General features: G+C 44.6%; 2 pseudogenes; both read right to left on the bottom strand.

Annotated features, from left to right (window-relative positions):
* Positions 1-26,268: 26,268 nt before the first annotated feature.
* On the bottom strand, positions 26,269-43,601 carry LOC119376058 (uncharacterized; annotated as a pseudogene).
* A 553-nt stretch (positions 43,602-44,154) lies between these two features.
* Positions 44,155-55,877, bottom strand: LOC125756233 (uncharacterized; annotated as a pseudogene).
* Positions 55,878-72,089: the final 16,212 nt, after the last annotated feature.

Raw genomic sequence — 72,089 nt, 5'->3', positions numbered from 1 at the left:
TGTCATCGCGCTACGTTAGCGCGGTGCTTTATATATACGGTCGTTTTGCGTCTAATCGTTCTTAGAGATATGTCAAGAAATGTCGGAACGCCCTACAGACGCCGCAAAATTTATTGCACCGATGGGCATTGCAAATATCGAAAACCATTTAAAAACAAGCATGTAACCGTAAATGAATCCAAGCATGAATTTACAGGGGCACTCAAAAATTATCGACGGTCAAGCTAGCAGAAATGGTAATGAAATATCTGAATAAATATCAATAAATTAGAAAATCGAAAAGATAAACACTATGATGATCCAAAAGCTAACAGCGCAAAAAAACGCATCTTATTAAATTATCAGCTCTGTGTTACCATATAAGAGGAAGTAAACATGGATGAAGCTTCCCCAATAACTGTAAACAATGTCAAAATCATTCTGATGTCATTGATGAAAGTGCTAAGGCGTCATTTTTGGGATGGGAGGGGATAGTGACATTTGTGATTAGTGTTTACTGAGCTACATCATGTGCGCGCAGGGTACTTGTGTACGTTTGTGTGAAACATCAGCGGACATTATTAAGCGAGAACTTTTGAACTCAGCGAACTGAATATTTGTTAGCATTTTTAATTTTGCCTTTGTATATCAACGAAGCAAATTAAGGGTAGCATATCCAGGAAATGGGAACACTTCATCATTTATTTTTATCTGATTAAAAAGAAGCAAGCTATATTATAAAGTTACTTACATTTTCTTATTTCAGACGTGTCAATAATTTACGCCAAGAAGCAGCCTTTTTCCTAACTGGAAATGATTATATCATCTCAGAGATGTGCATGTTTAGACACGTTTCGCGGTAGGCCGGTCGTTTGCCCAACAGCGTAATTTAAAGCGGCACTATAGAGAAAAAAAAATATTTTTCACGCATTACTAAGTTACTCTTTCGCAATTTAAAGTCAGAAGCGCTTACCGTGAGAAGACGCTTGATAACCTGAAAATGCACAAAAAGAAAATCCTAACGGCAGCGCCACCTTGAAATCGCTGCACCAAATGCTGTGACACAGATTTTGACGGCGTCCACTACGTCACGCGAAGTTCCTAATAAGTAAAAATGAAGTACAGTCACATCGAGGGGTCATAAACTTAACATACCAAGTTTTAGAATATTTCGTTGAGCCAATGTTGCCAAAATACGAAAAATATGCTGCGAAGTTCGTGGCATCACACGTGGAGATTTCGGCGTGAAATTTAAAAATGAAACATTGACTGATTTCTCATCTATTCATGAAGCTAGGCTCGCCGAAACTAACGACATTGTATTATCAAAGCCAATTTTCAATCAAAAACCAATTCGTTGTTTCACTTTATGTGCTCTTTAAAAATAATTGCTATCGCAATAAAATGCCTGTGCCCTTTGCGACGTTTCCTCCAATATAGGACAGTGAATGTCACATGGCTTGCTTGCTTTCCTTTCTCGAAAGCTCTGCCCATGCTACTTTCCCGGGAAGAATAAAAACATGGAGGATCCTGAGCTTCGCCAGCAACAGTAGGACGCGATAGCGTGATTGGGCCCCGTGCGGATCGCCTTCGCAATCGCTAATGTGGCTTCTCTCCTACGTGGACCTCAATCGCGCCGCAAGGCAAGGAACGTGAAAATTGGCGGTTTTAAATCCTAGAATTCCCTCTGCAAATTACAGTTGCGAAGTTCCCACTATGCCATAATTTCTTTTTGCGATTTCAAGAAGTAGCCTACGCACTACGCGTCGTAAGGCGACACGCGCACTCGCGCAGCTGTACACTTTGTTGATGCCGTTGCCGATAAGGACGATTAATTATGCTTGTGCTCTTTGTAAATGGTGGGCAGTTAAACCAACCACGTATGCGCAGTACACGTATTTCGACGCCTGGAGATTTTACGCTTCTGACGCAATGTTACATGCTAAGGACGTCGTCGGTCTGCATCACATTCGTATAGGTCTTTTTTTTTCTAGAAAACGTTCAAGCACGGGCGTGGCTCAGTGATAGAACACCTGCTTGCCAAGCGAAGCCTTGGGTTGATTCTCACTCGAAGGGAAGATTTATCATTTTTAGATGCGAAGCAGCTTTTGCGCTGGGCTCTGTCCGTAGTTCATTAGCGACCGTGCGCTTTCTACCCTAGCATAGCCATCTGAGCGCGCGCTCGCGCCAAGGAGAAGTATTCTTCCTCTTGTTCTTCGAACGCCTTGATGATGATACGGGCAGAGCACTTTAGTGGCCCGGGCTGCCGTATGCTGTCCTAGCTTGGCGTAACGCAGACAAAACCATGCCTGCTGGCACGCGCTAGCGCGTTTGGGCCTGTGTAAGGGGATGGGTAAGACGCTGTGGCCTCTCCCTCTTACACTCTCTCAGCAATCACGTGATGGCGTCGCGGAACGAGATTCTGCAGACGCGCGATAACCCGCGTGGCGTGCTCCAACAAGAGTTCGGGACGAGTAACAAAAACAGCAACTACGCGAATTATGTGCGCTCAACTTGCAAGGACGCGTTAAAATCGGTGAAGTGCCCGTGAGTAACAGAATTTTAAGTCGACTCATGCGCTGCTTCGCATCCCCACATGGTTCCCTTTAGTGGGAGATGGTGTAATTGATTTTTTATTTGCATCTATCTCGATTTTTACTTGACCGACAACGCTGCTTTTAGCTCACAACGAACGGCACTGACGCTGACACCGACAGCAGAATTTCTGCGAAATGAGCGTTTAATGCTATGGCGTTAATATGTCCGTTATGGCACAAAAGCTGTTCGTGACCTGCCGGTATATTGCACACACTCCGCTGAAAGTATAGATACGCAAGTCCGGTAGCAGTTATTTCTGTACATTGTGGATTAAATACGTACGGAAAAGGAAGGTGTCACTCTTTTCATAAACTAAGAATGAGCACGAAAGATTCTGAAAGTTGCAGGCGATAAATTTGCGTATATAAACAAAAACAAACATACACTGAAACCAGACCATTCAGCATACATGTTTGCAAGTCAGACAGCAAAAACAATCTGTACACATCAAAAACAACTTGTACGTTAGTCTAAATGCATGTGTGACTTTTATCGCGAGGATAATCATGTGGGAACATTTAGTTTAAATATGTTCTATTGATGTTCCGCCACAAATATATGGTCGTTTTGCAAGTTTGGGCCAATGTTGAAGAATGTCGGGTATTATGTCTAGCGAAGGAAATGAGAGAAACAGGAAGAGTTACCATTTTATCTCTTCATTGGGACTGAAATACATGGCGTGAAGAAAAAATTGTAGATAACCGCACACCACTTTTGGTAGTTTTCCGCTCACAAACCCTTCGAAACTGTGCAGGCCTGCGTGAAAACTGATTTACAGAGCTTCTTGAGCATTCAGTAACTATAGAGTAAGTGCCATACCTTCATTAAGCATGTGCATTGTAAAAAAAAGTAAGACTATACATATACTGCATATGTCAACGAGCGAAACGAGATGCAGAGATAAAGTGCAATAAAATGAATAACCTTACGGCAATTGGTAGATTTCTTGAATAATGATGAAGTGCGCACACGAATTTATCAAGAATATACATTCATTGCCTGCTTTCAATAAACAGATCTGACACAATTTATGTGCCAAAGCCGAAAGCACGAAAAAATGACATTTACTAATTACAACCAGATATTGCATCTACAAATATTTTTTTTTCTGTTCGTGCTGTGAATGTTACATTTGCACGTTAGCGTGAGTCAGACAGCAAGCCCCGCGCCAAAAAACCTCTCTGCCGTACGCTTCGGCACATAGTAAACTTGTTAAGAGGGGAATCATCCAAGCATGCTTGCACAACGCCCTTGTCAAGTCCTGCCACTCCAATCCACGACAGCTTCTTCTCGCAGATAGGTAGATTGAAGGCAGCCGGCTATCCGCCACCTTCTCGTCTCTGTTGCTGATAAGCTGCGGGAAAGGTTCAAGCTGTCGAGCAGGTCTCCTGATCTTCAGGCACCAGCGAGAATAAGGTGGCGGTTATCCCGTTAAGCATGCCATTTCTCATAAGCTAAAAAAGATAGGTGAATAGGCGGGTATCTCAGTCGTATTTTCGGCACCGCACAAGCTGTCCGAGCTGAGTGTCAGGACTAACCCTCTAAAACGGGATGAAAGCGCATGCAAAATTAACACCAAGAATAAATTCGTTGACTGCTCTAGTAGCGTTGTTTATAGCATTCCACTCTCTGCGGACAGACTATATCGGCCAGACGGGCAGGTGCCTTAATGTACGTTTGCAGGAGCATAACCAAAAGGTACGCAGAGGGACAGAAGGTTTTCTTGCAATCCACTGTTCACAATGCGGGTGCATCCAGCATTTGATAACACACGATTTTAGCTAGGCATCGTCAGGACAGCACGCGCATATAATTGAAGCTGCAGCCATCGCTAAAGGCAATTGTATCAGCAAACCTTCAATCGCCCTCACTGAAAAAGAAATAGATTAGCTAAGTTCATCCGGCCAGATAACCTAGACATACTCCGTTTGCTTCTCCTGACGTCCATTCGCGGTTTTGTGGTTTTTGCTTATTAATTGTTTGTTTCTTGGTTCACTCTCCATGCCTGCCGTCATGCGCAATTCAAATGAGGGGTGATCACGTGTGCCTACTTGTTCTCGTTTTTCTATGTTTGTGTTAATAAATTTCAGTTGGAAGTCAGCGCTAGTCCTCGTCGTTTCCGTCCTTGTGTATCCCACGCGCTGTTCACGTCAATATGGAATACCAACTAGCCCGGTCACACACCTTGCTTTAGCGTGAGCACCGTCGAAAGGGCGGTGTCTAGAATGAACAAAACAACCCCGCTTCTTGCTTAGGAAGATGGACTTACTATAATTGCGTTGTTTTGTGCAGAGGAAGCATGGCAAGGGGAGAACGAGTGCTGTTCTCCTCTGCCTTGTTGCTAAAATGATTTAGTACGCTTCCCAAAACACAGGTACAAGAACTGCCGTGTCGATGTTGCTTCCACCATTATGTAACTTAGTGTCATTGATGAAGCGTGCTTTGTAGTCAGTAAAAGCATAGAACATTATTTGATTTTGGAAAATCCTAATGTACTTTACAGCCTGTCTGTAAGTGTATTTGCATGCTTGCGAGTTTCATTAAACGATGGACTTTTAAGCGTCCGTCAGTGGTAGTATGTCTAATATTTCAGCATATCGGAACGGTCTGCGCAGAGTTTTATGCACACAAAATTACAACAATAAATTGCGCATAAAAAGCCGAACCCGGGGGAGTCTATCAGAGTGCACTTGGCTGCTACGAGACCGTATTTCTAAATGTAGAAAAAAAATCCTATGTGGGTTAAAAAAGTTATGCTGTTATAACGTACAAACATCATTATTCCTCCAGTTTCACCTTTATCGTTTTGAGAGACTCCACGTGACAAGATTCAATAAAGTGTTTTCTTTTTAACTTCGCTTGCTAGCCGCGCTTCAACTTGATACAAAGAACTACTATCGCTTTCCACAGAAGGTGTATAAATTGAGAGTATTAACGGAAGCGCAGTGTAAGCTATAAATTTACCATCAAAATTTCTGTTCTGAAAACATTAGGAGAGAAGGAAAAGTTTTGAGGGCAAGCATTCTCATGTTTCGTCTTTGACGCGGAAAACTTTTAATGAAGTTGGGCCGAGAACTAAGTCTTTACACCAGCGCTTGCGCAATGTTAAAAATCGCAGGGACGGGAATGAAACCTTGTTGCTGACAGTTTCGCACGTGCAAGGTTTCATTACCTAGGTGACTCTGTGCCTTTTTCTTCTTGAAGCGATTTCCTTGATAAAGCGTGATTAAAAGATGTCTCCTAGTTTCGCCTGCTATGTTTGAAGTAAACGCAGAAACTACAGTGCACGCGCGAAATTAAAGAGATATTGGAGTCAATTAAGTTGATCTGGAGTAAAAAAGATTCACTTCAAACACTTGAGGAAAGGTTTTTCCTAAAAAATGTACTATGCAGTTGAGTATGTCGAAAAGGCTTCTTTAGGATAGCCGTCATCAGCCTGCGATTTTCGTTTTCGTTGTGTTACTCTACTTTTTTCGACCTTTAACATGGGGATGAGCATTTCGGTTGACACGTTGAGCACATGAACTACCGATGCACGTGGATTTCTCAACGCCTCTTCTTCTACTGACGCCTATTTTATTGCTAATATTGCGCTGATTCTGTAATGTCTGGGTAGTACCACACAAAGCTATCAGTTCTTTTTGCCAGACTTACACCATTTTTCATGTATTTGTTGTGACAACAAGCACCTGATATTCATTATACGCAGGTGTTGTGTGTGCCAAACAGGCGACATTGAAGATACAGAATAGTCGCCTCACGTGCAATAAAAGCGAGGAAATTCACAAGAACAAATAGAGTACATTTCATGAATGAAATCAGAAGTCTTGCGACTGGTTGCGAATGGCAGAATAACCCGCTGATGCGTTCTTGAAGGGTCCGTAGGAAATAACAGCCGGGAAACGCAACAGCTGAAGGACGGGAAAAAAAAGAAATATTTAGTGGCACAGAGTTTTATTCAATACTTACGCTTGAAAAAAACCATGCAGCATTTACTGGTGCATTTAATCACGCCCAAACAGCACGAAAAGTTTTTCGAGCACCTGCAGTGTCAACATTCGAAAAAATATAGTGCCACCACGGCGATACTGGGCAGCGATCACTTTGGCCATACTTTCGCGGGATTGTCATCGGATGCGTTGCCGTCTTCGAACAACAATGTAGCGTTGTTCGCATAGTGTAGGACCGCCGTGGCTCTCGCATACAGTCGAACGCCTCGCGAAAGTTAAAGTCTCCCGAAAGCGATCGTCTAAGAAAGTGACCCTTGTTCCACCAATGTCTAGCTTCGTCACTGGTGCACTCAATGCCGCACTCAACACGATCTAGTCGACGGATTGAACGGTGGAGCTGAGAACAGCGTGATCCACAGAAATGCAATCAACGTGTTTGATTATCTTGGTACCAAGAGTTGCAGGCGTCAAAGAACTAAGCACATCCAACGCGACCAGCGCGAACAGCCTGACCGCCAATTGTACGAGCTCCGGCAAATAACGATGATGATGAGTCCACGCCAACGCCACGGCGGAAACCATAACAAATGCCACACTCAAATGCCTTACCTTCGTGAGCGCTAAAAACAAGTCTCAAGCCCATTCATCATAGACGCCTTCTTTGCAATACGAATTTCGAAGGTTATGCTTCTGTTCGGGGCGACCGAACGTACGTTAGGCGTGTTGCGCCACTCATGCGGCTAATATTACGGCCAAGCCAAGCCAAGCCAAGCCGCATGAAAAGTCAACATAGCCGCTCTCTTCCGCGGTTGCTCGGATGGATCAGAGCGCACTTCGCGACGTATGATACGGGAACGGTCCCGCATTTGCGACGTAACAGCGGGGTTGCCAATACATTATATCCTATGGGAGCTCTCACTGCAAGAACCGGACGTAACAGCCGGGAAAACGCAACAGTGAGGGACGTAACAGCAGGATTCTTCTCTACTATTCGAATCTCTTCTGTTCTACGTTCGTGATTGGCCCTCCGCAATTTGTAAATATTTTCGTGTGATGCCTACACTGCTATATCTCTCTGTCATCCCAGTAACGTTAACTCCTTTGCTCTCTACTTGGAGCACAAGCAGAAAGAGATGCAGTGCGCTTAGCCTGTAGAAAACACGACTGAAAACAACAGTATCGTCGGGCCCCTTCACTGGTAGTACCAATTGGGGTCTTCGGACAGCACACCCCACCTTTCTGCAACGTGACGTCACACAATGACAAAACTTCACCCGTAACAAGACGTTGCACACTGTTGCCATATGAAGCCTAAGTTTTAGGCACTACGGATAAGAATATGACTGCTTGTCGATGTGTGTCATGTTGGCTAGTCGTAAATGCAGGACAGATTGGACCAGTTTTTGCATGAGTGCTTTTCTTGCATTACAACGTGCCCGAAACCTTTCAGTGCGTCTGTGACACCATTCTCCCAACTGCCCTTCGCTAAGGATCAATAATTTACAATCTGGTGCATGCTACTACACCGCCCACGAGCCGCCTTAATGCAAGAGGAAGCGGCGGACGAATCAGCGACGCCTGCGCAGATATTCCATCCTGGCGTTCCGCTTTCACTCCGTCGTATTTTCGCAACTAAACCAGTCTCCATTACACGAGTTCAGCGCTTCTTGTCAGTCTTTGAGATAACGGTAACCTGTCAGAGCAAAGGACGTAATTACTATTTGTCATGGAGGAATACATTGTGAAGCTCTTGCAAACGAGAATGCCGGCTCACTGGACCGTTCAGGAGATGAGGATTTTTGCGCATGCTTGCGTTGAAAGAAGCTGTAAACAAGGTATTGAGAGATTGGAATAAAATTATGGTGGCATTGTCGCAATTTTTGCGCTCCAATACATCTCGTCTAATTGCAAATCAGTTCTGCGGAATCCCGCAAGGTGGCGGAAGGGTTAAGAAAGAGAAAATAGACAACCACCCGTTTGTAGCACGAAGCCACAAGGAAATCCATACGGATTTCCTTGTGGCTTCGTTACAGTGTACTAGAAGAGTGTTCTAGTACACTCTAGCTTCGTGCTACAAACGGGTGGTTTTCTATTTTCCCTTTCTTAACATCTCGTCTAAGTCGAGAGAAATCGCGATGTCTAAAGCGCACAGGAAACATCAGTTCGTTGCTTCTGAAATCGTGAAAAGCACTGCTTGAAAAACACAAGAATTACGCCAGTTCTCAGGCCGTCAAAAATAGATTAGTATACAGATCCACGTTATTAGCGGCACGATCGAGTCAGCTGTGACTACAAAAGTTGTTGTAGATAGCACAATTGGTTGTGCTACTGACACATGAAATACCAGTTATTTCTGTGAAAAAAGTGAATTACATCGAAAAATAGCTTTGTAAAAACTGGTTGTGTATAGCTCTAACAATGCTAATGAACTCCATATGTACATGAATTAACCCGTTGTTTTTATGAACGTTCACCAGAAATAGCGATTTGCTAAGAAACAACAGCGCTCTAAGATTAGTATTGTAAAAAAACTTGGGTGAGCTAGTAATGCATGTTGACCACAGCGCACTCACTCAGACATAGTGAGCTAATAACAAGCCCGATCAATAACGGTCAATGGCTTGGTTTCATGTTTTGCGACTTATCATGCGTTTTTTTATTTCTTCTTCAATGCCGCTTACATAGCGCGTTTGCGAAGAAAATAATCCTAGTCGTAAGTCAGCGCCTTGTTCGTTCATCTTCTTATTGTCCTCGTCTCGCTAGCTGCACTGTGGTTCACCGGTACTATAAGAATGGTGCTTGTTTGATGTACACGTAAATGAAGCCCCTGCTAAGCACATATACGTGTATAAGAAAAATCCATAATCTAATTTCACATGTATCTTCAGGATTCCAATGCTACGAAATTTACAGTAGGCAATTCGAGTGAGACTACTTTCGATCTCCATAGCTTTGTTTTCGTTATAATTGTAACGTCGTAGCCTTTCATAACAAAATGATTAGCAAGAACTGTGTTCTCTCTTGGGTATTTACTCTACCAGGACTTTGCACGCGCTATAGCAAGTTACTTATAAAAAAGGTAATAAAAATTCAGCTTTCTGCGGAAAGCGTCATCAAGCCTTCCTGCTGGGCCCTTAGCCTGGCGACAAAATGTTTTGTGCCGTGAAAGCCACTAATGCTGTGCAGCGACTAATCATGTGCGTGACATTACTAACAGTTTTTTTTTTTTAGGTTTGGTAGGGGGCGTTCCTTTCATGCGGGTTGTCAGGAGCTTTAAACAGATGTTCAAGGGCTGAACGAGGCACTAGAATGTGTAAGGCATCTCCCGGAAAATACCCCGCAGTGTTCCCAGCTGGTGATTAATGTATTTTGGTGCGAACACAAAACGCAGGGCTGTAGAGAGGGGGAAGACGCAAGAGGTCCAGCCACTTTCACAGGAACGGGCATGACGGCTTCCTGTTTCGGAAAAAAGGATGGGACAAAAGCACGGAAAGTTTATTACCGAACAAAAAGTATTGAATAGGAAACATAAAAGAGATGACAAATTTTAAAGGCGCGTGTAAATCAAGGAAAAAGTCTCTGTATGGGGTGTGCAGCCGTAAGGTATCTGACATGGCGCCCTTCCTCACGGCTACATCTTTTAGCGTTTATACGTTTTAGTTAGCGTTCGGTGACAGCGTTTGGTTTCTATCTAGCGCTTGCTGCACAGGATTCGTGTGTACGCTCTAAGAAAAACTGTCGTTTAACTTTTTTTTCACGGTCCTGACATGCCACGTGTATGACTCTCTTTCAAGAGACACTTGAATTCTTTTTGCGTGTCATTATACTGTCGTCGGAGAGTCGTGGTACCAAAGAGAGGTTCAAGTGTCTCCTTAATGAGAGCAATATACGTGTCCAGTCAGGACACGCCCGAAAATATTAACACATAATCTTTTCTCCTTAGAGAGTATCACAGCAGCACGCCAACAAAGCCATCATTACAAACCCTGTCCAGTATTAGGCCAACGATAGTTTGCAATATATTAGCCAATAGCAATCCAATCTAGCCAATATTATCTTCCTTGAAGCTATTAATGCCCTTGCAAGTCTTATGCTTCAAGCGTAAATCCGTGGAATGAATGAATGAATGAAAACAACTTTTATTCGGCTCCGTGGAGGAACTTTCAAATATATCTTTGTGTGAAAAAAAAAATAAATTCTACATTTTGTTTTGCGGCAGAACCTTGGCATGTTTTGAGAAGGCGAGGCAGACTTTGGATATATGTTACTCATATGGGTACTTGGAAAGTAACCTTTGTCCACTGCTTTTATTGCAGGTGCGCTTTCTTGCGGACGTTCGATGCCGCTGAGCAACTTTCCATTTCGCCACCATGGCGTGCGTCGGACCACACCACACCAGACTCGACCAACCAATCGATGCGGTCGTTATGTCAGCGTATGTGTGTTCCCTGATATCATGCATGTATTACTGCTGACAACACACGCTGCTGCTATTCTTCGCGTGCTTTTAAGCAAATAGCGGAACGCCAAAATAATATTAGGACGTTTATGTACAGATTCCCGCTAGCTCCTGGTACTTGCAAGTTGCTAGCCAGAAACTTAAAACAGTGTGTTAGAAACTTTGCCTGAACTTAGAAGTATATCATGGATCAGTGTGAATCTAATTTGCCAGGACGGATCTAAAGGCGTCCTGCATTTTACATTTAGGCAGCTCGGTGGAGTGTACTTAGGCGGTTTATCTTTTAAGTTTGCCTATATTATTAAACCACATGCAGTGTTAATACATATGTGCAGCAATCGCGTAATTTTCTTCTTTTAATAATAATAATATCTTGGGTTAACGTCCAAAACCACACTATGATTATGAGAGACGACGTAGTGGAGGGCTCCGGAAATTTCGACCACCTGGGGTTCTTTAACGTGCACCTAAAGCTAAGTACACGGGCCTCAAACATTTTCGCCTCCATCGAAAATGCAGCCGCTGCGGCCGGGATTCGATCTCGCGACCTTGGGGTCAGCAGCCGAGTGCCATAGCCACTAGACCACCGTGGCGGGGCGTAATTTTCTTCTTTGTAAAATAGCAGCGAGCTCAGAAGAAAAAATTTCTTTTCGCATGGAACACGATGAATGTATTACTGTTAGTGACACTCGCTGCTGTTATTTCTTTTGCATGCTTTTGAATAACATAGCGGAAAGCACTAACAATATGAGGATCTTTATCTAGACAAATTCCCAAAGACTCCTAGGTACTGTGTCATAAAGCGAGCTTAAGAATAGTGTGCCGAAATCACGCCGTCATGTTATGATGCACAAGTATAAACTATATTGCCATCTCGGAGCGAAGGGCGCCCTGCACTTTACATTAGGAGCAGGAATGAATGCATAAGTTTAAGGCAGTCTTAACTATTGATATTGCCTCTAATTAAAAAGCCACATCTAACGTTGTAATTCGCACTGTTAGAGACCATCTAATTTCCTTCACGTGGGAAGTACCAGGCAGCTGAGAAGGAAAAACGTTCTGTTTACATGAAAGTCACAATTTCTGCTTCAGGACAATACTACAGGGTGCTAAAATGGGGTTCGTACATACTGAAAATACTGAAAAATTCCTGCCTACGCAACTGAAATCACTGTGAAAGACAGGAGATTGAGGGGAGAGTCACTTTAAGGCAGAATGATCCAGTTTCCCGGAAAATATTTTTGTAAACGAACCATGTACCACGCGTTCAGTCAAGATGCACGCCTGCGGCATTATGACAAGAAATGAATGCGAAAAACGCTACTGAAGCGCGAAGTTTTGGCACTTTAGATGGCATCACGGAGGAATAGTTGGTTGATCTTTTCTTTTTAATGTTGTTTACATACATGATGGCTTTACTTGAGTACCACTTAAATAATGTTAAAGTGTCGCACAATACCTATACTCTCGTGTATTATTACGGTACATTGTACGCAAAATGTCCCTGCACCTTCCTGATAGCTTGCTCAATCGGGTGCCACGGCTAATATTAGATAGGGAGTTGATCTTTTGTATTTTTATAATCACATTTCTGGCGTATGTCTCATTTAAAATCACACATTTTATTGCTGGAGGAACAAGTGAGATGGCCGATCACTGCATAGGTCTCTGAACCGCACAATTTGCCTGTTTAAGTTTTGTTTGGTTTTTAATAAGCTTGGTTAATGCAAGCTGGTAGAGATGATACTATATGGGAATTAATATTCTGCGTTTGAGTGTGCATTTCTCCAAACCCGACATAGGCCAACAAATAAGTCCACTTTCTTAAGCTATTGTACCGTAGGAACGATGGCATGAGTGAGATGTGACGACGCATGGGCCTTCGTGCTTCCCCTGTTGGGATCATAATGTGTTCGTTCGTTAACAGGTTGTGTTCGTGCTATTCGCGGCCATCATCCGTCCTACTGGTGGCAACCACTTGCCGTCGCTTCCAGCCGGGCGGTTTATCCAGCCCGCCAGAAGAGCCACCAGAAAAAACAGTGAACCACGGACAACGATAGTCAGGCTGAAGGACCACAGCACCCGTGGTGCACCGAGACGCTGCCGACGAGAAACACTGTGTAAAAAGGGCAGCAATAACGTCCTCGACGTGGCGTGCAGTATCGACGTCGCTATTATTACCATTTACGGGGTAAGTTCCCGCAACTTCGTTGTGCCGTGTCGCTAATAAGCGGTGCTAAATGAGCAATGGATCACAGCGACCCTCATCCTATGTGCCCAGTTGGTTACGTTGCTTTCAGTGATTTCAAAAGTATCTCGGAAGAATTAGTTAAATCTTCGTGTACAACATAAAGTAGCATGCACGTTGAGGTAATGCGCGTGTAACATTCGACATCACTTTGTTCTACGCTATTGAATCTCTAGATGACTCAAAAAGAACTTATCTTCAACTTGATATTAACCAATTTTCGCGTCCTTCCTACATTGGCTTTTGAAAACATTTTTATTCTTTTTCTCAGGATGACCGGCCCACCACAGGACTTCAAGACTACTCTTGTGGACAGACCTACCTGTTGAGTATAGTGCCTTGTGGAACGAAGAAAAGTTTCTTTTAATTCAGTACACGAGAACGAAGAATTGAACTGTAGGTCATATCATTCAGCGGTGGATTGCGTATGCTCACGGATGTGATACTGTTCCCCATGTGGCTAGCTAGCTGCGTTTCTCACTGAAAAATCTCTGCTGTTTACTTCTTCAGTATGCTGCTCGCAGTATTGTCTGAATACTGAACTTCCACTTATACATATCTCAATGCCCAGAAAATCTGATATAAAAGTGTCAATCGGTTACAGCTTAATATGTAGTAACAGTTACCAGAAGATGTAGCTGTGTGAGGAGTGAGGAAAATAAGGCTTGTATGATTTTCAGTTTCCTCTTAGTGGATGCTGGCGCAACATAGCCACAGCTGCTTTCTCGCCATGAAAAACCAAATGAACTAACTAACATAGTGGGGTAATACTGTTCGCCTCGCATTTAAAAAAAAAAAGTATGGAACGTGAATATCTGCATAGACGACATGTCGACAACGAGACTGTCCTTCAGTAAATAGCAAATCGACTTATATGGAACAATAAAGGTGCGCGAGACACCACCTAATGCAACCAACGTACAATAAAGCGAAGGAAGGCATAGGGAACATAATTTATAGTTTCTGACAATACCGCGGTAACTATAGAAAATGGAAGAAATTAAAGCAGGCGCCAAAACAACTTGCGTCGGTAGGGACCGCACCTACAACCTTCGGATCAAAGTTTACGGGAATGTTGAATTATGGCATTAATGTACGGAACACTCTATACTGAAATTAAGTGTGATGTTGGTACAGGCCCGGTTGTTTCCAGGGCAGATAACTGGGGCAGGTGGATGTCGCGAGTAAAGGCAGCTGCGTGAGCTTGCTGTAAATCGATAGCTCAGTTTATCCCATTTGTAAAATCCTGACGCCCGGTATATCAACTATCGAACAGTTAGAAACTAGTACATCAGTTGGTTGACATGGATGAGTCTGCTCAATGTGAAAGGGTGTTGATCTCGCCACTTCTGAATCGAATCAGCTACAAATCAGCTAATATCAACAATTCCTCGAGGGCATATATGTCTACAACACATAAATCGCAGAAAAATTCAACATAAAGGAAGACAAAATTAGTATTTCACTTATTTTGCTAAGTTATCAAGGACACCACAAAATGTGCAACTCTGGCAACGACAATTTTTTAGTAAGCCATGAGAGCAATAATACAAATCTTAGCGTCGAGCTAAAGTTCCAGCACTAACTTGCCGTGATGTTATTGATTTTGACAGGGTCTGCAAGGGCCTGCATAATTCTTGATCAGTAAAAGAGTTTTTATATTCTGTTATTGCGTCAGAATCTTCGCATGGTAAGAATAAAAAAAAATTTGAGCCATACGCTGAAAGTACTAAAACAAAACATTGAAATGTTAGTTATTTGGTTAGTTAGTTCATTTGGTTTTTCATGGCGAGAAAGCAGCTGTGGCTATGTTGCGCCAGCATCCTACTAAGAGAAAACTGAAAACTCATACGAGAAGACGACTTCTAGTTTAGATGCTGGATTAGTAATAGGAGGCTTAAGGTTAGGGAATATGCTTATTTTTTAGTCCATAAGTAAGTAAGATGAATGGCAATCTACCACTATCCTCAGAGGAAGGTATATAACAGCTGCATCTTACCGGTACTACCTCGGAGCAGAAACCTGGAGACTTACAAAGAGGTTAAACTTAAATTGAGGACGACGCAGCGAGCGATGGAAAGGAAAATGATAGGTGTAACCTTAAGAGACAGGAAGAGAGCAGAGTGGTCAGGGAAACAAACGGGGGTTAAAGACATCATAGTTGAAATGAAGAAGAAATGGATATGGGCCGGGCCGTAGCACGTAGGCAGGATACCGGTGGTCATTAAGGGTAACTGACTGAATTCCAAGAGATGGCAGACGCGTGAGGGGGAGGCGAAACTTAGGTGGGTAGGTGAGATTAAGAAGTTTTGTAGGTATAACGTGGCAGCAGAAAGCACAGGACCGGGTTGATTGCGGAACATGGAGAGGCCTTTGCCCTGAAGTGGGCGTAGACAGGGTGATGGTGAAGTAAGACTCAGCCGTTGAGCTGGCATTTTCATGGAAAAATTTACGGTTATACTTTCACGCTTTCTTTTCATCACTTTAAGAATGAACGCACGGTGGCGCAATTAATGAAAGCTGGTTCCTCGGGAATCGTTTATAGGCGTAAGAAAATTTAATGTTTCAGCACAGTGTCCCGTAAAGGTAGCAGAACATTTTTCAGCTCAGTGAACCTGTGCGAACATATGTTTATTTGTTAACAAGCTTTGTTCTGAACGTCATAATGTAGTATGATAGAAGCTAAATTCAGTGATTGCTACCAACAAATTCAAAGTGCTTGAGCCACAAGCAGGACAATACTACTGCAGACAGCCAACAGAATTAATATTTATCAAAATTCTGAACCCAGGTGTAACCATTATGAGCAAGTGGGAACGCCTGCATCTCCCCATCTTCACATATCCACGCACTGCGAATTCAACGGTCCAACCTCATTGCTACTTTCTAAGGAGTTCGCTTCCGACCATGCCCACTGCGCATAAGTTTGATCATCGGAAATTTGAGAATTTAATATGTTAGGTCTATATTCTGGGTATGTTCCGATTCTAGCCAGCATCGTAGACAGTCTAAGCTGACAGTTTAGGAGACAGCATCAAGCCCTAGTCGTTCGCGTAATGGAACGCGCCTGCATGACGTCTGTGCGATATGACGCTACCTGACGTCCTCAAGAGAATGCTGATAACAAACACAATTGTTACTTTTTGACTTATTTCGCGTTTGATTCTATGAAAAACTGAACGCAGCTTTCACTAAGTCCGCAGTAGAGCGTCTACTTATGGGCATACGAGGATGCAGGTAAGATCCAACCATTCTGCTCAGCGACCATCTTTATTGCACAGCAAAGTAGGCTTGCAGCGTATCTGTCTCTACTGCCGCCTTCGCGAACCTGTCTATTTTGGTGGCGACGTGGGAATTGTAATGAGGCTTAACATGGCCGCTGTCCGCTCAGCTCGTATTTTACCGTGTGAAGCGAGTATTGGAACACATGCGCTTAATGTAAAAAACGGCTCGGACGGCTTAATGTGAAAAAAACGGCGCGGACAATAGATTGTGTGGTCTGTACACTTATTCCCAAGCTAATCGTCATGAACTAATCGTCATGTCTGTTTAGGATATTTATGGTTGTGTGCCTGTCAGAGCAATTTCACTGTGCATGGATGAAAATGTCCGATATGTTCCTCTCCCTGGTTTTCTGAATGAAACTTGTGGGTGCATGTTACTGAAATAAAACTCTCCGTGAATGATCAAACGCAATCATTTATGTGCTTGTCATTTCCTGTGTTAGTCTGTTTTATATAAGTATTCACTTCGTATAAGCGCACACTTATGAGAAAGTGGAACTCTAGGAAACACTGCCTCCTTCTTCCCGCTTTTCTTAGTGCAATTTGACTCGCCAAAGTATTCAAAAGTGATGGTCGGTGGATCACGTTATGCGTAATAAGATATAGGAAACTCTCCATGAACAAACTAATATGAAACGTAAAAGCAGGCACCAGCTATGAGCTCAGCAGCATCAGGACCCAACATACGTCTATTACAGCGCGTCATGTTAGCATAAATCTTTAGGAACATTGCCTCTACGACACGGGAAGCATCATCACAACGTCTAACAGTGAGTTATAACTTATTTTAACGCAACTGGTCAGAAAGCGAAATGACCTAACCGTTCATCTGTATGTGAAAAACAATTCTAGAGTCTGATGGCTGTGAAAGTCTGCTGGTCGACGAGTTTTTCCGAGGCAGCATGAAACGACTTTACCAACAAAATGCACAAAAGGCACAGAAGAGCGATTTAATGCCATCGATGGCCAAGCCAATGTTTAGTTCGGTATACTCCAAGAAAGAAAATATTTGCGGTGCCATTCATAGCGTTATATGCCTGAAGACCAAATCTGATCTGGGCTGCCCAGCTCGCTGAGTACGCCGCCATTACCCAATAGTTACAGACCACCGTCTACGCGGTGAATCCCCGTCCCCCCTCCTTGCTGGTGCTACACGAAAACTTTATTTGATTCTTCGTACAGTAATGTCGTGCTTTTAAAGAAGGTATAACTTTCTTTCTAATATGAATAGTTATGCTGAAATTCAAGTGGAAGAAGTTAAACTTTCATGCCTAAAAACAGATCACTCACGAAGATCAAAATACTCCCTCTCTAATGGAGATCAGGTGTGCGTCGAACCTTTCTAAACGTTAAGTACTTCCTAATGTTTCCGCTGTGTGCGGCTGGTATTTGCGGATATCCCGACAAGAACAAGCTAGAGGCACTGGGGTAAGGACGAAGGATTTCTACAGGCAAAAAAAAATTATAAGCACTTGCACGAAGAAAAGAAAGTATACATAGGTTGCAGGGAAAGGAGACAAGCGACCACAGTAAGGTCCGAGATTGGAGTAGGGAAAAACGTTACCTAAAAGACAATACCAGCACCTTTGACGTACAACACTTACACAACAAAAAAGAAAAATACCTTACACAGACAAAACCATGGCATTGTCACACGTAGTTTACAATTCAGTATTTTTCCAGTGCACTGAACTTCTGGCTAAGGAAAGAAAAATACATCGAATTTGACGCACGACTGTGACATGAGCTATAAACACCTCTGCGCATTCTCTATGCAACGCTGTTGCGGATTTAGGCTTTAGTTCAACGCATGACTAACACGACCAGCTGATATGTGTCTTTTTCCCAGTACGGAAAAATAATAAAGTATTAGACATACAGCAAAGAATAAACTGAAAGCAGGGGGCCAGTTTTGCTGAGTCCACAATACTGCAGAAATTTTAGATTAGAAAAAAGTGCAATACAACAAAGACAAGAAATATCAAACAGGACTAGCGTTTTTTTTTTTTTCATTAGCGCAAGTCCTGTTTGGTCTTTCTTGTCTTTGTTGTATCGCGCTGTTTTCTACTATGAATATGTGCCACCCAGCTCAAGTTCGCACGCTTTTAATGAAAGGAATTTTAGTTGAGGCATATTGCACGTACATACAGTATTGAAATAAAGTTGCATTGACGTAACTTTCGACGGTCGTGCAGTAATATTTAGTTTCCGTGGTGTGCCGCCGCAGAATAAATAATTACGCTTATGCATATATATGACTGGTATTTCAGCGCAACTGACAATACACATCTGACGATGCGAGATACTTGAAGGTATTCCATGGTGCGAAGAAACATGTGAAAAATAACAGCGGGTTGCCTCGGTCAATGTGCGGTTACGTGCTAAAACCACGAGAGGATTACGTGGCTTGCCGCAGTGGGGGGATACAGAATAACTTTGGCCACGTGGGGTTCTCTGACGTGTGCCTCAATCAGAGCATACAAGTGTACTTTTATTCATGCGCCATTGAAATACGGCCATCGCGGCAGGAAACGGCACCCGCTTGCTTGACTTTAGCTGTGCAAGGTTTACCCATTTCCTACTCTGGCCTGCTCCTGAGTGAGTTTAACCACACACTGACACACAAGTTCTTTTAAAGAAATTTTGACAAGCCAATTAGGTGCGTTGTTTCCGGCTTCTTGTTCATTGTGTTCAGGTTGGAAACTGGGACGTTGTTGCATCTGATGTTGGGACTGCCATGAAATAGGTGATGTTCAGCGCATCATCATTTTATAATCTCTCAGAGAAATAGTTAATAAAGGTGATAATACAAATGCACGAGCAAGCATACCAATCATTCTACTATTCAAGCCTCTATTGCATGTTGCCTCTAATACTGCGTTTAAAAGTACTGCAATAGTTTCAACAGCAAAGCTGTTAAAGCTGGCAGTAAGATGCCCGTTAACAAAACATCCCTGCTGCGTTGTTGCTGAAAATAGTCAAGCCGTTACTGCATCGAGGAGCAGCCGCCGCCGAGCCGACGCCGTGGCAACTGGCACAGTGCCTTGCGCTGGGTTAAGGGACAGCGTTTTCAACACTTCATTGTGGCAAGTTCTACGCGAATTCGGGATCCGTCCATCGCCGTTTCCTGGCTGCCGCCTCTTCGCCCAAGCACGCTGGAGGTGGGTAGTGTGCGTCATATTTAACAAATGTAGAGAACAGATTCACCGTCATCTCTAATGCTGGCAAATAAGATTCCAACATTAGCACAACGCAGGAAAATATCGAGACTTAAATTTTTATTCTTGCTTTATCACAACAGACTCAATGTGAATGTGCCATTTTTGTCGCGCATATCCACAAATCGGCATGCGCATAATGTACTTACATATCAAACGCGCATTAAACTTTTCGAGTACTCATTTCTCCACGTACCGTTTCTGTTTGGAATTCACCGCCTAAAAAAAATTGTTCCATAAGGATCTACAAATGCATTTGCAAGTACGCTACTTAGTGTTTTCGAAATGCAGTTAACCACCGAAAGCTCAAGTGACTTTTTTTTTTACTTCTGTATTTCGTCACTTTTCGTCTACATGTTTTATTGACGCAGTGCTATTTCATCATCTGCAAATACTGTATGATACACCCGACGTATTTAGGGGAGAGTTCCTGCTTGCTTACTTTTTCTAGAATTTCCTGTTGCTATATGTTTTGTACTCGATTATGGGCTGTATTTTGCTATCTAGGCAGGTTCCACCGGTTTCCTTTATTACCTCTAGATACACTGATACGTTTGCTTTGTTTCTCCTTTCTCTGAGCGTGTGTGCCTTAAGGCTTCATTTGTGCATGTAAATTTGCAATTGTATAGATTCCCACCTGCATGGTCTTCCATGACCGCAGCATAGAGGAAATAAATAAATAAAAATAAATAAATAAATAAATCCAACCACCATCGGCTGCAGCACGGTGAGCTGAGGATCAACCAGCTTAGCTGTGACAAGCTTTACGCAACTTAGTGCAAACTTCCGTCATTTTTTAAATTGTTTTTGTTATCAAGAAAGTTTTTAAGCAGTTCCTCTTGATCTGACAATACACCTTGAAAACTAAGGAATGCCTTTTATAGAAACGAAGCAAGCCTAAGTAGCTGTCTTTATATAAAAAAAATTAATTTATTTTAACTGCAAATTGGGAACTTCTTTCGGCAACGATGCGAGAGTCTTTCTTGCAAAGATATTTTTTTTTCAGAGGCCTTATGGACTTTTCAGAGCTCAGGTCTTAGGCACCCATTCCTGCGCTGAGAGGCGTCGCCGTTGTTGGTGTAACCGATAGGCATGGAAAAATAAAATGTTAAAAAACATTCAGCATAGAACGGTATTTCAACCGGGACCACCGCGTGGCAGACGAGTATTCTACCACAAAGCCACGCGGGTTTTTTCTTTTGTTTTATTGCCTGTCTGCATAGGCTCCTTTTTGCGAATGACTTTGAAGAACCAGCGTGGCTCTGTTTTTATACGCCTGAGCCACGCTGGTTCTTCAAACTCGACTTGCAAGAAGACCCTACACAGGCGTCATGTCGGGCAAGGAATGGCGCTAACCTATGTAATATAGCGTGCAGAAGGGCAAAATAACAACCAGTCATCACACAATGCTAACTGCACAACGAGTGTGTGGGTTAATGCTTCCCACCCACTGCAAAGTGCACAGCCATAAATATTCATAGTCATCAGCCACATACAGCATCATGATAGTGCAAATAATACCTTGCAGATGTGTAGCGGGTACCTCGCTTATCCACAGAAAGACGAATAATGACGTAGTTAGTGCTGTCCTACTTGATAAAAATTATGATTTATGGCGCAGTCTACACCTTGCGGAAAGCGAAGACTTCGAACACATTTGGCCTTGCCCCAACGCGAAGCTGCGCTCAGAAATCGCATTAGGCAGTATCTTAATAGTCGGTGAATTTTTTGCGTGCTTATCACTTGGCTATCTCACAGATGACAAATTTTAGTGCACATCGAACCATAATCATATATCAATCAAAATTCAATGTTTTAACACGAACGTGTTTTATACCGGGGTCCACCAAGACTTCAGTGACGTATTTCCGTCACGGAAATGAAGTCGAAAAAAATATGCACAATCAAATGGCAAAGAAATAAAGGTCCGTCAACGAGCATCGAACCCACGAACGCTCGGTCCGCAACAACAGAAGCCGGGCGCGCAATCCACTGCGCCACGGTCACAGACTCTAAAGGCTTTACAAACGCGCCTTTTATATCTACCACTCTCCCTGTCGACGGGGTGGTGTTGCCCTCTGGGAGCGGTAAAGTAATTCATCATCACTGCGGCCTACGCGATTAGCACCTGCAACGCGTTCCACGTCCCTCCCATTCGGCGCGTTTTCAATAGTTCAATTTTGTCAATGCCTTAACACACCGCGAGGTGGCCTCCTTAGCCAAGTGTCGTAAAAGCGTCGGTCTCGCTCATAGTTCTGCGACGCGCGCCTGCCTCACCTTGCTGTACACCGCGTTCCCCGCTCACGCGCTCGCTCCTAGAAAAACCGCTGTAGGGCTACCGGGGCGGCACGACGCGCTCTGCGTTTCCCTCCAGTCCGGCCGTCGTGTTCAATCACATTTGAACATGCCGCGGGATGGCGACCAAGTGCTGCGTCCAATATGCGAGGCTCTTCTGGCTACCACACCTAGTTATCTGATTACGCTTTCACCGTTAACTACTACAGCTACCACAAGGGTTTGTTTAATCATTTAGCAGGGACGTTAGTCGTCGGGATGGAGATGTACCACCAATCATCAAAGTGGGCACATCCACGTTAAACGGTGCTATAGCTGCCAGACATCAATATACATTGTGCAAACTCTGTTATATCAATGTACAGTAAACATTCAGTTACTTCTGTAAGGGCACGCTTTACTTTCGTGTTATTCCGATTCATATGACGGAGGGATCAACCATGTTTGTTTCATTACTGTCCAACTGCATAGTTCACCAGAATGTTGCTTGCACAATCTACTGCAAAGGCAAAATACACTACGAATCATTCACATAGACAAAAGTAATCATCATTTTCTGACGGTATTTTTTAATTTTCCGAAAGTCAAACATGCATGAAAAGACGTAATAACATCTCCACAAGCTCGACATTTTGCAGATTCTTTCATGAGGCATTTTACAACAATAAAGAGCAGTATTGAATGAACACATCTAATTTTTATTTTTAATTCCTGGAATACCTGGTAAGGTACAAAAGAAGAATGAAGAACTAACGAGAATCAACAACAAAGTCTTCCTTTTGTGTCGTGCAATCACTAAAGCTATCCCAAAAATGCTTCCAGAAAACAAACTCCTTAATTTTTCACATTTGTTTAACCTGGTATTTGATAAAGTTTATTCTTGGAAGTAACGGAGGAATGCGAGCAGATTGTCGAGAAAGGCGTCATTTGTTACGGGTTTGCTTCTCCCAATGTACAGCCTTCGCCCAAGCGAGGCCTTTCGCGTAATGTCATGCTCATCATTTTTTGTACGGACCTGAGCATATAGCTTCACTCACCGGCGTCAATTTGCCATTTGTGGGCTTCGTGTTACGCGCGACACGACGCCTTTTTATGAGCCTATAAAGTATAATGACTGCTTCCCTTGACGAGCAATGAAAGCTGATGCAAACGACTTCCACCGCTATCCCGACGGCGTGAAAAATCGCGTGCGCCATGGTAATGCCACCGTAAACCATTACTGTCGTCCAGGAAAATGAACCGCCACATGTAATCGGAATGCGAAGATTAAATTCTGGGTGCTAATTGTCTTTTAGAGAGAGGTATTCAAAATTTTGGGGTGCTTTTGGAAATGTAGAAAATATAAGGGCACGTATGGCAAAAAGGAGGAAATTGCACAGCAAGGAAGCGCAGCAAATAATATATATATATATATAATATATACAATGTGGAACAGTTTTGCATAGGAGAGGACAGTCAGAGCAAAATTTCATGCCTTCAATATTCAACGCATTTTAAATGCGATGCATCTTTCTGTGAACCAAAGATGCCTTAGCCCTATCTATCTATCTATCTATCTATCTATCTATCTATCTATCTATCTATCTATCTATCTATCTATCTATCTATCTATCTATCTATCTATCTATCTATCTATCTATCTATCTATCTATCTATCTATCTATCTATCTATCTATCTATCTATCTATCTATCTATCTATCTATCTATCTATCTATCTATCTATCTATCTATGTATCTATCTATCTATCTATCTATCTATCTATCTATCTATCTATCTATCTATCTATCTATCTATCTATGCACATAGTTTGGGCGCTCTCGTGGTCGTTTCTCTAACATGGCATATACCAAAAAAAAAAAAAACAATAGCGCAGATAGCACTAAGTGGCGAAAGTCTGGGACACTGCAGAGCTGGTGGGCGGCACGTTCCCGCTTTTCTTGTGAACCTTCTGTACAGAATGCTTGGGCGGTGACTCACTGCGTGCCGAATCACGATGATGATAAATTTCTGTCTATGACACACGCCGAATCTAGACCATAACAGCTCTGCTGTAAAAAGTGGCATATGTTGCATGACAAGTAACATAGGTCTATTAAGTATGTCGCAAAACAATTTCCCGCAGTCACATTTGTGGTGCGCAAGAGCCTACCACCGCCAGGCGAATGCGCTTATGTGTCACACGTGCTGGTATTTAACGCTTAGAGTCTATATCTAGCCAGGAACAAGGAAAGTAGTTATTGATATTTCATGCCCTGCCATGGTGGACTAGTGATTATGGCACTCGAGTGATGACCCGAAGGTCGCGGGATCGAATCCAGGCCGCGGCGGCTGCATTTTCGATGGAGGCGAAAATGTTTGAGGCCCGTGTACCTAGGATTTAGGAACACGTTAAAGAACCACAGGTGGTTGAAATATCCGGAGCTCTCCACTATACGGCGCCTCTCATAATTAAATCGTGGTTTTGGGACATTAAACCCCAGGTATTATCGTGATGATATCACATTGATATTTAATAAAAAACGCAATTTGCATGCATTAACAAGAGAAGGAAATACCGTTTGTTTTTAATGTCGACATCATACAGACAAATATGCTGCAACGACCCTAAGCACGCAACAATCCTGTACAGATAGTAAATAAATGCATTAGGTCAGCCGTTGTGATGATTGTCTACCGTCTTTTCTGTGCAGTGCTGGCTATCGCCAGTTATAACAGTGTAATAAACATTACTTACGTACTGCTATGACTCAACAAGCGACATGCTTGCGTTGCTCGACACCGCAGGAATAAGCTAACGCTGCATCTTCTTTGATGAGCGCGCAGTAACGTTACGCGCAGTAACGAGGTTAGCGCGCAGGAACGTTAAGTACTCTTCGATGGAACTGACGTCTGTGCTTTAACCTAACTGCCGATGTTACATCGAACCATAACATTCCATTTAAACATCATGATATAATCGACGTGGCAGAAAAGCCTTCGTTATGCCAACAATACTGAGTTTACACGAAGACGTCGATCCGCATCGCAAAGCTTGGTTGTTTCTTTTTCTTTTTTTAGAAACCTCGCTCTTTTGAAATTGACTGCCATCACTGAAGCGATGATTACATATGTACGAAAACGTGAAAGTATTTCGTAATTTACAGCGTATACATAAAATTAGAGTAAAATAATGTAATGAGAGTGGCTAAGTTTTCTACGTATGCGAACGTGTTCTACGACCGTTCGGCAATTTAGTTGGTATGATGACTTCACTCATTGGGCGTATGATGCCATCCGAGTCATCCTGAAACAAAAAAAGGAAGAAATGGGATTATAAATTTAGAAAAGGAAAAGAAATCTTCTACAAAGGAAAGCTACAGCATTTGATGCTTAAAACTTCTATAGATAATCTAATCTTGCTGTTCGTTCCTCAGTACAACTCAAGTGGAAATGTGCTGGGTGGTGTATACATATATATACAGGCGCAACAAGGTTTTTTACGTTTCTGTGGAGACCCCTATGGGAAAGAGGACATCTAGTTTTCACCATAAGCGCTCTAGAACATTGACAGCCGTAATTAGAATATTCTGCCTGTCTCAAGGGTAACACTCATCTTTTACGGCGCAAAGAAAATGTTATTACATTCAACAGCGGGAACTATGAAAAGTCACCCCTACTTTTCCTCCAACTCATTAGCCAGTGCTTCGAAGGGTAAGTCGTTCAACAAGCAAGTTTCACTTCGTTGCTTACCACAATTCGATGCTATTCTTAAGCATGATGGAGCTACCCACGTAACAACCAAGGACCATTTGGACACCCATAATATGTTATAATCTTTAGTGCGTAGATACAGGCCACATCTTTTGGACTATCATTCTCTAGATCACTGTTGAGCGTGCGGTTTTCATTTTTGCGAGCTGCTTACATAATACTATATTTTCAATATTGTTTCTCGTTAGAAACTTCCTTTTTAAGAATTGTTAAAATTTACAGGGCTGAAATGGACGGGACGTGGCGTAAAAAACACAACACAAGCGCTTACTCGGGTTTCAGTATTGCTCCAAGTACCGCATACATGCAGAAATACACATCGACTGTGCCTGTCATGACATAAGCACGTTTATAAGAAATGTTGTGAATATTCTCGGCATCGCTGCAATTTCAGTCACAATTGACTCAATTTCACGGCTCAACGTAGTATAAGCTCGATTTTTAATGGCTGAAACGGTGGTAAGATGGTACCCGGAGGCTTCACGTCACATGCTCACATCAAGACTGCTGCTGTTGCTTTGAAGAAGCTGATACTTAGGTGGCGTTCCGCGATTGACGCTTCGGCTGCACAGCAGCACTGGCCAGATGAAAAAGAACACCAGGTTCAGCAGGAACTCTCTCCGGTAGCTTATCACTCTCGTACGAAGCTTTCTGCAATATCAAAAATTTGTCATTCGATTTCCTTTAAATGCCTCCGTGAAGGCAATGCTACGCGCCCATTACACCACCCCATCACCGTATTGTTACTATATATTATGCAGGAAGAAACCCCTTTCATATATCTCTACTAATCCTCATGTGAGCTAGCTTATTGCAAGTTATGCATGATGGTACAATGTGAATATATTCAACTAGGGCATGATTTTCATTCAGTGAAGTAACAGATATCTCACAGATGTGTTCCTCTCTATTTCCAAACAAAAAAAAAACAAAAAAACGTACAATCCTGTTCTTCCGATACCAAGTAATTCCATTAGCACATAATTTCAAATACCAATTTCAATTACTCTTGTACGAAAACGACTGGCGCAGGTGCACTTACAGAGGAGGTTGAATGTACTTTGTTTTTTTTTTTCAAAAATTAAATAACAAATTCCCTTTGTTCTTGTCTGTACGAGTACGCACTCCCATGTGTATGGCATTCGGACTTTGCAAGTGTCATATATGCAAACAAATAGACAAATGAATAATTCGAAAGAACCCACGCATTGTGGGACTCTGTTTCATGCGAAGCAGTCAGCGAGTACTTTTATGCTGTGTTGAATGGCTCTGAGCCAGGGTTATGAGGTGGATCGACGTGTTTTTTAAGTGTAGTGGCGTGTGTGCACATCGTGGGCTTACCAGGAACGTCGACAACACTGGCGTTTTAAGGGTAACTATGGTGCGACGTAACGTCAGCCCTCACATTAGAGTAAATGTAAGTATTATCGCAACTAAGTAAACTTTATGTTAAAATCATCGGAATATTCAACGTAACTTTCGTTAACGTATTCCTCCAAGGTACAGCAATGCTTCGATATAGCTTGCTGAATCATAGGAACAAATGTAATATTTATTAGACTGCTATAAAAGCGGAGCCAGCACTGGAACCACAGACGTTATCTGATATGACGCCTTTATCGTAGGAGTATATATGTAGTGTTTATTGCTTTTCTGTGAAATTAGATAGCCAGCACCACAAACACAATTCACGTTGCACCGTCCATTACGCCTGCATAGCCTGCTTTTCCAAATAAGTTTAGGAACCTCGCGTGGATCTGCCGTAGAATACCTGATTGCCACGCAGAATGCTCGTGTTCGATTCCTGCTGGGATCCTAATTTTATTCTTTTCATTCGTCTGGTCAACGCTGCAGATGTCGGTTTTTCTTAACGCTCTCGCATTTAAATTACCATGACTGTCCTCGGCGTTTCTGGCTAGATATAAACTGTCAATCATGTGTGGCGCATACCCGTAAGCCGCGGCCCGTGTAAACGGGTATGTGCCACACGTGTCTGTAGGAAAGGGTCTGACGACGTACGCGACAGGATTTCACGTTATTCATGTCATGACCCGACAGTCATATTCGTTATATCCTCTTACCCTCCCATGCCAATTTCGATCTACACAAAGTTAAGGAGGCGATCATGAAGCACCCAAACGAAGGTGGCTAGATATGATAGATAGATAGATAGATAGATAGATAGATAGATAGATAGATAGATAGATAGATAGATAGATAGATAGATAGATAGATAATAGATAAGATAGATAGTAGATAGATAGATAGATAGATAGATAGATGATAGATAGATAGATAGATAGATAGATAGATAGATAGATAGAAACACTCAAAGTGCCAAAGGATAGCTAAGCAATGTTTCGCATTTAAAGCACTCATAAACTCACAGTAATGACCGACATTATTGCACAAATTAGCACGAGTCAACAAAGTATGCAAAGACGATTGGCAGAGCTTGAAATGCTATTCTTTGATATCAGCAAAAAATCCTCTCACTTTCAAACGCACTGCAACGTTAATTTGCACGACTTCATCACACCTTGCTGCGCTTCTCTTAGCAGCCGTGACGCGGAAGGTTTGTGGTTCACCCGACATCTTTATATGTGCGATTTGACAAAACACTGCCAAGCCTATTTATAGAAATTTGCACAAACCATCTTTTAAGGCAACCTGGTTGTCGATTCAGCTTTGCTATAGGCGCAAGATGTGTAGAAACGCATTTGGTTTAGTTATAAAGAAAGTAGTGTGATATGCAAATTATTTTTTTTCTGTCGTTTCATTTTACCTACATTCATAATAAAGCCGCATAATCTTATTTCCTGAATTTAATGTTCATGTGGCAGAATTATGGTCCACCGCTTCTCGGTTACGGTATAGTTCAGCAATGTGACACTGCGAGAAATTCCGAGAAACTCACTTTAGTGGAGCTACGTAAAAGATTTGCCAGTAGCGAGTTTTATAAACGAACATGTCGAAATATTTCAACGGAAGTCGGGTGGTACGAAACTGTACAGACTTTCATTTCTCATAGTTCACTTTTTCTACATAATGTACGTGACTGTGAATGTGTTCCCGTGTTATTTTACATGCCATTTCCATGCCGCCTTTACCAACGCACAAAATTCGAAAATTCTAATGTGCACACTGCTTTGCGCAGCACACCAAGCGATGTTTTACATACGTCTTAGGATGTATCGGGTAGCCTTCGTTGTCGTGCTGCACTGTATATTTTTGACAGGTCAGGCTCGTAGTATTGTTTCAAGAAGACTTTGCCGTAGATACACGAGTGTAGGCCATATTGCCCAACTCTTTCACAGCCGACCATCCCCAGGGAGGCCTTCAGAAACCCTGCAGTGCCAAAGAACATGAAAAAGAAAGAGTCATCTCACATGTTTCAGTTCGTTCATAGGCGCGAAGGGCGGGAATCGCCCAATAAGCTTAGTTTTTTTCACCAGACAGGCTTTCGGGGTTAGAATATTGCATGCCGTGTGCGGGAGAGTACAACGCGGCGTAAACTAATCAGCTGCAATAAGCGATGCCATTATTGCTCTATGTGTCGGTGCAGCGCTCGTACATTGTAAATGAAGAAGGCTTTTCCTTCATTATTTTCATTCCTTCGGAACCGCATTGTCTTTTCTGTGCTATCAAAGACCCTATAAAGTAGGATTATCATTGCAAATTGTGTTTCTCTGGATTGATGTTGATGCATGTATATAACGAGGTGCATTACACTGTCGTCATCATCATCATCGACACCATCCTCGTTCTCAGCCTATTCTATGTCCACTGCTTTACGAAGGAATCTCCCGACTATCATCAGTTGACCCCGTCCTAGCGATTTGATTCCGTTTTATGCCTGCGAACGTCTTAATTTTATCACTTCAACGAACTCTATGCCGTCCGCGGTTAGATTTCTCATCTCCTGATATCCATTCCGTTGCTCTAATAGGCCATCGAAATTGTGTGTGCTACGCATTGCGTCATCGGCCAACGTCCAATTTTTCGCCTGACTTCAACTAAAGTATCGCTAGTATCGCCTGATTGCGCAGCGCGAACAGCAAGGGCCATATGAAAGGCACGATAAGAGACAAGAAAACACCGCTGAACTGTGAACTGAAGGTTTATTCTAAAAGTTGCGAACTTTATAAACATTGGCACTCATATTTCATGAAAAAGAGCACGCAAAAATAAAGAAAAAGGAAAAAATGGCTGGGGTTTAACTTGTAGAACTAGTTATTCCGAGCAAAAGGTATGTCTGGCTCGCTTTCGCGCAAACTGTGCACCAAGGGGGCAACTGCGGTGGCTTCGAGCTTGCCACGTTTCCGCGCTTCGTAATATTCTCTATAAAGAGCTAATCTAACCTCCCGTTACCCGGTGTTTCAGCAGAAAACTGCGCCTTTGCTTGTGATTTCGTAACTTGCCATGTAGCTATATTGGATGATCGAATTCAGCCTGCCGCTTACGCCGAAGCGCGCGCGCAGATAGCACAGCCGACGCGCGACCGAGCACCGGCGAAGCCGCCGTTGAACGTTCGCTAATCAAGTGACACCGCGCAGCGATGCGCCGAGCTGCTTCGTCCGAGCTGCCCGAGAGCCAACTGAGTTCTATTCCTCTGGCTCGCTTACCGAGCAATGTGGCTCTTCTTTGTCAAGGGGTACCAGACGCACTTTGCGTTGCGTGTTGCGATGGCTCAAGGTCATCATTGACAGCATGACACAAATTTTTTGTCAACTAGAAGATTTCTGTACGAGAAATCCGTATAGATTTCTTGTAGCTTCTAGCTACCAAATAAGTGGCTCTCAATTTTTGCTTTCTTAACATTTTTCGAGAGGTAAGTTGTTATCCTCCAAGTTCAGCCACATAATTTGGTAACGGCAATGTGCAGCGATTGGGCGTCATTTTTGACCAACATATACATTGGGTAGCGCATATTCAGAATGTGTGCAGGAGAGTCGCGTGCGGATGTTACCACCCTCATTAAAGCAAGAAAATATTTCCCCCGTGAAATACTCAAATCTCTATACTATGCGTTTTGTCATAGCCATATCAGTTATTGTATAGAATCATGGGGCGTAACTTACAAAACATACCTACAATCCTTTACAAAATTACAGAAAAGGGCATTGAAAATAATTAATCCTAACAGTAACAATGATATAATTCACGACATTTTCCAGACACAGCAAGTGTTATCGCTTAAGGCTCTGTGTAATTATAAGATTTCATTTCAGTTAATAGCATTATGAGCACTAACTTTCCTATTCCTCGTAATGTGTTCTGTTTTCCGACGCGCAGTACGAGACATGCTCTAAAAGGCAATCTGAATTTACCAAAATGTTATAATGTATACGGTGAAAGAGTGATCGAATTTAGTGGAACAAAAATCTGGAATGTCCTACCTTTGGAGGTTAAAACCGCACGTAATTTAAGCAGTGTAGTAAATTCTTTTTTCTTGCGAACCAGGACCTTTAACATATCTGCAATAACTATTCGGGTGCACTTGTGAAAACCATTGTTCGTTTTGTTTGTCTGTTAGATATGTAATTGTATACCTAACTGTAATAATGCACTGACCTGAATGTTTTATTATTAACACTGGACCGGATACTAGCCTTTCCTGGCTATCGGTCCAGATATCTGTATAAGCATGAATGTAAGAAAAAATGAAAAATAAAAGCACTTGACTTGAAATGAGTTCGGAATCGCTGTACACCTCCTACATGCAGAAACGCCCCTCACCCTCACTTCTACAGCGCCGCACCGTGCTAACCTTACGGGTTGTACAGTAAGGCGTCAACTTGAAATATAAGTCATCATTGGCTACTCATCTTGGAGCTCCCCACGTTAATTGAATAAATGTGCTTTCTCATCTTAATACCTTCAAGAGTTTCACAGTTCCAACTGTTATGCTTCTATATAATGGTGGTTGTGATGTTTAGGTATTAGCAGTACGTTATACACACAAGCAGTGTCGGTAGTTTCATGGGAACATGTGCAAGCGGAATGCTACAGCTTACCCCGGCAAGGCTGATGAGGAGGCAGTATATAATGAACTGCACGGCGCGGTCACGGGATGTCCGGTCGTCACTGGAGCGTGTCGTGCGGCTCTTGTAGAGGCCCGCCTTGAGGGCGTCCAACTCGGTGATGAGGTGGCACGACAGGCTCTCATTCCCACACTTCGTGAAGATGCAAAGCGTGATATGAATGTACGAGCCAATCAAAGAGAAATAAAATACGGCGAAAATTACACAGGAAGAAAATGCACGAAATACAATGGATGTACTGTCGCTATGGAAATAAATGCGAACAACGGAACGCGTGGCTGTCGGCACAGTCAGCGCAGCCTAGCGTCAATCCGCTATAGTCCGAGAGTGCGTGTCCAACTCCGCGATATGCTTTGGCTGTCGGTGGCCGAATCTTTGCTTTCAGTCGGCGCAACCGGTGCGCTGGAATCTTTTTTTGTTCGGCTGGCGCTATCGCACCGCGTGTGTGTTCTGATGTCAGCCATGAGTTGCAGGTGATAAGCTTTCCTTGTGGCATGGCTCCTCGCCTATTGCCCCACGCACGCACCGCGTAATGTAGACGACGGAGAGCTGAGTCAGCGACAATTCTGCTCTCACTAAAACGGTTGTTCTCTTATGCGCGTAATCGTCGTTACGGCGTGAAAGCTTGCCGCGTTGAGCTTGCTGGGCAAGGAAAGCTTATCTGTCATTCGTGTCTCTAGCGGCCATTGTCGTCTGCATCGGCTGACTATTAATTATGGCGCGCACAGGCGCACGTGCATGCGCACGCTCCTCGTTCCTCGTGCTGCGGGCTGCGAGGAAAAGAAAACGAAGAATAAAGAATAGTCTTCTTCTGCTCCTGCCATCGGTCTGAACGGTTCCCTGGTTTTTACGCTCGCCGCCACACGCATTGTTATAGTGGACCTAACCTCAGTCGCTATAACGTGGTGACACGGACGTTATCGCAGGGCGAGCACTACATCATGGACGGGACCACAAGCGACAGACCGACGATCGGCGCAGAGGGCATCGCCACGGTGCAGATTCACCTGCCGTCGTTTTGGCCCCAGAATCCTGCAGCCTGGTTCACGCACGTGGAGGCCATCTTTGCCCTTCGGCGCATTACCTCGCAACAAGCGAAGTATTGCCACGCTGTCTCCGCGCTCTCAACGGAAGTGGTTGCAGAGTTTCACGACCTTGTGTGCACGCCCCATGAAACCCACCTTATGACCACTTTAAAACGACGGTGCTGCAACGCAAGTCTGTGTCTGTGCGCAGGCGTCTCCAGCAGCTTCTCAACGAAGAGGAGCTCGGCGACCGGCGACCGTCAGAACTGCTACGTCGCATGCAGCAGCTTCTCAGTGGCTGTAAGTTGGATGTAAACAGCCCGCTGCTGCGAGAACTGTTTTTCCAGCGCCTGCCACAGAATGTAGTCCTTGCCTTGGCTACCGCACCTGACGACCTGCCCCTCGACAAGCTGGCGGAGCAGGCCGATCGCGTCGCTGACTATGCAGTAGGAGGTACTGTGGCTACTGCATCTAGCGTTCCGTTGTCGCAACTCGAGGACCGGCAGTCTCGCCTGGAGCAACTGATCGACGACCTCGCCGAGACTGTTAATGCCCTACGGCCACCGTCTCACCCCCGTCGACGAGACCGCGATTACCGTCCCAGATTGTCTCCAAGGTCTAGCTCCCTGTTCCGGTCCTCGTCGACCGCGTCTACTGCTGGTATCACAGCAACTTCGGTGCCAGCGCGCGTCAGTGGTCGTCCTCCTTGCAGCTGGCAGGGAACGTACCGCAGAGCCACTGATGGCGGCCAGTGACTCTTGCCATACGACAAGCCGCCTGTTCTACGTCACTGACAGGATTGCCGGACATCGATTTCTCGTGGACACAGGTGCAGAGGTCAGTGTCGTTCCTGCCACACGACTCGACCGGCAGCGCTCTCCGCAGACTGCTCCCCTTCAAGCAGCCAACAACTCTGCCATCAATACATATGGTCAGCGCTCTCTCACCATCGATTTGGGTCTCCGACGCACCTTCCGATGGGTATTCGTTGTTGCAGATGTACGCATGGCCATATTGGGTGCTGATTTTCTGACCCACTTCGCCCTCAGCGTTGACCTCCGGGCACGTCGACTCGTCGACACAACGACCAGGATGTCCATACAAGGCATCCTCGCACCTCCAACATATACCACTGGAACGGCGCCACAGATACCGGCATCTATGTTCGCCTCAATTCTAGCAGACTTTCCAGCCATCACGAAGCCTTCCAACCTTGAGCTGCCTGTACGTCACAACGTCACGCATCATGTTGTCACTACTGGCCCTCCAGTATTTTGCCGACCCAGGCGCCTCGCTGGGGACCGCCTTGCCATCGCGAAAAGAGAATTCGACCACATGCTGCAACTGGGCATCATCCGCCCTTCGTCGAGCAGTTGGTCGTCAGCTCTCCACATGGTCCCAAAGCGTGATCCAGGGGATTGGCGCCCCTGTGGTGACTATCGAGCCCTCAACGCGCGCACCATACCTGATCGCTATCCCCTCCCTCACATTCACGACTTCTCTGCCAACCTCGCGGGAGCGGTGATATTCAGCAAAATAGACTTGGTAAAGGCCTACCACCAGATTCCGGTCGAGCCAGCGGACATCCCGAAGACTGCAATTGTGACACCATTCGGACTTTTCGAGTATGTTCGCATGCCGTTCGGATTGCGAAACGCTGCTCAGACGTTCCAGAGGTTTATAAACGAAGTAACTCGTGGACTTCCCTTCGTATTTGCATATCTCGACGACCTCCTGGTGGCTAGTGTTTCCCCCGAACAGCATTGCACCCATTGCGTCTGCTATTTTCTCGACTCCAGGAACATGGCCTCCTCATCAACCCCGCAAAGTGTGTCTTTGGTGTCGACGATATTGAGTTCCTCGGACACCGTGTGACAAAAGAGGGAATCAGGCCGTTGGACAAGAAAGTTCAAGCCTTGCGCGACTTCCCTCGCCCAACATCACTCCGAAAGCTCCGCGAGTTCCTTGGGTTGCTCAACTTCCACCGCCGTTTTCTTCCCAACATTGCCCGCATTATCATACCGCTCACGGATCTCCTCAAGACCACCAAAGCTCCGTCCTCCCCACTGACTTGGACGTCTGACGCGAAGCTTCCTTCTATGCTGCCAAGAACGCATTGGCGGACGCTACACTGCTGGTACATCCTCTGCACGTTGCACCAATGCGCCTTATCACCGATGCTTCTAGTGCGGCTGTCGGCGCAGTTTTACAGCAGTGGCAGCGCAACTCTTGGTATCCACTCGGTTTTTTCTCTCAGAAACTGAAACCGGCAGAAACGCGTTACAGCACGTTTGGTCGTGAGCTACTGGCCGTATATCTGGGCATTCGACATTTCCGACATCTGTTGGAAGGCTCAAGCTTTCACGTCCTTACGGACCACAAGCCTTTGACATTCGCTTTTCGCGGTAACCCCGATACTTATACCGCACGAGAAATACGGCACCTCAACTTTATTTCCGAATTCACTGTGGACGTCCGGTACATTGAAGGCCCAGTCAATGCGGCTGCAGATGCCCTCTCCCGTATCGACGCGATATCGGCACCCACACTTGACTTCGAAGAAATCGCCACGGCGCAACTTACAGACGTCGAACTTCGAGACATCCGCTCATCCACCACATCACTGGTTGTCCGACGTTCCCCTCCCATTTTCTTCCGGCACCATCACTTGCGACGTGTCACGGGGTCGAACACGTCCGTTTGTCCCACTCCGACTCCGCCGTCACATATTCAACAAGCTTCACGGCACAAGCCATCCAGGAGTTCGTGCTACGCAACGTCTCATTACGACCCGCTTTGTGTGGCCGAGTGTGAACTCCGACGTGCGCCGTTGGGCGCGTGAATGCGTGCACTGTCAACGCTCCAAAACGACACGACATACGAAATCACCAATTCACTCATTTCGCCCACCCGATGCTCGGTTTGATCATGTCCACATCGACATCGTTGGACCACTTCCGCCATCCAGAGGTGCTCGCTACATTCTCACCTGTGTGGACCGTTACACCCGTTGGCCTGAAGCGTTTCCTCTCACCGACATAACAGCACTTACCGTGGCTTCAGCGTTTGTCAGTGGCTGGATCTCTCGTTTCGGATGTCCCAGCGTTGTGACCACCGATCGCGGCCGACAGTTCGAATGCGATCTCTTCCGCAAACTCACAGACCTGCTTGGCGTTCGTCATATCCATACGACCGCCTACCACCCATCAGCAAATGGAATGGTTGAACGCCTTCATCGTCAACTTAAAGCCGCCTTGATGGCTCGCCAGGCTCGTTCGTCTTGGGCTGAAGATCTTCCTCTCGTCCTGCTTGGCATCCGCTCGTCTTTCAAGGAAGACCTCGGCTGCACAACGGCGGAGTTGGTCTACGGTACAACGTTGCGTATGCCTGGTGAATTTTTCGCGTCAGCTAGTGTCGCTACGCCCGATCCAGACAGTTACGCTCAACAGCTTCGCTTCCTATTTTCTCGCCTGCGTCCTTGCCCTAGTCGGGATGCATCATCGACTGACGTTTTTGTCAGCAAGGACATGGCTACAGCGAGCCACGTTTTCGTCCGGCGTGAAGGAATTCGACCATCCCTTACGCCTCCCTACGACGGCCCGTTCAAGGTGCTCAGCCGGACAGAAAAAACTGTTACCATCGAGCTCAACGGGCGGGAAGAAGTCGTCGCTCTGGACAGAGTCAAACCCGCCTACTTAGCAACCGCCCCGCCATTATGCGCTTTCGACCACTAAGCCGCCCCTGCAACCAAGGATTCGCCCGGCCCTCTGACATCAAAGACATTTTCTTTGACGCCAGCGCTTCACCCCCCTTTCTCTTAAAGGGAGGGGGAGCCCTCTAGCGGCCATCGTCGTCTGCATCGGCTGACTATTAATTATGGCGCGCACAGGCGCATGTGCATGCGCACGCTCCTCGTTCCTCGTGCTGCGGGCTGCGAGGAAAAGAAAACGAAAATAAAGAATAGTCTTCTGCTCCTGCCATCGGTCTGAACGGTTCCCTGGTTTTTACGCTCGCCGCCACACGCATTGTTATAGTGGACCTAACCTCAGTCCTATAGTGTCTGACACTCGGAACACGCACGCGGTGCGATAGCGTGCGTGTAGTCCCCGTCTTTGTGCGCTGTAGCCTTTAAGATGCAATGCCAACTAGCCCACCAAGTCATACTTGCGAGCGATAGCGCCAGCCGAAAGAACATTCTAGCGCTACGGTGTTGCCGACAGAAAGCACAAATTCGCCCACCGACAGCCAGGGGGGGGGGGGGGATCGGAGATCTCTGTTCGTTCCGCGTTCGTTCTGGTAGTTTACGTCACAAAAGTGGATGGTCCGCAGCTCTCTTCCGCCGAGAGGATGAGGACAGCCAATTGTCAAGCGGTGAGCGGCGAGCTTTCCGGAAGTAGACGCGCATCGTTTGTCCTCGGCAAGGGGACCGTATATTTCAAAACGAAGTGTTTCTCGCCTTCTAATAAATACAGTTGTTATACGAAAAGATATTGTGTTTCTTTCCAAGCTCAAACATTTTCTCAAACAGCAATAGGTTTGAGCGCTGATACTTATTGGTGTTAGTTTTTCTAACCTGCTCGCTATGTGAAGTCGCGCACGCGAAAAAAAAAAATCACAGCATATCCACGGAGTGAATGATGAGTGGGCGAAGCTGCGGAGGTTCATCAGTAAACCGTGAATCTTCCGTGAATTCTGCCCAGTACATCATCACCGACGTGAGATCGGGCGCGTTTATACTAAAGGTTCGATGAGTTATCACGACTTGCAGCTCACTTTAATTTTACATGTACGCTGTGAATTTTCATTGTTTAGAAAACCATTGCTTTAGAAAACATCTGCGTCTTTCGTTAAGCAGCTGGCGTCTTTTCGTTTTGCTTAGAAACATCTGGCGTTCTTTCGTTTTGCTTTTACAAAACATCTGGCGTCTTTCGTTGGTTTATTTCATCAATCAACGGTTTTGAACAAATTTTTATTTATTCACGCACAGGAGAAATCTCACCAGGCACTACCTTGGAGGTAAACAATGGCTGCTAATGGGAATGAGAGACAGAAGAAGTCGGCTTTTAGCTAACACTTACACTTCTACTTCTACTAACGTTCCCTACTGGAACATGCCAATGGCTGATAATGGGAATGAGAAACAGAAGAATTCGGCTTTTAGTTAACGCGCACGCTGCGAATTTTTTATTGTTCACAACGCACAGGAAAAATCTCCCACCGGCACCACCTTGGAGGTCAAAGCGTAAGACTGGTTACGCACTACGACTACTACGACTACGACTACGAGGGACGAAACGGGTGCCGCCTTAAGGAGCTTCGCCCCTGAAATCTCCCACCGGCACCACCTTGGAGGTCAAAGCGTAAGACTGGTTACGCACTACGACTACTACGACTACGACTACGAGGGACGAACGGGTCCGCCTTAAGGAGCTTCGCCCCTAAAAGAGAAAAGTAGCGCTTGGCGCAGTTTTCAAGATGTCGTCCCACCGGAATGTCTGGCTTGGCTCCCGGGTGTCGAATCGTCAAAAGGAGCTTCTGCTGGCTTTTAAAAAAGAGCAACCACAGATACCTACGCCGTCGTGCCCACTGGGGCCGTCTTTCACGAGTGAGGACCGGGACGACACGTGGCAGTAGCAGGTAGCGCTTTTGAACTAAGAAGTCCCTGCGCGTAAGACCACAGCCCAGTGGCAGGCCCGTTCATTTTGTTCCCACTGTTCGTTCGAGAACAGAAAGCGACGCCGCACTCGTTCATGTCTTCAAACGCATCTCGCACCTCCAACCGCAAGAAAAGCACACGTCGCTAGCGCCATTTTCTCAAAATCAGCTGTTGCGGCAGCCGCAGCCGCCGCTCATGCCGTGAGAATCCGTTTGTTCGCTCGAGAGAACGCGTGCGAATGGTCTCGCGCTCCGTTCGGTTGTAGCAGACGACAGGCTCGTTATGACGCGGTATGACGTCACCAAAAAATAAAAGATCAAGCAAAAAGAAAAAATGGCTACGCCCCTCGAGACGTGGTTTTTTCCGGCTTCGGCCAATCGCGTACGCCGCCAGAATGGGTACAGAACGAACGGCGCAGAAGAGAGACCTCCGATCACCCCACTCGTTATGCCGCGATATGACGTCACCAGACAAGAAAAGATCAAGCAAAAAAAGAAATGGCGACACCCCCGGCCTTGAGTGGCATCTCCCGCTTCAGCCAATCAGCGCGCTTGTTCTTCGCCAGGAGAACGAACAAGCGGAACGAACAGATCTCCGATCGCCCCCCAAAGCATTCGGAGTTGGATGCGCGCTCTCAAATTGGCGGGTCGACGCTAGGTTGCGCTGCCTTTGCGAAAAGCCACGCATTCCACTGTTCGCATTTCTTCCCATAGCGACAGTACATTTTGCCCTTGAAGTCCAGCCTATGCACGGCTTTCTGCCTTCTAAAAATGTGTAACTGATATTTGTTGGAATATAACACTCCACTAGTACATAGAACAAGCGATAAACAGATCTACGGATCTCCGTTTGAGGTAAAGACAGCGCCGAAACAACGACGATAATGAAGTACCTTAACATTTCTTGTTTAACACGATTATGAAAAAACTGAAATTACTGCACCGCCGTACACGCCCAGTTATCGAATTCACGGCCGTTAATAGCACAAACTTCTTGTCTTTGTCGGTCGGCAGAGAAAACAAATAGCCCAGTCCAAATGCTTGTGCCAATTACTCTTCGAGCGTACATTTTGATGCCGAACGTGTACTCTTGAGTCGACGAATCTGTGGACTTCGAGAGCGCCGCGTCAACCTGATGGAAGCATATGAAAGGCAGGATACGCCACCGATCACAGTGGTTATTCGAGTAGTCATTAGCCATCGAATAACCACTGGCAAAGACATTAGCCATCATTTCAGGAATACACAGCGCAGATGGCCAGTGCAAATCACTCTTAATGAGATATAATCAGTTCTGCAACTGCAATTATTAACGGCCGGGGTAGCTTCGTGGCTAAGGTATTTCGCTGTTAGCTCGCGGACGTGGGTTTGATTGCCGAAAGAGGAAGTCGCATTTCAATGGGGTGAAATGCAAAAACACCTGTGTACTTAGATTTAGGTACGCATAAGGTATTCCTAATGCCGAAATTTAATCCAGAGCTCTCACCTACCACGCGCCTCATAATTGTACCATGGTTTGTATTTTTCGCACGTAATTCAAGAACGTTCTTCATAACTATACGTTGGAGGTGGACTTAGAATCGTTATTATATTTAAACACACTGCTATTTCTAAAAGCAAGAAATGAAACAGCAACATATTATGTACAACTCTCTCAATCACACTAGTTCCAACGGAACTTCGCAATTTACGATGATTGCGAGTCAGGGTGGTTCTAAGCCGCGCTGTTGGTCTGTGTCTATAATGGTGATGAAAGAGAGACGCTGGCACGAGTAATAAAAGGCAGCGCATTGACTTGTTGCACTCGCCCAATCATCTGCACTCTTTCGCCATCAGCGTAGATAGTGTTTCACAGACTGACTGTCAAATGATCCAGGCACTCACGCTGCATTCGCAAGAGAGATAGCAGATGCACTGTTTGCCAGGCCTTAGGATCACCGACCGTGACGCAATCATTCCATACTCGGAATCGTGGAGTTCCACTGTAAAATCCAAACAAAAAAATTGCACTTGAATGATATTGAGAGTGAAAGATTACTCAGCGCATTTGCTTTTATCGGATTCAAAGTGGTACAATATTGGTTCGAAGGTGGATGTAATGTCCTACTTTGTGAGCTGTAATTTTTTTTTCATATATCGGCACGTTTTTTTTTTTAACATTGATGACCCATAGAATAATCACAGATGATATGAACAGACCTCGCGAAGCAAATACACAACGGACCTCTTTATGGCACTGCATTACGAAGAAGGAACCGTCGCTCTATATTGAGGTCATTCGTACTGAAAGCTATGAAGACAGAAGCAGACGCGTTGGGATGCGTACCCAGGTCAGATTTAAATAAAAAAGAAAGACTGATACTGAAAGTATCTTATGATTCCCGCCTCAGCTGGGCTTGAGGCAAGAATTTACGAAGCCGTGTGCCCGCTGACACTTAAATTCTGCATATTGCGAGAAAAAAAATAAAAGCGAGCCCTTCCTCTCTCAGGAAAATGGGGCATGGGAATCTTTGCGTGTGCTGTCTGGTGCACAGACTTCTTTCATTCATTATTTTCTATTTCTTTTGTTGCTCCTCCCTTCCGTTCATTCTGTCTTACTTTCGTTCTTTTATACATAACTTGCACGGGACGTTATGGACATACACGACGGCTCCAACATAGCGGATTAGATGGCGTCAAAGCAGTACAATCACGAGGCGATTAACCTGCTTGGGTGCGATAACGTCGGTGGAACGTTATTGGGCCTCTGTCTGTGAACAACGAAGGAACCAGCATGTGATGTACTGATAATACTAACGTGACATCACAAAGTCTACGTCCTACCGTGTTGGTGCTCCAACGTGGCTGTGCCAGTGACATCAGTGCAAGCCAAGCATTGCGCAAGGCTGCAGGCAACAACTACGGTCATGCATGAAAGAATGAAAGGCATCAATGAAAGGCAACGATGAACAGTTGGAACGTGAAACAACGAATGACCTCGATAAAAGATATGATGATCATTACAAATGGCTGATCGCCGAGAAGCCCACCATTGAGAGAGCATCAATTATTGGACAACGACGCATAGAAATACTCATGTGAGCGGCACACATTCGAGGGCCTCAGTGGTGTATACCCGCATTTCTGTATACACTCGCTGCCGGGGTTTTTCGCGAACTGTGCTGCCACTGTTATACCACTGGAAACTGTTACCGATAAGGTTCGCTCGAAAATCATACTGGGGAGCAAAAAAAAAAAAAATGAACGAGCGAGCACGACAAGTTCCGAACAGATTTCCGCGCCGCAACTCCTCCACTCTTCGAAAGTGCTTTTTGAGTCTGTGAAATCAGAGTAACCTAATTATGCTGGCAATTGATGGCACAAATAAAAAGCTTAGGACAAGCTTCTAATTCATTTTTGTAATCAAGTTTTGTAATCAAGATTTGTAATCATTTGCAATGAATGTAACTGATTCTGTGCTTTATACAGATGATGCGAATACACTGCTAGATTTATTCAAAAGCACTAAAGCCTTGTAAATTCATAGTGCCGTGCTATAATTTCTAAGTTGTAGCATAGGTCATTGCTGCCGATATCATGTTTGCTTGTCCAAGTTTCTTTTTTTTTTACGGAAATGGATGGCCTTAGCCGAGGGACGTACTGTCTTTAGCTTTGTTTTATTGCATTTATGTTATACATGAACCGAAATAAATCTCTCTATTTAGCATTCGATCGTAGCCCTATATTCGACAGAACTGAAAATTTTATGCAGGCCCGGTGAATTCGAATTTAATATCCATAAATAAGTGAGCTGCCATGGTTCATCTTCAGGAAACCTTGTCGCGTATGGTTTAGTGACGTTTAGATAATAAAGCTGTAACGGTATCACATGAAACGCGATGCAATATTTGTCGAAGTGAGGATTGCCAGTAACAGAAGCAAACTGTACATGTGGTGTTTTAGCTTTGCACGTGATACGTCATGCATAAAACCAGCCTGGGCAAATAAAGGCCTAGTATCAACCGAAATCACATTACACGCTGATACAACAAGTCGCAGACGTACGACTGAAGACATGAGCAGTTCTGCGCATAATAAATATTAGTCATGCCTAATTGCGTAAAATCCTTTGTTGAGCCTCAATATATTTTACCAGCTGTCGAAAAAGACACAAACACTCTTAAATGTGGCATTACAGGCAAAAATAAAAAAGAGGTTTAAAAAGTTCAACCCTTCCCAAAGTAGGTACTGCACAAGCGGACCATATGCTATATCTTTGTGAAATATAGAAATTTCTACATTGCAAATAGCACAAACCATGCGTTACTTCAATGTATTCATTAGAATTACTGTATAAATTACCAGAGTTCAACGCAGAATCGGGATTTGAATAACTGGCATTTGAAATCGCGAACCGATGATGTAGTATCTGTCCGGTTAATTCTGATGAGAGGAGACGATAATAGACTATGTGAATCAGGTAACAGCAAGATACGTCCCGAAGCAACATAGCCATTAATAATACCATACTTAATAATCGTGCAGCTGTGTTATAAATGTTGTATATATGCAAAGCGGGCCCGTGATTCTGCAACTAGAAGCCGTTATCGCGGCTATCTTGAATGGATCACCTGAAAGGACGGAATTTTCAGCACGCATCAGCAGATAGCGTACCGATAACTGTCCTAGGCATGCTACGGGACTTCATAGGTACATTTATATGCTTCGTCAATGACCCGTTGACCTCAGGCACAGCTGTGCCGATTGTGCAAAAGAACGTTTTAAAGTACATCATGATAAGCTATTTTGGCTATCAGAGCATGATTACTATCATAATGCTTAATATATATGACACATACAGTGTAAAAGCATGCCTACCCGTGCATTTGAGGTCGTCGCGTATGTCGAGAGCACCAAAGTGCACCGACGTCAGGAGCAGCAGAGTTCGCCGCGGCGTTACAAGCGCCGAATCGGTATCGCTGTTGGCGACACCGTGGCTGCACTGGGTAACCTGCACGCTGAAGATGGTGGTCAACTCGCCTAGGTTGGTCACCTCGATGCGGACCAGGGAGGCGGAGTCGCTGCTTTGAGCCGACACAACGTTGATTCGGCCTTTCGTGCTAATCATGGAAAGCAACCGCACGGAACAATTTCTTGCACTTCAGATCTTCTGTTGCTTATTGAATGGGCTAAGCATGTGAAGCGCTACCGGTAGCTGTTCGAAAAAAAATGTAAGCCACTCTCTCTCTCTCTCTAAAAAAAAAAGACACGACTATACACACCTGATAAAGCGCCAACAAATCTCGATTTGATCCAGGGGTATCCGTCATATTGCGCCCTCTACGAGCGTATACATTCCATCTATATATTAAAAGCACAGTACAAAGTTAATTCCTCTTCAAGCGGCGAATTCTGATGTCTCGTGCAAAACTGCTATGGCGCATGTGCGTCTAAACTCGCATGCTGTTTCTCAGACATGATTAGCAGAAATGTAGTGTTTTTACTAAACACCGCGGAACTTTCGAGTATATCAGTCTAAAAAAATGTCACGGAAGCCAAATGCATTAGCCATTAAATATTCCCAAGTGCCAAAGTCAGAAAAGCACATAAAAAGATATGTGGTAAACATTGGGAGACCCCAGAAATTGCGATGTGTGTATATTTAGGCTCACGTGGCAATGCCGGCATGTCTACGCCAAGCAATAAAAATACCTCGAATTGAAATGAGTACCCTTGTCTGAGCAGAACTATGTCGTCTGCGTTGATATCAAGAAGGATGAGGCTAAGATGCGGGTGCTGGTAGATGAAACTGAGGAACCGCTCTCCACTTGTCTCGTTGAAGAGGATGGGAGATTCCGGCAGCTTATCCTTGAAGTAGCTCAGCAGGATCGGTGAAGGCGCCTCGCCAGAGGCCACTTTCTCCTTAAAAAAAAACAAAAATGCAGACCCGACGCTTGCACTGTTGTCATTCTAAAGAGGATGTTTTTCAAAGCAAATATAGACTATCAATTCTTCAAATTCAGGAACGTGTTTACCGTATTAGCAATTTATTGTTGTTAGCTCCGAAGCTCAAGAAGACATGCAAACGCTCACGCCTGAGCCTTAATTGCCCGCTCGAGCAAGTACAGGGTGAACTACTCCCACAAGTCCAGCTTTTGCTCACGCCATCTGCAAGACAACTCTAAGTTAGTATATTCTGCACCAACTTCAAAGGCGACTCGCACTACTCGAAAACAGGTTGACTAAGCTATCGAGCAAACCCCGATAGAGGATGTATAAGTAGACATGTTCTGGTATGAAATACCGCTTTAAAATACACTTTCTTCGAAGAAAATAATGAGGTACATCAACATACTTTTGGAGTACATTATGACACAATTTCGCCACACAATGCAATATTCGTCAGTGTAGTTGTTCTGTTATTGACGTACCTATATGGAACAGGGCCTCCCTCAGCAATACCGTAAAGGGCGTTCAAATGTGGGCTGCATTTAAGCCAACATCCATACACGGGTTAAGTTCTCTGCCTGAGCTATTTGCAAAGGCAGTAGCAGCAGTTGCAACAATTGTTGCCAAATAACGCGAGGATTGACTTACCATTTCGTTGCAGAACTCTCATATCTAAATAAGAAGACCAGCATTCTTCCAGCAATAGTGCTAACATTCTACATGGGAATCTCATGATCGGTGTCGTGTTGCCGACACGCTGAAAATGCTGTGTTTTTGTTACAGCTCTGAAATTATTTGCCGGATAGCGTTGTGCGTAATCTCTACAGGAATTTGCGGAGCTGGCGTTTTTCTTTCATTTGTCTTACACCTCAGCTCTTACCAACTGCTGCGGTTTTACGACCCAAAACCACGATATGATCATTCCAGACGCCGTAATGCAAAGCACCGTAAATTTAGACCGCCTCGCGTTATTTAACGCGCACCTATAGTTAAGTACGCGGACCTCTAGCACTTTCTTTCTTCTGGCGAGCACCATAATCACTAGATCACTGCGGCGAGAATACCTCAGCTTTTTAGATGCACGGGCTAGTAAATGTTTGTGAAAGTCAAGTTTTGTATCGATCTATTGATATTAGTGCGCACGTATTTTTAGTTCAACGTAAAACTCTTTCAACAGAGAAGTTGTTTAAGCTCGTCGTAATTTGTCTGTCCGAAACAGAATTGATCATCGTCATGAGCCGGCACGTGCTCTCTACATTTTCTTCTTCATCTTCGTCCTCTTCTGCTTCGCTCGTAGAGCACGTGCAGTGATTTCTGCGGCGTGGCAAAACTGCGCGTCGTCTGCTACAGCACTTCCGGTTCACGGAACCTTCAAGGCTCAGCTCTTCGCTGCTTCAAGTTGTGTGCGGTTCAGTGTAATCGGGGAGGAGTCAAGATAACTGGTAACAACCGCGTCGCAGAAAGTACGTGTTTTGTCCCCGATTACACTGAACGGTACACACCTTGAAACAGCGAAGAGCTAGGCATCGAACCGGAAAATGTCATTTCTCTGTCCAACTATACCTTTATGGTCGAGAGAACGAGCACACAGAGAGAGAAAGAACGAGAGAAAGAAAGAGAGATACATAAAGAGAGAAAGAAACTCTTGATGAAAAAAAATCCCTGAGCAGGCGCAATTCGACCCCGCGTACTCTCGATCCGAGGGTGAGCGTTTTAACCCCTCTGGTATCCAGGCACGAAAGCAGAGCATAGCATAGCCTTGTGTAGTATAGTGTAACAAGGGGTGTGAAAGAGAATGAGCATCAGGAAGAGATCTGATGCTGAGCAGGAGGGAAAGCAAAAGGGGAGAGCGTAAAGCATAGCGTAGAAAGAATGAGGAAAAAAAAGAGAGAGAAATAAATGCAGAAAGAGAAAGAAAGGAATGTGAGAGGAACAAACATAGAAAGAGAAAGAAATAGAGAGAGGTAGAGAAAGAAATAAATGAATAGAAATAAGCACAGAAAAAACAAACACATAGAAACAACAGAGAGAAGAGACAAGAAATAAATGGAGGAAGAAAGAAAGAGAAAATTTGGAAATCTTAGCAAAAGAGAAAAGGCTAGGACTACCTAGATGCCTATCAGCCCCGCTGTCTCTTTAGCATTGCGCCTCCAGTGCGAGCTACGCTAATTTTTTTTTCTTAACGAAGCACTGACGCCAGCATACGAGCTGATCACTTGAAGACTACACCGAGTGCACCACTTTGTACTACAGAAGGCCAAATCGCTGTCAGCCATGTAGAGCTATAGGCTATAAAATACTCACAAAACATAAACCGACAGATATGTTAAGCAGAACACTGGGAGGATTCAGATATTCTAAAGACTTCACGTTGAGTACACTATCAGGCACATTTTTAAACCTCGAGTAGCAAGTTCACACTGATCGGTCATATTCGACATTTGTGCCGTTTATTGTATACCCAGAAATGCACACATGACTGATGAATGATGACATGATGGAATGCCTGCACAAATATTTTTACTGATTTTCTTTTGTTTTTATATGACTTTTTGTGTGTTTATTTCAGAAAGAAAAATGAAGGGACACCTGCAACGAAAACTAAGTGACATTGCTTAACAAACGTGAGGATAGATGATTGGGTATATACTTCACGACCTATGCATAACCCTAATACTTATGCACGCCGATTTGAAGATTACCGTGGTTTTACCGCAACGAAGTCATTGTTTGTTCGTCAGTCGATTAGTCTCGAGAAAAACAACTGCAGACAACAACAACTGGCTCAAGCGAAACCCCGTGTTGATGAATTTCTCATCCCTTGAAGCTAACTACAGATATAGTTACTTCCAGAGAAACATCTCGCATACCCCGCATACTTTCTTTTCATCCTATAGGGACGGGCAACGAGCCGTTGCCTCGTGAATAGGATAATCAAATATTTAACGCAGGTATTATTGCCCCAAGAATGCTAGCCATACGGAACATCGAAATATGCTTTGTTTCGCTGATATGCGCTGGCATCATGAACATGGAATACAGAAAGCAAAGTTATGCGCCTCACCTCTTCGTCGAGAAAGATATCATATGGCTCGCCCTCGAAGCACCTATGCAGCACAAAGAGAACACGAAAGATGCGCAATATGTCAGCGTTATTTTGAGATCATAAACTGCTGCATGCATGCAAATGAGCGCGTTATCATATCAACTGAGAAGTAATGTACACTACATAGTATATACGAACCGCCTGTACTAAAATATTTCTCGCGGCGAGTACAGAATAATGCTGATGGGATGTTCTTTCATTCTCCGGCTCCTACACCTCATAAATCAACATGGTAATACAGAAGACATATGCATGAGCTAGAGAGGACATCCTGGCATTCGGAAGTTTGCGAAACGTATGCGAAATGGCAGCGTTGGCAGTGTTTGGTGTGATCCGTGCTCGATTATGTGCACAAACAATATGAAATAACGAAGAAAGTACAACTGCGAGGTACAGTTGTTGCAAACACGCAGGTAGTATGCTTTCATTTGCATACATTACGAGATGAGAATGCTCAACGAATGCAAATGCATGGCTGATTATATGCCAGTAGAAAATGTCACATTCTTTTTTTTTCTGCTGCCAGCATACTGTATCTGTGTTACTAGATGACAGCAGGCATACAAAAATCACTTATGAATAAACTCGAAAACTAGTGATGAAATCGTTTGAAGAAGTTTAGCAGAGCTAGGAATAAGAACAAGGCGAAAACGCAACCTGTGCATGCGCTCCCGTACAAACAAGAGAGCCCAGTACGTGGAGATATCGCGTAATGAACAGGGCCTCTTTTGCGCCTTGTTGATACTATCGCAACATGTCAAAAATATTTTTGTCTGGTATGCTCTGCAGTGAGGCGTATAAAAAACTGATTGTTACATCACGATATTTAAGCTCAACGTGTTCACTCTGAAGAAAAAAAACGTGTTTGAACGTCATGTTTATTGATTTTTGCGCTCTCCAATTTCCCATCAGTTTATGTTCGTCTACCATATCTTTCTTTACATTAGTAGTAAGAAAGAAGAAATGCATGCAGCGCTGCCAGTATTACAGTCGTTATTTTTCGAATCACCTTGATTTTCTTTTCGCAGACTCTTACTTTTGATGCATTGGATGGCAGTGCTCCGATGTGTCGGCCAAGGATTTGTTTTACACTGCATCACGTCATCAGGCTTTGTCAAGTTACTTGGAATCAGCATAATGTCCGACCCTTTCTGCAATGAGCACAATTAAAACACATTGTCTATTCACTGTACGTCTACAGCCGCGAGGAACGTGCCAGCCTATTTCAGTAGCATTATCTTCGTTATTCAACGTTGTGGTGTCTGCTGTGTCAAAACATTCAAGTGCGGCAACATATCGTAACACAGAGCTACCCCGCCCTACTAATGTTCTGAATCGTGTTACAGGAACTAGCCATGTAATTATGAATTATACAGTGTATCCAAGCACTGACCTTGAAAACATGCCAGACTTTGAAGCTTTGCGAAAGTGCTCCTGTAGAATATCAGCGATGGTATGCTTTACCCTGCAAAGTAGAAATTAAATTCGTTGTCTCTTGCCTTCTAAAGAAAATCTGTCCCTAGCTCATAGACGCACGCCCAAACATTGCCGAAAAACTAAGTTTACTTCTAACTGCTACTATGGATCTATGAAGTACTTTTGTTGAAGACTAGGCTCTAGGTGCGCAGGATTAAACGGTGCTAGCCACATGGGATGTACTGTATGGGGAAGCTAAGAACTCGTACGTTGATGCTTACATAGAAAAACTGAAGCTCAGTAGGCAAAATGTATCAATTTTTTAATGGGAGCCTGCGCTCTGATACTGGGGGATCTGATAATGCGCGTCTAAAGAACCGAACAATATTCATTCAGCCACTACTTCAAACACAAGGCTATAGAAGTACCTAACAGTGACTCTACAATTGTCGAGCGATTGGCGGAGATTATGTTGTGGCAACGGACATTGAAATCGTCAGAAATAGCTTTTAGTGATGCTCACAGAGTACACAGATGGCAAATTCCCAACAGGGATTCCAAGTGGCGGGAATGGCACAAGGACGCGCAACTTCCGGTAGCCCTTTAGCACAAACGCCGATTCCGCGGCCTTCTCCGACAGGAAACTTGCTGAGACCTGCATTTATTGGACAAAACTATCCATGGTTAGGAGAAACCAGACCACTTGGTGGATTCACTGATGTTTGAATAAACTGATGATAAAACTGCCGATCAGCGTTTTGTCGGTAGGTGGCTGCTAAAATACCATAGCTCCTTTCCTTTCAGTTGTAAATAACCAGCTCGTCTAGGAAATTAGCAGACAATAAAACAGATAAGGCCAGCCTTGAATCAGCTTGCAATGTGAACAAATGCCTACCGAATTGCGGAAATACTTTGCCTAATCATTTAGGTTTATTTTTGGTTATCTACATATAAGTCCGTAGGTTCGAAAGCTCTCGAGAAAGAACAAAATGGCTACATTTACTTCAAATCTGGAAGGCTTAAAATATAGAAGCATTTCAAAACCGAGCATTCGCATTCCGATTTCAGAGCTGCAGCCTCGACACGAATAGTTTGCCTTGTTAGAGGGTTCCGCCTTAAGGCAAATTTGTGAAACATTACGGTGTGGAGATGCATTAAACACATGGGGTTTTTGTGTATTGCAGGCGACTGAGTTATGAGCCAGATCATATGTTCTCTGTTAGCCACATGGTTTAGCCTTGAGCATGCAACATAAATGCTCTGTGACGTGTGCCATTATATGCATGTAGCTCTTTTAGGAGGTCCCCCGAAAGGAATGCCTCTTGCAGGCCTTCAAGTGTGCAAAATGTTGTAGGCATGCATATTTGGTTTATAATCGCTTTGGCTCCAGTTGCGTTAAACGCGTGTGACTCTGCATGCACAGCAAGTTAGGCAAAAAATAGAGCGGGTAAAAATGGTTATTTTGGTGCATATTAGCGCAGCGATAATGGAGGTTATTGGTACACTAAGTTAATTAGTCACGACGACGTGGTTATCTGCTGATCCACGTGTGCTTCTCTTTATTTCCAACATTGTGGATGTAAGTTTTTCGAAGTAATGGTTGCTCTAGTTCTGCGCCAAAGGAAGAATAAAGACGATAAGTAAGGACATGATCTCAGTTATCTTTATAGATGTCTGGTGCAGTTTGAATAATTTAATAAACATTTCGCAATATTGAACATTCTTTCATCCTATAGATATGACCTGCAATATTTGGTGCGACCTTTCATCACTAATGAAAATAATTTGGCCCATAGCCTAATAAATAGCGAGTTTTAGTATAGCGGAAAACAGCAAACGCAAGGGTTTAGCGTTAGCGTTAGCGTTGCGTGCTCCTAACTGCGCATGAGCAGAACGTAAACGTAGCCCGAGCTCTTACGTACGAACGCTATTTCTGGAATATAGCGTTCAACGCTAACGCACGCAAGAGATCCCGTACGTAGGGCAAGATGGCGGTGCCTGTTGAAGCGAGAGCCGTCCACTTCGAATCTTTGTAGCCGTCGTCCTGCATTATTAAACTTATTCATTCCCTAATAATGTTCGTGTTTGATTTAGATTTGAGTAATGAGGCTTCGCCAACCGTGTACCGCCGATAAAATAGCTCCGTTTTTGAGATACAAAGTGGATTTGCGCTGCAGAAGGCTTAGCAAGATTTGTTTGCAAGGTTCGCTCATGCTTTCTGTAGCAGCGCAGAGATGGCGACGCTGTCTTTAGTCGCCTCTTTCCAAGATACGGCCACAAGTGAAGCAGATACATGTCAGGCGTCGTTTCCCCTCATGCCTTTCGCGGCAGTGCATGAATGTGACGCGTGATGCGTCCCAGCTTAAAAGGCCAAGTAATAGGGGTGTTGAAGAATTTTCAAACGCGGCATGTTGACAGAAACCAGTGTGTCAGAACTCAACACTTCTGCAAACGCGACATGGAGACGCAACAGTCGTGACTTTGGATCAGCTCGACTTGGTGGCGCTTTTGTGGATTCTACAGTGCATTTAGTGTTTTTATGTCTAGATGGCACCGTATGTGCTTGCGTTAGCGTTAGCGGGAATGCCTTCCGCTGTACTAAAAGACCACCAGTTGGCACGCAGCGCGTTCTGTTTTAGCGTTAGCGTTGAGACGCACGCTAACGCTAACGTAAGCGTTTCCCGCTATACTAAAACTCGCTAATGTTTTGCTACCGTATGCTCATCAACGAGCACTCAGTGTTAGCTCGTTCATCGAATAGTACAAATTCTTTGTGAAATAAATGCTTTCTTTCTCTAAAAGAAATATGCGTTTTCCTCGCATCCGCGTGCTGGGGAATGTCAGATGATAATTTTTTTTTTCCCTGCGATGAGCATTTCCGCTAAACCTACTGCAAAATTACCGTCTTCTCGCTGTTGGCGTCTTCAGGGTGATCGGCGCTCAGCATGAGTTCCTCTGGGTATTCCGAGAAAGTGCGCCAGCGCTCCGGTAGCGTGGCGCTGTCCTTTTGAACGAATAGGTCGATGTACGTTTCTTGCTTGATGACGGGTGGTCGTCCAAGGAGACATGGTGTACCTTGTAAAGATTCATAGTACACTGTGCCATTCTTATGAATGTGCGCTAATATGCACGAAACACTTCTCAAGCATAATTACTAGGCTATGTGAATGCACCGACGCAAGCTAAGTATCGAAACTACACCAGTATCGAAGTAGTTAATTTACCAGTCTCAATCTCAGTTTCTCGGTCATTAAACCTGCATGTGAATAACAGTGTCTCTCTGTTATTGAGAAACACCCCGTTAATCATGCTGATTATTTCTCTACTCCAACAGCGTAATTTGAACTCTTCAAAATGTTCCTTCTGAAGCATATGTTAAGGCTGGGGTGAGAAAACACGTAGGTATAACATTCGGAATTCTGCTTAGTTTCTCAAGTAAATAGAAACATGTAAGGACAGTTGGTAGAAACGACATGGCGACAAGTATAGAAATTCTTTAGGGCCAATGCTTCAGCCTCAACTTGTCCTTATTACTTCTGTATCCATGACATCTGACATGATCAGCAAAAACGCTGGACAATTGAGCAGTTTTCGAAACATGCAGCGCGCGCTTTCCCCTAGCGACGAAGTTTGAGGAGAGGCGCTCCGGCCAGCAAACGTCCGTTGGAATTTGAAAGCGCTGAGCGCAATGAGGCTTGTTCTCGCATACTGTGGCTGTATGCTTCGGTAGTGTTTGGACACGCTAGTGCGTATAGTGTAGAACCGTAGGCAAGCGTTTCACGAAGATTTTACACCCTATAGCAGGTGGCAGAAGCAGACAAATGACATCTACCCAAACTGCTATCTGAAGTGCTACGCTTTACCGCCATGTGTACGCCAAGACAGGCATGGTCTTCAAGCCTATACGAGGAATATCTTACGCTCGCTCTTCTGATTATCCAAATACTAACCAGAAACTTTGCAAATACTTTCAAAGCTGCTCCTTTGAGAATTGCTGACAGTTTTCTTTCAGAATGAAATATACTAATAATTAAAACGGGAAACTTCTTCTGCATGGTAAAGAAAGCATTAGCGATCAACTCAAGTAAGACTCCGCTCACCAAAGTGGGCTGTACTTCAAGCAGTGCACAGTACAATTTTCGCCGCTGTCGCAGTGGCAGCAGTAACCCTGAAACGGCGTATTTTCTATAAAAAATATTATGTCATAAAAGGAAGCATCCTATTATGTTCACTTGCCTTAAGAGCCTTATTTTTCTGTGTGTGGCCTGCGCAAACGGTCAATTCACACGTATCATGTACCACGACCTTCTCTGTGACTTTTCCGTTGACAGTCTGCCAGAAATGAAATGAGGAAACAAAAAAAAAACAACAAAACGAGTCAACATCTTCGCACAAATATGCACTGCACACATCTTGCACATTCAATCTTGATGACATTGTTGAAAAAATATAGCTTGGCTTAGGGTTATTCTCAATATATTTCTCTGCCGTTCGTAACTCAATTTCTTTCAGTTCTCTTATACGTGGCCTGCTCGTTTTTTTTCATTAAGCCTTCTTTGACTGCTTAAGTTCATTTTTAATCAATGTGCAATGAGCGTTTCTGAACGAAAGCTAAATTAATCAAACGAATAGCAGAAAAAAATGAACTGCTCTCATCGGATTATCTAGAGAAAATCAAGGAAACAGAGTATTCAAAAACCAAGGAATTAACACAGAATTAAATGCAGCGAATCTAAACACTGCAGTTCCACTGAACTATGAACGATGCTTGACAAAAATTGTCTCGTAAACAATATACTTCCATGCAGCTCTTAATGCCGGCCCTGTGGTTCGAAGTATAATTTTCCTTATTGATGCTGTTCCTGACTGTGTTATCTGTGAGGACATTAACAGGCATTCTCATTTCTCTCTGCTTCCTTCAATTGCAGAAAGTATTTTCTTTGTTTAACTTTTAGAATTTGATTTGCAGTGCTCAAGAAAGCTTCATATAATGGCGCAAAAATTTAAGTGACAAGCAATCTCGCATTAAGAGCTTATGCAGTCTTGCCGCATGCCCTAATCCGAGAAAGCATTGTGAGGTAAAAATTGTTAAACTGTTTTTACTACTTGTATAGGGCTGAAAAAAGCATCAGGGCGTTCGTATTCCTGAACTTCCCTACTCCAAGGGGCCCAGGCCTCACGTATTCGACTGCGTTGATCGGCAGTTGATACTGATTTCATTCTTCCGTGCAGCACGGCCATCTGACCCACATGATTATCTCAGAGGACCCGTAGGATTCCGTGTTAAAATAACATTCCACGAATAACAGCTGTGTAATTGCTGATCGTATGAGAGTAACATGCTTATGGTATGAAAAACGTATTACCAAAGTATTCTACTCACCGCTACGTATTTCATAGGGTAGGCAAGCAGTAATTCCTCTTGTCGAAGCCGAATCACAATGGTATTAAAAGACGGGATGTCCTCTCCTTTCTGGTTCATATACTTCGGTTAAGTGAACGTAGCCCTTTCCTTTGTTCCCTACCAGGAAAAAAAATTATATATCATGAAATTCGGCATCATGACACACTTCTGTCATAATACTGACATTCTAATTTAGTAATAAGATAAAGTTGTTACTGCGATAGCAATTATATGGACAGTCTCGGCTGGATTTTACCGTCGCCGTCATGCACCGTATACTTATATGTATATAAATAAATATATATATATATATATATATATATATATAAGCCCCAAAGAAAAGTAATTCAGAAAAATGCTTCCGAAGCGCGGAATCGAACCAGGGACCTCTTGCTCCGCAGCGAGTGGCGCTAACCACTACGCCATGAAACGCAGTTCCTCCACGTAGCTGGCGGAGAGCGTAATATACACACCCTGTACCGCTGAACGGACTCAGAGTCGGCAGACGCTTATAAGCGTTTCTTCATTACCAGCGAGATGGCGCTAGGAGCGCGACAGGCGCATTTAAAATTAGTCGGCTAGCTCACTCGCTTCTTCTTATATTTGCGCAGGGAGAACCTTGCCCTGTCTGCTCGCGCGGTTTTCTCACGGTAAGGGGAAGAGGGATGTTTCGAGCTTTCACCGTGGTCCGCCCTCATGTTACGGAGCGTATCAAAGTCAGTCGAGCTGAAGGGACGCCGCTAAACGAACAAACAGAAGATGAGCGCAAAGTATCAAGTGTCACAGCTCGACTTAAAGCAGGCTAGTTTCCTTCCCTGCTTCGGCCGCCTTTGCAACAGGAGCGTTGTTCAAATTGAGAGTATCCATTGGCGAGCCTCACTTCGTATAGCATTAGTTTCTTGCTATCGCATTCACTGCTTCGACCTTGCGGCGAAACTGTGACTTTTTATATTTATCCGAATAATTAGGATAGTATTACGTATAGTTCTTGAGGCACATCGAAGCACAAGAAAGGCATCAAATTACATTATGTGCACATCTTCAACGTGGCGGTTCAAAAGTTCTGAAAGTATTTTAGAACATAATTGGCATTAATAAACAAAGTAGGATATTATCGGGCATTCACACGCAAAAGCACACTTGCTAATGCTCTTTGGAGCTCAGGTCATTCATATTCATTGTGAAAACTGTCTCCTGTCAGCATCCCAGAATAAAAACTAATTTTCTTCACGAATGAACTCCTAATGTCGACGGCGTGCGGCTTGTGCAAGAGGCAATGACACCTGATATTCCCTTCACATGAGCATAACCGACAGCTTACCCCAGGCGTGTTGTTGACAAGCAGCGTCACTTGTATCTTGTTCTTGCATTTGGTGAGGCCGTTGTGCACTTCATCCGGTTCGTACGCCTCGTTGTTGCATGGCGCCAGCAGCGCTTTCATCCGAACGTCGGCGAAAGCCAGCGCGCAAGGCGCAGTCACTGCGGCGATGACAAGGAAGGCGGCGACTGGGTTCATGGCGGGCCTCATCCGTTACTGTTCATACCGAGTTGGAGGTCCCCAGTCTTACCCGCCCGAGCCGGAACCCCAAGTCGCATTGCCGCAGGACAGCGTGGCTTTATTTTGCTTGCACACTTGCCTCTTTTTGCATGGCGCCTGCCCACTACAGGGGATTGGCAAAGGAACCAGCGGTTAAGACAACGGTGGTTAGTAAGATTTTTAAATAACGCAAAAGTACTATAAGAAATGGAAGTATGGACAGATTTTAGATATAATAACACTAAAGTGAAGATTTTTGTCGCTTTCACGGGGCATACCTTCTTTAACATTTTTTTCGCACGGTATATTGATTATATATATATATATATAACATTTTTTATCACAGTGTATTCCCTTCCTGGTGTAATGCTGCGTAGATAATTGTGGACACTAGACATATTATAAAATACAAGAGTTACAGATGCCTTCTGCCCGAAATAACAAATAAAACGTTTCGGTAACTATGTGCGCTCAGTTCAGTATGTGCCAACAGGACACCTCCGGCATTATGACTAAGGGAATAAGTATGCCCCACTGCCTATGTATCCATTCTCTGCTAGCCAAAAACGAATAATTACAAGTTTCAAAAGGTAATCCAAACGAGAAGAATCTGTTAATCAAGAGTAAGGGATTTAAGGGAACCGTACTTTGTGCTTGTTGGTATTCTATACAAAAAACACAGCGCGACGGACGAAACCTCGGAGGGTTTTCGTTCAACGCTGCGTTCCTCTTGTCTTACATTAGCATTTGTTTTTTGCTGTTTCTTTCATGTAAGGAGTGTGTGGGCAGCCAGCCCACTTATTGCATGTAATAATGCATTCGTAGTCACGGCGTCTCATCTTACAGTGGTCTCCATCCTACTGACCTATTGATGTCGATGTCGCTGTGTAGTAATTATGTCGTCATTATCTTCATAGAAGGGTTAAACATTTGTTATGATATCGTTTTAAACTTTTCATCAGTGAGAACCTTCGCTATGGCCTTCTTACACATTACAAGGAAGCTTTCTAGCACTGATTGTCGATCCTAGAAGCCGTGAACGTAGCCTGTAACCGAAATAATGGCACTCTTACTGCTGGCAGTCCATATGAAGCATACCGACAGGCATGCCCAAAAAATACCCAAAAATGCAGTGTTTACTTCTAACTGCAACGGATCGGTGTTAAAGCCCTTATGAAATAAGCAATATGACTCTAATATCGCCACAACATTTATAGGCATTAAGTTATCTTGTGGAATTTGGAGTACTACAGCAACTGCATTATACTAGCACTGTTGTGGAAGCAATGGTGAGGATGATTCCGCCAGATTGTTTTCTTTCATTTTTAATCTGTTGACATGTTTTCTCAAATATATTTTTCAGATTTCTATATTACGCCATCATGCTTCGTCACACAATATTATGCCATTTCACAGGTTCTTAACATCTTTCTCTTACCTGACATGAGGCAGTGGGTTTTGCCCATTGCGCAAGCTTCAGTCTGCCGCCCGCAAGCTGCGGACAATTCGTGGTCCTTTTCAAAATTTCGGCGCTCCGCTTTGCGGTGGCTTCGGCGCTAAACTGAGAAGGCCGAAGGCCGTCGACGCCAGTCATCGTTCCGTCCCAGGAAGCCGCGGGGAATCTGAAGTGTGAGCGACCATGAGCCAGGCCAAGCTGGGACAAGGGCCGAGGCGTGGCTCAGACGTGGTTGTACTGGTCAGCGCGTCACACACCAGGATATGTGGGCCGGCAGCCGCTGAACACGAGCTGAGGAATGCGGGTGCGGCCGCCATTGCGGCACCACCCTCGTCCCGCCGGAGGCTGTCCTACGACATGGGGCAGCTAACTGAGGTTAGCAATCGACAAGAACGGGCGAGTTAGGATTGATCCATAACTTGAGATATCTCAGGAGGGATGGAAGCACCAGAGTCTGTCATGTGTGCTTGTCCGTCTTCCGTTCCGGTTAGCGCGAAGTTTAGGCAGAGAAAGTGATTTGTCTTAGATTCAGCCCGCATGGTACTCGTAGTATTTCGGCATTTATCAGCCGTCCTTAGGCCACAGTTTACGCGAATCTCGCAGAATCGTTTGAAAGAACTATTGCCATTGAATACTAGCACACGGTGTTGTGATGCTTCGAACGTATTCTCCGACCAGCATCGATTACGGTTTCATTTCGTAGGGAATACGCGGGTAAATGCAGTTACATACGAGGTTACCTTGGTACCTTTACTCGCATTGATGAAATTAATCGAATATTCTTATTTCTCACATGTTTTGCCCGGCTAAACTTTACTACGCATTGTTAAGAGTTGTGAAATATTGATGTTGCTGACACGCTTTGAAGCGTTCCGTGTTCTCTAGTATATCGAATCATGCATATAGCGCTCATGGAAATCACAATTTTCCTCTTTACTTTTCCCTACTCCGTGACAGGATGCAGTGATTGCCGAGGAGGGCCATGGGCCGAACTTCGAGTGCGACATAGACTTCTCCGTGGACGAACAGGGCGTAACACCAGTGGTGCGCCTCGTTCACCACGGGCCTAGCTCGTACTTGGAAATGATCGAACGGGAGGCGCACGCGAGCAGACACGCAGTGTCCCCGCAGCCGCCTATGCTCATGAGCCGCTCGCCGTCACCACAAAGCAGGTCCGCCTCGCCTTTCACCCGCCCACCAACGCCCTCGCACGCCCTTTGTCGCCGAAATTCAGAGTCATGTCCCCACAGCAGGCGGCCAGATTGTCCTCGTTTAGGGCGACGACTTCTAGGTGCGAATATGCGCCGTAGCAATCTCTCTTAAAGAAAACCGAAACCTTTCTTAAGGATAGCTGTCGGCCTTGGTTCACGGAAACTGCACTAACCAAATTTAGGAGTCACTAGATTGCAGTACTTGGCTCTAGAAGCAGTTTTCTAGCATAACGCGGATGTGGAATCGAGCTCTCACAATAAATACGCATTCTATAAAATGCCTGTCTGAGAAAAAAATTACTGTATTAAAGCTACGACGAAAATATTCTGCATTTTAAAGTTTTCAAAACTGTCTGTTAGGGACTACAAGAATCTTGAACCATGGGGAATTTACGGAAATTGTTTCGATAGTGCTGCGCAGCAAGAGCTTCTGACGACATAAAGTTACATGGCCCCTCCAGAACGTTTCATATCTTTCTACAACAGCAGTGTGCACAAAACGTTCTTGGTACCCTTACTCAGCTAGAAAAATTCTAAATCCTCATTTGCCTCCTAAAGGTGGTCTGTTTTAGAAAAAGATACCGCTCCATTTATCTCTCCGTTGACTACGCTTTCTAAACCTGGGACAAAAATTTGAAGATATGTGTAAAAAATATGTAAATGTCTAGTGCGAATACGCAACGTGCTAGCGCTTACAATCGTTTTTCAAGGATTCGTTCAATGAAAGCTGCAGTGCCAGTTTAGGCTCTAAAGCCTTCTGCAGCTTGGCACGAGGACGATGGTCCGAATCCCGGCTCTTGAGGTCGTATACAAAAGGGGTGAAATGCAAAACCTCCCTACAATTTTATAGAGGTGTACCGTGATGAGCCCAGTTGGTCAAGTTTAACTAGGAGTCCCCTACTACGGCGTTCTACACTTGAGTCCTCTACAAATGACGTTCTGAACAAAACCCTGAAGTTAGGTTTTTTGTGTGTTGAAACGCATGCATATTTTGTTGCAGTATCATCAGAAATCCCATGTCGCCACGGTCCGCACAGCAGGCGCAAGTTTGCCGGTACGCTAGTCAAAAGCAGAGTCGCTCGGGTTCGTGGCACCACGGGAGGTCACTACCGTCGTCGCGTCCCCAGTCAGGAACAACTCTGGTCAAGATAATGGAGGATTGTAGGCTTTGCGCCAAGAAGAGGAAGGCGATGGATGAGGTGCGTGCACATCACCTCGAATGTCCCAACGATTTGCAGGTACCATTTGCCTCGGAATTGCTGTCGTTGCCAGAATGGTATATTGAAAGGAATACTAAAAAAGTAAAGAAAAACTGACGAAAACAGCGAAATTCTACTCAGAAGACGAGACTGTTCCCATATACAGAGTTTATTTCACGCATTTTTGAAGAGTTGGCAGTAATTTTTAAGGATCGTCAGTGCGCGCCAGCAGCACTCCAGCGCCAGCCATGACGTCACATTCGCCGCGGGACATGCAGGGTGCCCGTTTCCCTGTTCTTCTTGCGTCTTTCTTCACCTTTCCTTTACATCTCACTCTCGCCCTTCAATGAAACGCAGGACTCTAGAGGCTTTACAAACGCGCCTTTTATATCTACCACTCTCCGGTCGGCGGGGTGGTGTTGCTCTCTGGGAGCGGTCAAGTAAAGTATTCGTCATTGCTGTGGCCTCCGCGAATAGCACCTGCTACGCGTTACACGTCCATCCCACTCGGCGCGTTTTCAATAGAAGTTCAATTTTGTCAGTGTCTTAACACACCGCGAAGTGGCGACCTTAGCGCAAGCGTTGTACGGTCATGCAGGCTCTCTAAAGCGTCGTAAAAGCGTCGGCCTCGCTCATAGCGTCACGCTAATCCAAACCAAAAAAATCACAGCATATCCACGGAGTGAAAGATGATGAGTGGGCGAAGCTGCGGAGGTTCATCGGTAAACCGTGAATCTTCGTGAATTCTGCCCGGTTATCATCATCACCGACGTGAGATCGGGCGCGTTTATACTAAAGGTTCGATGAGTTATGACGACTTGCAGCTCACTTTAATTTTACATGTACGCTGTGAATTTTCATTGTTTAGAAAACCATTGCTTTAGAAAACATCTGGCGTCTTTCGTTAAGCAGCTGGCGTCTTTTCGTTTTGCTTTAGAAACATCTGGTGTTCTTTCGTTTTGCTTTTAGAAAACATCTGGCGTCTTTCGTTGGTTTATTTCATCAATCAACGGCGTTTTGAACAAAATTTTTATTGTTTAATCCCGCACAGGAGAAATCTCACCAGACACTACCTTGGAGGTAAACAATGGCTGCTAATGGGAATGAGAGACAGAAGAAGTCGGCTTTTAGCTAACACTTACACTTCTACTTCTACTAACGCTTCCTACTGGAACATGCCAATGGCTGCTAATGGGGAATGAGAGACAGAAGAATTCGGCTGTTAGTTAACGCGCACGCTGCGAATTTTTTATTGTTCAACAACGCACAGCAAAAATCTCCCACCGGCACCACCTTGGAGGTCAAAGCGTAAGACTGGTTACGCACTACGACTACTACGACTACGACTACGAGGGACTAACGGGTGCCGCCTTAAGGAGCTTCGCCTCTAATATTGCTCTGCGACTCGCGCCTCACCTGGCTGTAAGGGCGCGTTCACACTGAGACATTCGGCGGCGAGAGCGCGCGGAATCCGCTTCGGCGGCAGCGAGATCCGCCGGAAAATCCCTTTCCGCGTCGATCGGTCCTGGACCGATTTTTGCGGCAGCTGTCGCCGGATTCTCTCACCGCGAACCAATCGGAACGCGAGTAGAACATTCGAAAAATGGCGGCGTGCTTGTGATATTGCAGTCGTCGAAGCCCGCAGCAACAGCGAAGTCTTCGTAATCATTCTGTAGCTCTCGACAACTGCCAAGTGTCGTCGCGATTAGCATCTTTGGAATACACCATCACGATCTCGCAGAACGTGTAGCCTTGGATTGACCAAGCTTCTCGCGTCTTGCAAATCAGGGCGAACCAACCACGACTGCTTGCGTCGTTTCTTCTTCGGTGAACGCATGTTTCTCCTCGTCAGACATCGCCAGAAAGTTCCTTTCCAGCAGGCCCAGCAGTTCCACGACCCTGCCTGTTTATGCGCTTCACCATAACGAAACGCGTACACAACGCAGAGCGCGTCGATGCCAGCGTTCCTTCGCGCGAAGGGACGATGATAACTAGGCGCCCTTGTTCCGGCGGCGCGGTTCCTATGCGGTGTGAACAATGTTGAATTTCGGCGGCGCGCGAATTCCGGTCGCTGTGGCCGGCGGATTCCCCAGTGTGAATGAGCCATAACACCACGTTCCCTGCTCACGCGCTCGCCCCGAGAAAAATCGCGGCCGGGCTACCGGGGCGGCACGACGCGCTTTGCGTTTCCCTCTAGTAGTCCGGCCGTGGTGTTCAATCATATTTTAACATGCCGCGGGATAGCGACCAAGTCCTGCGTTCAATATGCGACGCTCTGCTGGCTATCACACCTCATTCTCTGATTACGCTTTCACTTTTAACTACTACAGCTACCACAAGGGTTTCTTTAATCATTTAACATGGACGTTAGTCATCGGCATGGAGATGTACCACCAATCATCAAAGTGGGTGCATCCGCATTAAACAGACATCAATATACATTGTGGAAACTCTTATATCAATGTACAGTAAACATTCAGTTACTTCTGTAAGGACACGCTTTACTTTCGTGTTATTCCGATTTCTATGACGGAGGGATCAACCATTCTTTTTCTGCTCATTCGATTGCATTGATCGCTCCGCCCTCAAATATTTTCAGCACCTTGCATGGTTTATTCACTACCTCTGGGATCAGAGGCATCGCAAGCTTTTCGCATCTCAAGTGCCGCCTGGAAGGGTCCACCTATGTCCAAGCGACGATTATGTGATAACGTCACCATGTGATGTCACGTTATCTGACGTCACAGTTCGTCATGACGACGTCACAAAATGCAATACGTGACGTCATCATCACGTCATCACGTGGCGACGTTACGCTATTTGAAAACTGGAAACTAAACTGTGAATTTCGCTGTCTACAAAACGACGCACCCGGGCTATGAAAACAACTTCACTATATGGTTAGAAGGCTCGTTTGCCCAATTATTTTAAGGTGATCTTCAGAGTCAATTGGAGTAATCACGTGCACTGCATTGGCCAGCGTTGCTTGGATGTGTCCTGCAAATCAGCGCACTGTTATTATTAGTGTCATCGTGATGTCAAAAGTGATAGGAAAGTGAGAGGGAATTGATAGGTGTAACCTTACGAGACAGGAAGAGAGCAGAGTGGGTCAGGGAACAAACGGGGGTTAAGGACATCATAGTTGAAATCAAGGAGAAGAAATGGATATGGGCCGGGCACGTAGCACGTCTGCAGGATAACCGGTGGTCATTAGGGTAACTGACTGGATTCCAAGAGATGGCAGACGCGTGAGGGGGAGACAGAAATTTAGGTGGGTAGATGAGATTAAGAAGTTTGTAGGTATAACGTGGCAGCAGAAAACAGAGGACTGTGTTGATTGGCGGAACATGGGAGAGGCCTTTTCCCTGCAGTGGGCGTAGACAGGCTGATGATGATGTCGAAAGTAAACTAAACTGAACAGATGGCGAACTGCACCAAGTGCGAATAACTCACAGGGTTCCTTATGCTTGCGCCTAAGAAGAATCGAAGTCGAAAGCCAGCGTCTTCTTCTTTTTCTTCACAATCAATTCAGTATCCCCCGGCCCCTTTCGAAAGCTTTCTGCACCTAACGTGTTTTTCAACTGCCTCCAAGATTGGAGGCATTCCAAACATTCTGCACCTCAACTGGATTTGCACCACCTACATGATGGGACCACTTTTGACCAAGCAATCATGTCACCTGATGACTTCACCACGTGAAGTCACGTGATATGATGGCATAGTGGCGTCAGGATGACCACTCAAATTTCGAGAATCTGTGACGTCATGCTGACGTCATGTGTGACATCATTAGTGGTGATGATGTTTTGCGTCACTCGTGTTGACGCCGACGCCGCCGACGGTAAATTTTCGTGTTTGATAAGGCACACAAGGATTTAGCCCTATTAAGACGTGCGTTTAAGCAGTGTGTCGCGTAGTTGTCTATTACCAGATCGGTACGTTAATATGCAGAGACGGGGAGAAGCCACAGACGTCGCACGCTCGGCAACCTCGGGGTCCAGTCGTAGTCCGTCAGCAGCCGCCGCAATCGTGGCCGCAGCTGCATCAGCGGCCGGCATACATCTGGAAGCCTACGGCAGCGAACTTGAGCCTTGCCTCGACTGCCTCGAGGAGTTCGTGCGCCGCGAGCGAGTGAAGAAAGGAGTAGCATCGGACACCTCTGTCGAACGCAAGAAAGGAGAAGTATCGGTCGCCTCTGCCGAGCGGCCGGACAAAGTTGACAAGAAAGCTGAGAAGCACCATCACCCTCCATCGCCTCCGCCAGCTTCAAATATGAAGGAGGTAGGACGAGAACTTTGGCATAACGCAATCGTACTCACATTCCATTGGCTACTTTTCATGCTGACTAAAGGTAATGGCGTTGCTGTGAGCAGAGGCGTGCGCAAGGTTTTTCATTATGGGGTGAGGTTGAAGGCGTGCGAATGAGCGAACATCTCATCCCACTTACTGGTCAAGCTTAAAAAAAGGTTCGCAATGCATGCGAAAATGAAAATGAAGGGCTAACATGCTTCTCGCAATGGCTTGTCTTTGGACACTGACCTAAATGACCAGACACAACAGTTCTTGCATGCAGCAGTAGGAGCCCTTGGTCGACATTTTCGTCAAAACCTCGCATGGCGATGACCTTTGAATATGCACAATGTCGAGACAGGTACGGCCGAGAAGAACTAGGGGGTAGACTGCGCTCCACTTAGAGGACTAGAACCATCCCCCCCCCCCTCGGATCCCAGGCATATGGCTGTGGGGAATTGAAATAGTTGTGTAAAACCATAGACAGGCGCTATTATTTTCAACCATTTTAAACGTCACATTCCCACCCACGTGCTTTACAATCAACACATGGTTACACATAATTAAGTTGTGTAAAACCAAAGACAGGCGCTATTATTTTCAACCATTTTAAACGTCACATTCCCACCCACGTGCTTTACAATCAACACATGGGTACACATAGATATGTGCGCACGCCACATCATTTACCTGATTACATCCTTTTAGTAATGGTGGCGCTGCTCTAAGTAACAACGCACCATTTTAACAAAAAAAAAAACTGTCTGTTAAAGCGATGTCATGAGTTCAAAGCTTCTTTTTTTTAGGCCGGGTGCCTTTGAATTTGAGATGGGCCCGTCGGAAACACACACTTGCCCATATTGCTCATAAGGTATCAGTACAAAAGTTATGCAATAGGCGAATTCGTTTATTCGCAGCTCGAGGTCGCGAGGGGTGGGCAAGAGGAAAAGAAGAAAAATGAAAAACAGCAGCAGTTCAGAGTTTCAAATGATGACAAATGGTTATTTGCGGCAGTTTTAAATTGAGCAAAATTAGTTCACATGGCGATGTGGGCGGAAAGGTCGTTCCAGTCTTGTACCGGCTGAAGGAAGAACGATTTCTGGAAGGTCTTCGTTCAGGTGCGTACGGAATCGCCCAACATCAGACGCAAAATGCCTAATTTTCAATATTATTTAGACAAGTGAAGAAAAACTTCAGCTGCTCCTCGCATGACCTGACGAGAAAAAAAGTTCATTGAATTTATGACGATGCTCTTTACGTTTTTACAAGCTTTTTCAATAATAGCTATAGGTTTAATGTGGATTGCAACAATTGGGTGGATCTGGTTTCTGGTCTTTCTTAAAGATGCCAATTTTCATTGCAGTCTTGGACCATGCCTAATTATATGATGGATAGTAACTTGTGTGTATCTGCTCGTTATGATGCACATGCAGTAGGCTAGAGTATAGGTTTGTGCTGTTTTCGCGGGATCCTCGGTACCCCGCCGGCGCTTTCGGTTACTTCGCATAGATTATGGAACAATAAATCACATAGCACTATATTGATACCTTTTTTCTGAAGAGTGCCATTCAATGCCACACTAAAGCAACATTATACTCCTACACAAGGTGCGTAATGATTTGAACGATTGCGTGTAAATGACGTTGATGATTCTTTTGTTTTTTATAAATGCCGACCACTGACACAAATTGCAACCTCACTGGGATCATGGCAGTTTGTTTTTAAAATACCTTTTGATTATGACTGATGCATCAGTGATTGGGTAGAATTAATGGAAACTGTAACACAAAAAACGCCAGGCCTGCGCTGAACCCGCAGCACAGCCACAGCGAAAGCTGGAAGAGCGGCGTTTCTCGAGCCCGTTAAGCTCTCTTGGGGCTACAGTACAAGTACACTAGAAAGGTACCCACTACGCCATAATCGCAATTTTTGTGAAGTTGGGAAGCACCTACTAAGCCATTATTCGTCACTCTGCGGAGAAGCGAGGCAACAGCTACACGTCTGTAACGCATTATGTGCACTTTGTTGACGCGGCGACTGACGACGATGAAGAATTATGGCTCAGCCCTTTGTAATGGGTTAGAATCTTTAAACGGCCCACCAGTTATGTAATTTGCATTGGGTGACGCCCGGTCGCTATTTCCCTCTCCCGTCATGCTGTATAACATACGTTGACGTGGGAGAGAGACGGGGGGGGGGGGGGGGCGAAAAGTACTTTACTGAGACCCCGAGGAAATGGATCATGCGCTTATGGGCTTCCTTGGCAACCAACCAATACAAGTGTACTTGCGAGGAACCCACTACGCTATAAATCATTGTAATTTTACTGAGACCCCGAGGAAGTGGATCATGCGCTTATGCGCTTCCTTGACAACCAATACAAGTGCACTTGCGAGGAACCCACTACGCTATATATCACTGTAATTTTTGAGAAGTAGGGCAGCAGGCACTGTGCCATTTTTCGTCATTCTACGGAGAGCGTTGGTACCTACTAATCGCATGTAAGGCATTATGAGCACTTTGTTGATGCTGTGCCTGATGAAGAATTATGGCAGAGCCCTCTGTAATGCGTTAGAAGCATTCAACAACCTATTCGTTGAGCAATTCGGATTGTGTGACGCCTGGTTACAGAATTCGCGTTGTGCGACGCTTGGTGCTTATTTTACTCTTCTACCACGCTATATTGCATATGCTAATGTGGTTCCTTCCCGACATGAAGCTTGTATAGGACCTTTTTGCAAAGCAGTTCCAAGCACCGGCATGGCTCAGAGGTAGGTTGAATACTGGGCTCCCACGCAGAGGGCCCAGGTTCGAACCTCGTTCCATCCTGGAATTTTTTTCTTATTTCGTTTTTTTTTTCTTATTTCGAGCGACACTGGTTACGGACACCGGCGGCGGCGGCGGCGGCGGCGGACAACTACGGCGCCGAAAACGGCCGGTGAAATGATCTCATAACAGCTTTCGCTGTAAAAAATTGACGAAATTGCCTCAATTGACGTTCTGAAGCGCTACAAAAATGTGACCTGTTTCAACGAGCACCGGTCTTCGACTTTATAAAAAAATAAACTTCATATACTGGAAATTGTCACCCCGCCACGGTGGTGCAGTGGTTATGGCGCTCGACTACTGACCCGAAGGTCACGGGATCGAATCCCGGCCGCGGCGGCTGCATTTTAATGGAGGTGAAAATGTTTCAGGCCCGTGTACTTAGATTTAGGTGCCCGTTAAAGAAGCCTAGGTGGTCGAAATTTCCGGAGCCCTCCACTACGGCGTCTCTCATAATCATATTGTGGTTTTGGGACGTTAAACCCCAGATTATTATTATTATTATTACTGAAAATTGTCAAATCGCTACAGCCCGAAATCACTAGATGCGAAGTAAATGCTGATCCAATTACGAATGCTGGCTATCTCGCAGGTTCTGAAGACCACTCTCAGCAGTGACGGATCCACAACTGAGATCGCGGTGTCGACGAGTACCGCTGTCACTGAAGGCACCTCTGCAGCGAGCACTGCCCACACCTCGCGGCCCGGTCACGCCTCGCCACACGGGCATCACACCTCACCACACGGGCACACCTCGCCACATGGTCATAACACCTCGCCACCGGGTCATCACACCTCGGCACCCGGTCATCACACCTCGGCACCCGGTCATCACACCTCGACACCCGGTCATAACACCTCGATAAACAGTCACACCACGCCACCCGGTCATCACTCCTCGCCACCCGGTCATCATACCTCGCCACCCGGTCATAACACGACTCCACCCTGTCATAACACGTCTGCACCCGGACATCGCACGTCTCCACACGGCCATCACTCCTCGCAACACGGTCACGCCTCGCCACACGGTCACGCCTCACAACTCGGCTGCACCGCGTCGACCGACTCTCAAAGCACCGTGTCCACTTCCGCGCAGTCACCGGCACCGTACCGCTGTCCAGTGTGCCACGCCTGTAAATGTTGTGGCACTGTACCACCGAACTCGAGGATGTAGAGAAGCTGAAAATTTCGAAGTCGGCTGAAGGAGCAAAGTGCTTCAAAATGCGTTTGACACAAGCGCGTGTTTTCCCGTCAAATTTTTCTGTTCTCTGGTTGCTTGCACCGCATAGATAAACCGGTAATTGTTGTCAATGAGAATTAGAAGCTGAGCAGATGGATCGAAAAATCGAGAACTTGAATGCGCATGAGACTGATGCGTGAGGACTGAAATACACGTGCGAGTTTGGGGTTGAATCGGCGGAGAAGACTACTAGACACCCTGCTTGGTACTGTCAACAAACTGCTACCTACGAATGGACGTGTAAGGCGCTCTTGGCATGTCCTCTGCCGAAAGGCAACAAAAGGAAGAAGTGTGAAAATTAAAATAATTGGAAGCTATGGTCTTACATGCGGTATTGACTTCATTTCCCGCGTGCTATCATCGACATATCGAATGCATGTATTTGTGTCGTTTATAAATGGCTGAAAGGATACCTACCTGTCTGAAGTGTATGTGGGGGCGGGCACCCTCGTCAGGCTCGCAAGTCTTTAGTCCTCGCCGCCCTCTTGATCGATCATAAATAAACAGTTATTTGAAATTTAATTGAAACAAACGGATCAACAATTTCAGAAGTTCTACGTAGCTTTTTTCTCAGTTGCTTTATTGCAAGCAATTGTTATCCTTTATTTATGCTCGTCTGTTGATACACAACGCATACGCAGCAGAACAACCTGAGGCGCAATTAAACACCTTTGCTTCTTTTTCTATAATTTCTTCACTGTACATGGCCCGTGCTGCACAAAAAAAAACTCATATAAATTTCTTCGCTGTCGAGGAACTGCGTCTGCCGCAAGTTCCTCGACATATATATATATATATATATATATATATATATATATATATATATATATATATATATATATATATATGCTTAAGCGCAGCACACACTCCTACTCCATTAAAGCAGATGACATTTCTTCTAAATGCATCAGATAACCCTAAAGTGAAAAGAACTCAGAAGCAGAGAGAGCGTCTTCACCATATTGACCAAGCATGATCAAACTAGGTCTACAGCGATATGGTAAAATTCACATCCACTGATGCTTCTGTTCTTTGTTTGCCTCGCTGTTCTGGAACCTGCGCAAGGGGAGTTGTTGCACGTTTGTAAATTTTACTTTAATTATTCCTGATGTCAGTGATCTTCTTATTCATTTACTATAGGTTTAAGAACAGGCGCAATAGAGTAAAGAACTGAAGTCGAATACGTTCCATCTGAAGAGCCGCGCACTACTCGAGCTCTCGAAATAAATCTGAAATGTTTCTTTTCAGCGAAGCCCTCTGTAGTTGTCCAACTTGTGATCGAACGTACTAGACACTTAAAACATAAGAGATGAGGAACGAAGTCTTCTCAACCTTTTTCAGCAAACTTAAACTTCAAGAACCACCGGTCGAACTAAATGCATTCTACATGAAACGAAGATATAGTACGGATATTTTTGATTGAAGTATATATGTTGGGAGATAGTTTCTAGTCATTGTAAGGAGGCAACCACTACACTTTATAAAAAATACCTAGGTCGGTAAGCATTCGTTCGCAAGTTTCTGTGGGTGCATCTTGTTTTTACTTTCTTTCGTCCTCACTCTTTTTAATGACACTAATAATGACACTAAAGGAACACGAGGCTGATGAATTTTAGCCTACAAAATTTGACTTGCGGATGTATAGAAAAACAACTTTAAAAACACTCGAGAAAGAGTTCTTGCATTGTGATCTTGAAAACTCAAAAGCAAATCTGCCAGCATGCCATTGATAGCATTGACAATGAAAGATATACCTTTTCTTAGTACTCCGTAACTAGTTTGCACTACGCTTCCTTGACCCGCAATTGAACGTGATAGTGTTTCTTCGTTTAGGTGTCGTCGTTTTTTTATTCACTTTTTCATATTTGTCGCGTTTTGCTATCAATTATTACCAAGCTGAAGGACAAGGCTGTTTTGTCCATTTTTGTGCTCATCTATATTCCGTTTTTTTTTTTTTGCATACATAAACTGCATTAAGAAGACCATTTCTGTATCGAATCAAAGCTCCTCTGTTGCAGAATTTGTGCTCCCCTTTTTCCTGATTGCGCTGTAACTCTTGTATGAACTGAAACAAAGTGCCTCAGATAGCCTGGCCGACGTTTCGATGGGCGTACCTATTTTCGGCAAAGGGGGCCTTGTCATCGTTGGCGCGTGAGGCTAAAAAATGGTTAACCTGTGATGTCACGCCACGGGGTGTCTCTCTTGGTACTTGCTATTTTAAGTACCTGCGGCGACAACATGTGGCGTGATGTCAGTGACTACCTTTATTAAAACTAACGAATCAAGGATGACAAGATGCCTTCGACAAAAATATGTGTCAGAAAGTAGAAAATGAATACAATAATGAAATATAACTTTCAAACTATGCATTATACTGCTGCTCCTTCTCAAATGAAAAGTTGGTTGCTGGGCGAGTTCGTTCAGCATCAGCGCAAAATACAGAGGCGAAGGAAAGAGCACACGTACACAGCTCTTTGTTTTTTCGCTGATTTCTACGATGATGCCTAACCAACTTACCCAGCAGGCCACTCTTTGAAGTTCATCACTAGCTAACTGGGCTCTTCTCAGTGTAATACCATATGGCCAAAAGCTGTCTACATGTGCTCTTTCCTTTGCCTCTGCTTTTTCCGCCGATTTCTACGATGATTCTCAAATGAACTGAGCACACAAACATTACAATACTGTTTAGTGGCTTTCCCCTATAAATTGAGCCTATATAGTGAAACAATGAAACGCAACGTCAGGAGTTGACAGCAAAGGGGAGCGTTGACACAGATAGAATGCAGTTTGTTTTTTCAGTCTTTTCTGGCATGAAACTTCCAAATGGTTCTTTCAATGTCTGTTGAAGCAGGAATGGGTACCTCGCGCGGCTCCAGAGCTTAATGAATCGGCGAGAGTGGCAGTCGAAGGCTCGTCTTTCGAAGTCCTCCGCGTGGTTCTTAATTAGATTTCCTTTTCCGGTCACCTGCAGACTGTTCGTATTCTTTGAGCGGCCGAGGAGGGCGCGGCAATTCGACGGCGCAATTACCCTTCTCGCATGCTGCCCGAACACTGGTGAGAATGTGTCTATCTGCTTTCACCGGGCGGATCTTGTTTCCGGTGTTCTTCCTAGGCGAATTCAGCCAATGCTTCACGCTGACGGAGCGAGGTTTGGTTCTGGTAGCCGCAAGGCCAGCAAAAAGAAGCATGACTTGAATAATTGAAAGGAGCGGGTTACTTCGTTTGGCCGGAAATGAATAGAAAGCTTCCTAAGGAAGCTTTTTTTTGGCGTTGTGAAGTGCAAGCAGGCTTTTGCCGTATCCACGAAGATGGATTCACGTCCGTCAACTTTTATTTGATGAATAACGTTCTTATATTCTGATTTTAATGGAACTTCTACAAGCCACCATGAACACTTGTTTGAAATCCCCTTATCGAATGAAAAGAATGTTTTCGTTTTTGTCTAGCAGCACCACGAACGGGACATTTCTTAGGTGAATTTCTCTCGCTCAACCCACTTCAGAAATCTTTATTGGCCACGTGGAAAAAGTTGTATAATAACAGCATACGTGCTTCGTATTTTGTTTCTTTGACTAAATCGTTAGTTTTGTAAAAATTTCTCCAATGCGATGTCGACATTCCTGCATAGCGCATCGAGCGCATCTTTTTCGGCGTTTTATGCAATGCACTTTCAAGATCAGCTGTAATAATCCCGATTAGAATTTCTCAAAATTACAAAATAAATCAAAGCAAAAGCAATATAACTTGCCCGTGATTACTGAAACTGCTTGAAGATGCTCGGTTCACTCGCATTCTAGATGCCTGCAAGGTAAAAAAAAATGTTCACACAAAAGCGTATACCGATTTTCATGGCAAGTTAACTTGAGTTAATGGCGAATGCAAGCCCATACCACTGCCTAAGTATTATTAGAACTGTAAATTTTAGTACAGTGCATTGAATGATTATAACCTAAATGTTATTCCGGT

Source organism: Rhipicephalus sanguineus, unplaced genomic scaffold (genome assembly GCF_013339695.2).
Source record: "Rhipicephalus sanguineus isolate Rsan-2018 unplaced genomic scaffold, BIME_Rsan_1.4 Seq1075, whole genome shotgun sequence".
Taxonomy (NCBI): Eukaryota; Metazoa; Arthropoda; class Arachnida; order Ixodida; family Ixodidae; genus Rhipicephalus; species Rhipicephalus sanguineus.
Note: the sequence above shows the minus strand (reverse complement) of the source record. Positions and strands in the feature narration are given on the sequence as shown.